Below are 72,089 nucleotides of genomic sequence, written 5' to 3'. Positions count from 1 at the left end.
TACGTGGATGCTTACCGTAGAAAAACAGTATATTCTTGCCCTAATGGTTTCCCTCACTGCCTTACTGGAGTCTGCTGAACTTTCAAGTATCATCTGTATCTGCTTTATTTTTTATTTCAACCATACACGCTTTTATATGTGCCTGAAAAAAATAAATTCAAAGATCTTGAAATAGGAAGGAGGGCATGCATGCAAGTTACAGCAGCCCCAGGGTAACAGTATCTCGCTCACTAATGATTCACATGGAGTTTGTGACTAGTTAGACTCGCATTTTCCTTTTCAGAGAAGTAAAAGGATGCTGTTGAAATAGTTTATATTTCATTGGCAAACTTTGCATCTTCTCAAATAATTTTTTTTTTTTTGGCGTGTGTTTAATTTGGACAAGGAAAAAAAAAGAAGCATGTGGTAACATGTGAAAATCCTGAATGTTAGTCATTTATTTGTTATTTTTGCAAGGACTGAACCAATACGTGGCAGATGAAGTTTGTATGGCTCATAATGGCTGACTTCTACCTGCTGATGCAATGAATAGCACCCAGGGGTCTGCTGGTGTATGGCCTGTGTTGTGCTTTGCAGTAACCATGTGCTTGTAGACAACTCATTCCCTGGAGAACTGCTGAGTCAATAGATGAGAAAGAGGGGAAAAATTAAGAAGAGAAGAGAGTGACCTTCTAGCTTTTGCACTTAGAATCATTTCAAAGTTTGACTTCCATATTCTTGCTGCTTTAGAAAAAGCAGAATGGAGGGGGGGGGGGGGAAATAACTCAGGAGAAAACTGTGCCCAAAATTGTTTCTATGAATGACCTTTGCAATGAAATAGTGTGTACACTTAGTGTGTAAAGGTGGGAGAGCATGACATGTAGTTTGCAATTTTTTCCTTTAATGTGGTGCTCACTAAACCTTGTAGACTGCCAAGGAGCTGGAAGTCCCTGTTGCTGTGCTCCCACTCTGAGTTTTTTGTTGGGGGTGAATTTATTTCTGTGATGAGAGGAAACACAACAACAAGAGCATGCCAAGGAGTGCTCGGGCTCAGAACTTGGGAACTGAAGAAATACTTTAGTGGGAGATGCTACCTGAGCAAGGCCATGGTGGGAGCCTACAGATCTGTGTGGTTGTGGCAGGCAGCTGCTATGGATTGCTGCATCTTGCAAAAAGGATCAGATGATAAAAAAATGATCAGATGATAAAATAATTCACTCGGCTGTCATGTATAAAGATCTTAGAAGAACTGTGTCACAGGCTGATTGGATGAGTCATACAAGAAGAATGTTCTTTCTGTGTGTCTGAGAATGGGCAGAAATAGTTTTATAGCATGGCTGTTGGGATGGGAGGGACGTGGACTCCATGCCAACTGGAAGAGTCTCCAGAGACAAGCAGGCACTGTTTTGCTGCTGGATTAGGAAGCTGTAGATAACTCAGGAGCTACTTTTTGCTGCACCAAAATGGGTCATTGATATGGCCTGCTTGTTTGCTGGCAAAAGAGATGACTTCAAATATTTCTGGCTGCTTAGGGAGGATTAGCGAGGCTTTTACAACGTGCTGTGGTAGAATACAGGCATGAATAAAAGGCAAAATAAAACTATAAACACTCATCTCTTAACTAGAACTGAGAAATATGTCTTATCAAATTATTTGAGAGCGGTAGTGAGCTCTCAAGTCTGTAGAAGTCTTTTGAAATATTATTTCCTGTACACTCATTACAACAACCTGGTAGAAAGAAGATCTGATTTTGCACATAACTTAGGCACGAGAAAAATCTGGGTATTTCAAGCAAAACTGAAAAGTTTTTCTTAGTCATTATGAAAAGTGGAACTCATGACCTTGCATTTATGTATTTACGTGAAACAGTTTTGTGGAAACATCACTTTCAATTTCTAGAGTTTTAACAGGAAAATGGGGAAATTTGGAAAAAGCTAAGGTCTGATGGCAAATAATTTATAAAGGTAGCTAAGCATCACTTGCCAAGAATTTCCACATCCCATGGATGATAAAGTGGCTTTCTAAATAGGTGACTTCTACTAATGCAAGACTGGACATGAAAATCATCTAAAGCAATATCCCATGTACATGCAGACTAATGAGAGTCTGTGATGCGAAATGAGTTTTTTTTGATAAAGAAAAGCATGCATACATTTTAAAAGGGTAGAGGACTCATTCTACAATCTTGTGTTTCCAGGCATCCTGTTTACCAGGGCTTGTTCTTGGGCAAATCTACATGTTCAACTGACCAATGACTGCATTGCCTTCGGTGGCTGTGACATATTATTATTGGGCGTCAGTGATTTAAATACAATATTGCATGCATCAAATGGTCGTAAACTCAGAAACATCCCTTTTTTTGCCTATACTTCTGATTGGACTTCGTAGGTGATGATGCTTATGGGTTTAGGCCTTCCGGTGCTTAGGTTTGTGCTTAAGGTGAAATGTATTAATTATAGAATCATAGAATCATAGAATCACCAAGGTTGGAAAAGACCTAAAAGATCATCTAGTTCAACCGTTCACCTATTCCCAATAACTCCCACTAAACCATGTCCCTCAACACAACATCCAGCCTTTCCTTGAACACCCCCAGGGTTGGTGACTCCACCACCTTCCTGGGCAGTCCATTCCAGTGCCTGACCACCCTTTCTGAAAAGTAATACTTCCTCATGTCCAGCCTGAATCTCCCCTGCCGTAGCTTGAAACCATTCCCTCTGGTCCTTTTTCAATTTGTTTTGCTGTCATATTTTTGTATGGAAAACTTAAATTTTTCTCCATCTCCATTTTTCATTTGGTAGATCTCAACGAGATGTGGGAGGCAGGAAATCCTTCCTCACTCAGGAGCTGCAGATGGTCCCTCCTGCAGGACCAAGCACCTCCTGCAGTGCTTCAGCCTGGCTTCTCCTCTTCTGGGGAGGCCATGTCCCTGTTGTTGACGTCTGTTTGCTAAACGAGTGTCCCCTTAGATACACAAACTATTGCATGCTTTTAAAGCAAAACCAGTTTGGCACTGATGATTCACTCCATGCAGTTTTGCACAGGCGGTGATTCTTTTCTGAGTAACACCCCCCTCAAAAAATTTCATTTCCTGACAGTTAAGACGTTTCTGAGCAGTACTCTTTTAACCTTTCAGTGGGTGCTCCTTTTCCCTCGCACACTGCATTGAAGACACAGGTTTGAATTCACATTCCTCTTAGCATGGAGGTCGGTAATGGAAAAAATACTCTCCACTGGGAAGGGTGGCACTTGATACAGTACTCAAGGACCCAGTAATGCTTGAGGACAATGAGTCTTGAGAAAATCTGTCAGCTTTCTCAGCTCTTTTCTTTTCCCTTATAATCAGAACTTTTGTTTTGTTCCCAGCCAAATGGCATCTGATGACGTAAATTGCTGTAAAGGGAAATTCATTCCACGGATCTGCTCTTGGATCCTATTGCAGGTTCTGGATTGCACCGGACTGTACATCTGTATCTGAAATGGTGGAGTTCCAGGGAGGCGCTAGCAGGGAATGCTGCCACTATTTCTGCACTGACATTTTTCACAAGGTTGTTGTCACTGCTTCCTTTGGGCAGCCTTGGTCTCTAATTCGGGAAGTCACACGGTTTACAAATTACTTCAATTTCTAAATGAACGGAGACTACAGAGAAAATGACAGTGTCCCAATTCCCCATTTTGCATTATTTTTGAAGTTTTTCTCTCTCTGAAATTGCTAATAACAGATGCTTGAATTCTGGTCAAGTGAAAAATTCCAATTGATTTCAAAAGAAGTTGGATTGTATCCTAGCATCAGTTTGGCACCTATGAAAACACAAACATATGCAAGGGCTTCACTTTCAACTGCACTCAAAAATAATAGTTAAAAAAAATCTAATGGCAAAATTCTGAAACTACTTATTTAGTGGGGGGGAAAAAAAAACTCTTCAGAATGTACAGAAGTTTCTGATAGGGAATTTAAGTTGTTGCTTAACAGCTTTGAATGTCAAGTATGTCTGAAAACTTGAATGTAGGCCATGCTGTCTATTTGTCAAAGGAATTGCCTTTGATCTTATCATCCCGCTTTCTGTGGCTTTTAAGTTCAGTAATACTCGGTTCTGAAGACATCTTACTTTGGCTAGGGATTCCCTTGTATATGTTTGATTTGGGTTCAGTCTTGGGGTGTTCTCTTCTAGTTGGGCTCAAGCATATGGTTTGATTTTATGTTAACTTACAGCATTTCTTACATATGCCCATTACTCATTCACCACGCAAGTTCAATAAAATTATGGCATCTTTTATTTTTTTTATTTAAAGCTGACAAAGAAGTCATACTTAAAACCAATCTAGGAAATTACTTCATTGTCAAAATTATTTCCTCTGATCATTTCCATGCTTTAATTTTATATTATTCTTTCTGGAGCTGTAGCGAAGGACTTTTACCACTGGAATGAACGAGAAAATGACATCATAGAAAAATGTCATGTTTTTTCAGCTCTTAAATGGCTGAACTACAATTAATCAAAATTGGTGTGATTTTTATGAAGTGATACGACCAATAATTTAGAGTTTTAATTGGTACCTGAAATGTCTCTTCTAAGGCACAAACATCTAGAAATAGTGATATTTTTTCTTTTTTTTTTCTTTTTTTTAATAGAACTACACAAAACGAATGTGATCACCCATTGCTAACATCAAGCGTAGCCTGCGCCATGGTGAATACAACAGGGTTAAAAGATGCCTATTTTTCTTTGCGCTGTCTGAGAGGTTGTTGTGAGTAACTCTGAAAAGATAGCTCGTTCCATTTGAAGCTGCACGGAGCAGAGCATGGTATGGCAACCTGCCAATTAGTGATCCATTTTCTCAGCAACCCAGTTTGAGGCGATGCCAACCAGTCACATACATCTTATCTTCAGCATCATAGTGCAGTCTCGTAATTCGTGCAAAATTATGTTTGACGTTAAATTATAAACCCTTAGTGTAATAATAAAAAAAAATAAATAACCCTAAAAGCAAATTAAAAATTATGTTTTCACTGGAGCAGGTTATAAGCCCACTAGAAATGTGATCTGTAGTCATCAGTCTATGGGCAAAATTCCATTTCCCAATGTTGTTTTTTTTTTTTTTTCCTCTTTACTGAGAAGAAAAAAAAAAAAAGCTGTAATTCACAAAATGAAGTTAGTTAGTCCAAGATACCTTTCTTATTTTTTTTCTTTAAGGTGGTAAATAGTAGGTTTTTCTCTTTCTATTTTTGCTGTCCCACATTCAAACTACTATAGTGTGGCCCCTTGCGGTGTCCCAGTGTTACCAGCTGCAGGTTTGGGGAGGGAAATTTTCTTCATCCTTCCAAGATACGATGCAGCACCATGTTTCCTGTTGTCTCCTACTGACTCACAAATAGCCATTGATTCATAAAGGCTGAGGAGAAGACTGCAAGAGTGATTGAAAGAAGAGCTCAATGGAGAGAGAAACCATTTTTTTCATGATAACTTTGGTATATTACAGGTTATCAACATCATTACATACACACTGTGTTATTTTTCCTTCTAGCCTTAACAATGTTTTCCAACACGTCTGTGGTGTTAGAGCATTATTTATTCTAAGAACATTTTAAAATAAAGAAAACTTCTAACAGCTGTGATGATCTCTGCATACCTGAAATCCTAGGCCAAGTTCAGCCCTTTTCTGTTCTGTTGGTGTCATCTGTAAGGAAGAATTCATGAGTCTGAAAGAATTAAAATTTTGGAGATATTTTAGTGGATGTCATATGAAGTATAATTTTATGAAGGTTGGCTTTACAAGTTTTGTTTTTTTTTTTTTTATAAAAAGGTAATTAGTGTGAAGATTTCTGAAAAGTTTGATTGTTTACATGAAGAATTTTTCTCATTAATTGGAATTCAAGCTTCATTGAAAACGGCTTCAGAAATAGTTCAGTGCCCAAATATATGAAAATAATGCAAAATCACTTAAAATCTGGCTTTCACTTGCTTTGCAGAGTAGACTTCACTTTTACATCACAATGTAGATAATTACTTGACACATCTATGTTCATACTTAACACCAGCTATTCAGAAAGCCAGAGAGATATTCATGTTCATTTGGTATAATGCACTGAGAAGGGCTTAATCATTCTTAATTTGGGTATTATCTACTTCTTTCTGTAGACTGGAACATCGAGAGTGGGACAGTGTCCATTCAACTGCCTTGAAACTTGCCTGAAACGTGGCTTTCTGCTTTCTCTTCCATGTCTGATTGTTCCCCAAGGAAAGACCATAATTTGGGATAAGTTCTGCTCTCCAACAGACTTATCATGTGTGGGGATGGTATTTCTGAGCTTGTGTGTCTGTAAGGCCATGCACTCTACTGTGCTGAATCCAAGAGAAGACTTCCAAGTGATTGCCAGGTAACTCCAAATGCTTTCATATCTTCTAGTGCCAAATTAATTCTAGTATTGGAAATTAATTTCCTAGCACGTTTGGGGAATAAAGAGGTGAATTAATTACTGCAGGCATCATGATACCATCCAAAGTCTGTGGTTAGTTATTGGTTTAGATTAGCATGAAACTGGTAGTAATTGGGTTCTGCTTCTTTATCATTCAAGAGCTCTTTTACATGACAACACGATATACACATCTCCAAGGGATACCTCTGGCACTTCCACTGCTCTCATTTCTTTGCACACCCTTGTTCATTATTGAAACTTGGAACCAAAGCAGGATATGGGGAGGTCTGTCCGTCTGCTTTATTTCACCTAAGCAAACTCTACGCTCCCTTGTTAGCACAGGAAGCGTTTATGAAAGTTGTTTAAAGAGCAATTGCTCTTCACCAGGGATGCTTGCCTTTGCTCTGAATTTAAATCAGGTTCATGACGCAGAAGGGAAACGTAAAACTTCTGGGCTGTGTTTCTGAGCTGAGTGTTGTTGATGGGCCTCAAAGTGCCCAAGAAGAGGGAGATCTCATCAGACTGGCTATGTATTTAGGCAACTATATGGCCCCGTATTGTTGTGTATCATTAAAATTATGTACAGAAGATGGAATTAGGAAGTTTCAAATAAATAATAGAAATAAGTTCTGAATGCTGTCAAGTAAATGTAATTGTATTGTTAGAACTGGAGCTCCTAGAGCCATATTGGTGCAGAAAGCAAGTCTGTGTCTATGGGAATTTAACGAATACAGATTGTAGGTCAACAAGTAGTGCCTATACTGCCTGTACTTGTTTTTGTTGTTGCCATTACGTTTCCTGTGTGTTTTGCTATAAAGTCTCATTCTCTTTATCTGTCTTGACAGACGGAATCAGTAAATGTTACATTATCAAGTTTTATCTAAAAATGTCTTCCACTGATAGCGCATTTATCTCGTGTCATAATAGCTCTTTGTACCAAAGCACTGAGAGCTGGGAAAATCCTGGCTGGAGAGTAAGCTTGCATTTTTGAAGTAGTAAAAAGTTCTTTGTTCTTACAGCATCCTATTTTTAGAGTGAACTTAATTAAAATGAGTAAGGAATTTAGAAATCTGGAATAGGAAAAATGGGTCATTATTAATTACCATGTATATAATAAGTCCAGGGCTGTAGTCTTTCCTCACAATGCATGTATGTCTTTTCCTTCCTCACAGACATTTCTCACTATCAGTTGACTCCACTTCTCTACAGCCCTGGCTTAACAAATTGCTAAGCTGTGTACCTAGCTGGAAGAAGTCAAGGAGGCTTTTTTGGGTTCTACTCAGACACTGTTGAGAGCATTTCCTTGTCGAATTAAGCATAATGTGCTGTCAAAATTCAGCTTCACTAATGCATCTCCACAACCTCTTTCCCTTCTTCCATACCTTCAGCACCTTCTCCCTTTCACCTGATATCTGTGTGATCGCAGTCAGGAATATGTGTTTCTTTAGGTGGTGAGGACAGAGGGGAATAATAGTATCCCGTGTTCATGCTGTTTGCAAATGATTATTCATGTTCTATGATCAATACGATTCAACTTGGCTTTATCCTTCCCGCTTCTTCCTTTCTACCTTGTCAGCCTATTTTTCTGTCAGCATTCATCTTGGGACTTTCCTGTGCTCTTCCTCCCCAGCTTCTGAACTCTTTTGTGACTTCTCTGACTCTACTCTGTTCCTATATATGTTTGTCCTGGTCTGGGCCAGTCTGTGCCATCTGAGCCACCTCGACTTCTGCCCGGGTGAAGCTCTCAATGCAAACAGCTCATTGCAGCTGCTGGGCTGGAGTCATTCTGTTCTTCCAACATGTACCACTGCTTCCATTCCTCTACAAGGCCAGATGACCGAAGTAAGGGGCTTATTGTTAATTTCTTTGTTTCTTTTAGAAGCAACATCAAACTAGAAAACAGTAATGCAATACCAACTTTTCATGAATGGGGGAGCTTAAGGTCATGAGTAGTTCTTCTCTCTCCTCTCCTTTCAAACTTGCAAGCTTTGGTTGGAGATCAGTCATATTTGACATTTCCATGAAGATTTCTTAAATAATTCATTTAAACTGTGATAAGTTGGTAAAAGATTACCACTATGGTTCCTCTGGTTGTACAGAAATTACTAAACTGTCAAGGTTGGACTGGTTCACGCTGTTGAATATCCTGTTTTTACGCTCATAATTCTAGGATTATTCCCTGTGACATCCTGTCAAACGACTTCAGTTTGGACTCCAGTAAATTATGCCCCTTGGGTTTCTCTGAGTGCCTACAAATAGACAGGAAATGTTCAGCAGTGATTAAAGCACATCAATATACTCTGTCAAGTAGTTGCTGTTTTTAAAACTACAGGTGGATAAATCTTAGCAATAGAAAAATTGGCTATGTAAACTAATTATGTTGGTTTTATTTTTGGCTAGATAGGAGGGCTATAAATAATGTATCTATAATGTATTTATACAGTGCAATGCTTTTATAAGAATGAAAGAGAAACCAAAGAATAAATAACTACTCATAGAGATTGTATTTGGTCTCATAAACCTCAAACTTTTTGGTTTATGTCAAGTACTATATGACTATTGAAGGAAATAACAAAAAAAAAGACAAGAAGATGAAGTTTCTACTGCAGTCTAGTCTTGTATTAATATTTTTCACTTCTAGTTTTTCCATTTGTGACTTATGCTGCTGCAATAGAATAAAGAGTAAGGAGGATATTATAATCAGGTCTTCAGACATAAGTTGGGTGGTAAAACCTTGCAGCATTTCAGGTTTGCAGAGCCTGCTGCTGCAAACACTTAAAGCAACATGCATGGCCTCTCTGTTGGAGCAGCAACACGAAGCCAGCACTGTGTTGAAGACTGTTTGCTGACTGAGCTCCAAACCCACAGATTTTCTGCACTTAGTGCTTGGGAGAGGGGGATAGAAGGGCTGGAAAAGGAAAATAAAGTGATTGTAGACGAGTTTTAAATAATTGAGCTACATTTCATTAATTTCTTAACTTCCAGGAATGTGACTTCAGGTGCTGGTTTATTTTAGAGATAGTGGTCAGTGACAGGCAAGATTTAGATCTATAGTAACTCAGACTCCTAAATATGGATTTAGTCTGTTAATTTAGAATCCTGTTTTTTCATCTTTCTCCACTAATTTGTAAGTGCATAAATCTCTACATGTTTTACTACAACAAACACACCATAAATACCCACTACAGGCATTTCCTGCTGTCCCTAGATGCCAATACTGAGCTTGCCAGCCTCTTTCTCTGATCTAGGTTTCATGGTGACTTCTCAGATACGTTTAACTAAGATGATAGACTAGACATTGACCAAAAAGCATTGTGATCATTTTTATTCATTAGGAGAAGACAGAAGGTTAAAATCTAGAAAGGACCCCCTTCTTCCTAAAATATCTCATTTCTCCCAAATTACTGTCAACCATGAGATCACTTGAAGGGCTACATGTAGATGCATAAGCCAAAAGCGTGCCTTGAACACTTCTCTTTGAATAGAACAAATCTATCATTCATTCAAACAAACAAAACCCCCTCGGAGCCTAATATCCTTAGTGTCATCATTAATTATAATATGCAATCATAATCATTTTGGAGGTAGACCTGGGGTTAATTTGGCCAAACAACTGCTGATCACTAACAGTGGCCTATTCAAGTGTATGAAAATGATTCCCTGTAGTTCTTACATGTATGACGGAAGTAATATATTGTGGGTTTTTTTTTTTTTCCTACAGGCTGAGTGCCAAGGTATTAATGTTCCCTGTGACTCTGATTCACAATGACTGGATACTTTTAGCTCTATCTTTTTATGAACAGGTGGATAGGAAATCGTTTTGGCATAGAACAAATGGGGAGAGGTGCTACAATGGATTGTCTCTGCGTTAAGGGCCCGCTGCCAATCTATTTTTTTTTTTCCCCTGTTTTCCTTTTATAGCTGGCTCTGAAACAATGTGCAGGTTTCTTTTGTCAGAAAGAGGAGTCTTTTGAGGCATCCAGTCGTGTCACTGTCCTACCTGCACTGACACTGTGCTGCTCCCTGGGAGCTTTGTTCGTTTGACAGCAGCCTGGTGAAGCTGCTCTTACTGAAAGCCCAGAAGTGGCAGCAGGCACAATAAGGCCTTAAATCAGCTCTGCTCTTGTGGTTTGGTGTCCATGCTGTAGCTAGGGCTTGTTGCAATATTTATGTGCATGCCATCATACTTGCAAAGTGGAGGTAAAAGTTGATAGATTCAAAAGTACAGTAAAAATAATAATAATAAATAAATCTATGTTTCACAGCTGCTCAGACTACATAGTTGTGAAGGAAACAGTTTAAATAGAGAAAACCTGAGAACTTTCCTACAGTGTTTGAGCAGATAAGGCTGCAGGCTGCATGCTAATTGCATGAACTGCATGCCTATGGACTTGATCCCCTGTGGGTGGCACCCCCAAATAAGCTGTTTTGATGGGAAGCAGTAAATAATTAAGAAAATGAGGATCCATTAGGTTCATTTTCAAATTCTGACAAATATATATGCGATGGCCAAAATGACTTGAATGAAACTAGAAACTTTTTCTAGTAGTGGGAGGGTGATGCAGGAAGAGTGATTAAAAAAAAAAAAAAAAAAAAAAAAAATGATGTGAACTTTGCTTTTCCCCATCTCTAGGTTTCCCAAAAACCAACTAACCAATCACATATTTCTAACTATAGTGAAATGAACTGGTTCAAAGCAACAGAAGGAAAAAAATAAGGTCTGAATTATCACATTATCTCTTTTGTTTAAGGATAATTATTTGGGAGAAGGGGAGAGGGAAAGAGTAAATGCTGTACCTGACTGGAACAAGGCAATACAACCAATGAAGAAAAGGCACTGTTGGAGGATGTTTCAGTTTTATGATATTATTGCCCACGCACTGGTTTTGAGGAAATATGCACGGGCATAAACTTCTACATCTTAGAGAAAGAAGAGAGTCGACTGACTCACTGGCAGTAGCAATGTAACGTACTTTGGAACAGCCAGAGCCAAGCATATGGTATTCATCATTAGCAGCAGCAACAGAAATGATTGCTGTGGGGTTGGGGCTGCGATACCCACTGCCTGGCTCCTCATCTCTGTGATGCCCTCAGTGCTGCCTCCAACACAGTGTTCCATGTGTGGTCTGGGGCTTCTGCCCCTCAAGCTGCTGCTACATTCGGTCCTCGCGGTCACCTCCATGCGATAAGCTCCCTCATTAAGAGTTTTACCTTTGTTTTCCCCTTCCTCATCCCACTGTTTATGAGCCCTATTAATCTGCAAGACTATAAAGTCTATCCAAAGAAACACTATATGACAAAAAGAGCTCTTTGCTGTTGTTATTTTTTTTTCCTTCTCCACTCTTCATTTAGCGATTGGCTGGGGAGCTTGGAGACCTGAATCAAAACCTGAAGCTGTCAACTTGCTGAAGTAGTAAGTAGCTTTTAAAACGTCATTACCATTCACTGTTATCATTATGCTTACATAGTACAACAGCAGCTCAGCATTGGTTTGATAGTCACAGCGATCATCTGTGCTCCTCAATAGCTTTTGAAATGTTCCTCTATAACATAAACGTCTGGCAGTACCTCAGGATCGAGACAAATGTTTAATATCTGCGTTACTAATGGTGAAACTGAGATATAGAATGTCTTAAGTGGCTGAACCCGAGAGCATTATGCTGTGAGAGAGCTCTCCAGGCTGGGTGAGAGCCCTGGAGGGTCCCCATCACACCAGGGGGAAGACTTTAAGATCTGCAGCTACTTCAGTTCTCTTATAGATGACCCTGGGCATCTTGGTGGGTATTGCAGTGCTATGTTAAGTTACTCTTGAGATGAGAGGAAGTTGATTTTTACTATCTGTATTCAGATATGGAGTTGGAGAGCAGGCTCTTTGCTGCTGTTCTGTGAATTGTGAAGTTTAGCTTTATGCTTCCACATATTTGCTGTTGTTTAGAAATAGGAAGAAAATGCATTTGAATGGCACAAAAACCAGCACCTGTAAAAAAAACCTGAGAAGTTAGAGAATTAAAAAGTGCACTGTATCTGGTGGGTCCATTCCTCCAAAGGGAGGAAACTGTTTTTTTTACCTCGCTAACATTCTCCCTTGCAACCTTCGTTCTCATTCAAAGTCAGCGATTCCTCCACATGAGGATTTCCTTTGTTTATTTCTGTATTTATTTGAACTACTGAGTGTGATGAATCTAGCAATGACTTAGTCTGCAACCATTCTCTTGTCGCTGTCTTCAAAATTCAAATTCAGTTTGTAGTCTCTTTTTACCAGATCAGTACTGTATAAAATATTGTCGTGTCGTGCTGTTACTGGACTGTGTTACTTCAGGAAAATAATTGAAGTTACCTTTCATCTCAGAGTACTTTAATGTACTTCTTTATCTGTTTTAAACTGTGAACAATTTCCTACTTGAAATGGGGAAACTGTATAGGGCATCTTTATTTCTGACCTTAGGTTGCATTTCTACACTTCTAGAAATATTAGCTTGTTACTGAAATGTGACCTTTGCTTTCAGTACCATGCATCTATGTTCTGCCACACCCCAGCCACCAGATTTTCCATATGAAATACAGTATTTCTATGCATCTTTCATTTTTTTTAAAGCCTGGTCTAGAACGATGACAAGACTGTGTGAATGATAATATGCGAATTTTGTATTCCCCATAGTGAGGCATCATTTTGGTTCTTTACAGAATATGTGTGGCAGTTTATTGCTTTCATGAAATATTGGAGGAATGCAAAGATGAGAAGTTTAGTGCTTGGTAAGAAAGCCAGAATCCAAACAATGCTTCAAAGGCTTTTAAAATAAATCTTTATGTCTGTGTTGACAAATCTGTGGATAATTCCACTGAAGTAGTACCATTTGAGATTGATATTTCCATTGAGAGAAGATCTTAATAACACAATTATATTCAGATTTGGCCAACGTGTCTTCCTATCTGAGGCCACCTCAATGCAGAGCAAGCTGAATCCTCTTGGGCTAAATTAAAGCACCAGCCTCTACCTGAGGACCTTCATCTCTACAGCTTCCCCAGCAGTTTCCCACACGTAAGTTCACAGAGGAGCTAATGGCACATGGAATGAGTTGTACTTTGTAGTACAAGTCCTTTGAGATGGGATTTCTCAACTTCTGCTTTTGGTCACCTTGATCCATTCTTGCCTAAGCCAAACCATTAGTCTTTGTTTGACCGAGGAGTGAAAGCTGTTAGTGCAACCAATTAATTGTACCGGGATGCTTTTTAGCTATTTTTTGACATTGTAGGCCAATCCTTCACTTCTCTTGGATCTGTTTTCTCAATCCATGGAAACATTTGTGAGAAAGGAACTAATGGAGATGAGTTTTAATGTGAAAGGAGAAGGTGCTCAGTTCAGCCTCTGTTAGCTGATATTAAGGGCTTATGTGGGATGGCTCTTGTCCCATGGAGTAAACTCTATGATCTGCTAATTAGGGTAGCAGTATCTGCTTGTAGGAATGCCTGCAACAAAACAGCAGCAAACAAATTAAGGTAATCAATGAAATTGGAAGTGGGGGATTAAGAGATGAGGGAGATATGGGAAAGGAAAAGGGAAGTTGTAGTATTAAGCCTGACTTTCCATCCCTTCCCATACTCTTTGGACAGTCCTGCTATGTCTGCACTGAATTTGTTCCTCCTGTGCTGGCAGTTGCTGCTGGCGTCCTGAGGAGAGGAGGAGGAGGGAGGTGAGGCTGAAGCCCATCTGCTCCAGCTCCTGTGCTCTGCCCTGTTCTCCTGCTGGGCAGAGAGGATGGGGCAGTTCTGGTGTTCAGATTGCTGGCTGTATGGGATAAAAAAGCACTTAGCAGAATTGGTGGGAGCAGGCAGATTTTACCAATTTATGTTGCCAAGCTACATACCACAAATGTGTCTGTAAGCGCTGAGAAATGAGTATGACTGCAGCTTTGTTTATAAGTGGCATAAAACCAACAAAGACAGCCAGTCACCCAGCTTTTATAAATTACATTTTTTAACTGAAAACATAATGAGGTTAAGATTGCTGCTTCTGATTTCCAGGTTTTTTTTTTTTTAAATTTCTCTAATTTTTACCTCACTTCCCCCATTCGCTCCTTCCCTCACTCAAATGCACAGAGAGGACAGAAACGGGGAAAAAAAGAGCAAGATTCATAAAGAGTAGAAAAAGACAACTTTGAAGTAATTGATACAGTATTTCTGCTCTTTGATAAACTTCACATTTTCCTGAGGTAGAAAGCGTGCAGCTCTTTAAGTCGAGGGCTGTAATTTGGGACTTCAGCCAGAGATGTGCTTGTGGGAAGCAAAAATGGCCTTCACAGCACTTGGGGGAATGCAGATTTTTAAATTAAGTGTTTAAATTCAAAAAGAAAAAAAAAAAAATTAATAACAATTCTGCTGCTGTTGTAAAAATGACCCTAAAGTCAAATGCGCAGTGCTTGTGTTACTGAAAGTTGTAGTAGACAGAGGAATTTGGATGAACTTTTACCAATGAATCTCTGCTGTTTATTTAAATTAAACAATATTTGCTTTTGTTGTATACCATGCAGATGTCTTTCCAAGATTTTTTTTTTAATATATAAAGCTTTTAAGGCTTTTCTTGCTGTCTGATCTCTTTAAATGTACTGTATATCACATTTATGAAATGCATTGGTACCAGAAAGAAGCAGACGACTTTGTTTTTAAACAAAGACCCCAGAATAAGGGGCAATGTTTTTCCCCTCACAGGTGATGGAGTATGTACAAAGAATGCAGCAGATAATGGCAGTCCTGTCCTCTGAACAGATGGTGATGGTCCTGTTGCTAGGATAAGGCCTGAAGAATTTAGTTTTTAATTCCACATTATTTGCCTCAGTGCCATGAATATCCCTAGGTTTCCTCAGGCAAAAATACAACAAATACACAGAAAGAGAAAGAGAAGTGACATGCGGATAGAAAAGGAGACAGAGCACGGGAAAGGACTGGAGCCAGGTCAATAGAAGCTTTTGGGAAAATGTCTGCTCAGCTGTCTGCAATCACCTGGGTTTGAAAGGCAGGCAGGAAGGAAGATTGGTTTGGCATGAGAACGAGGCCTTTGATGCTTTAGATACCACAGAGAAAAATACCCATTTCTTCCCATTAGAAGTCTGTTGACTTTCCTAATTAAGATAAACATGTTTCTGAAGAAGTTAGCTCTCACAGTACTACATTTGTAAAAACAACCGTGCTTTTAAAATATATACACAGACAAGGACGTGTGCCAAGAACTAGTGCTGGTGTGGTCTTACAAATCACTTTACAGGAATATTTTTAAATCATTGCCTTATTTAAAAGTGAGCGGATTTCATTCCCTCCAGTCAATTAAATATCTAATTTCAACTCAAGTAGATAATAACTGAAGTATTTTTATATAAATGAATGAACAGTTAGAAAACTGTTAAAACACACAGCCCTCGAGCATGAAAAATATATTCGTTTAACAATTTTATTCTTTTATCCCTAATTTACTACAGAGATTTTGTGCTTTACATCATTTTAGTTTGTGACACTGGGAGGAAAAGAAATCTAATTTCAAAAAGATGAATTCAGACTGAAATTCTCCAGGATCTCATTGCCACCTGAATTATTCCAGCAACTGCATTATGTGTGTGGTGGACAGCATTGATTGACAATTGTGATTTGGCAAAAGAACTGTTATGGGAAAACCTGTGAATACTTCTAGTGCCTATGACCCAGTCCCCACATTAATGCATGTGCAAAATATCCAACAAAACCAAACCAACGCAGCCTGTCCTCCTGAAATTTGGGGGATTAATCTGAATGTTCTGCTCTTTCTAGGTGTCTACACAAAGCTGGACTGCATCAACAGTTCCCCATTTTCAGCTGCTCTGTGGCCGGTGAGTCTCTTAACTTGCTGATTCCAGATCCCCCCCACCTCCATAGAAGTTCTGTTGACTGGGATGAAATCCATGCCATCTATGTTGAGATCCACCGTGTAAAAAATATAGCTAACAGGAAATCACATGATGAAAACATCTCCTGTTTGGTGCCTGAACGCAAGTGGAGAAAAATCTGGATGAAAGCATATAGGACTTAAAATATGTGCCAAAATATACCATACACATGTTATTTATGCACGCGTGTATGTGTGTATATATATGCATAATTCATGCCTCTATACCCAAAAAAAGAAAAAAAAGTCATTTTTATCAACAACTAAAAAAAGTTATGCCTAAGAAAGATAATTTCAAAATTAGCTCACTCAGAACAGATGCTTTAGGAGGTCTCCAAACAGTTGCTGTTTTCACTGTGTGTCCAAAAGCATCCATAAGTGTAATATAAAAAGGATCAGAGTTTATTGATACTTGGCTGTCTGGGCACCATGTTGTCTCAGAACCCTCTGGACAAGCCAACACAGTTTTCCCTTTAACTAATGTCTTTCCAGTAGATCCAAACACTCCATCTTTTACCTCAGTCTCACTTGTGGAGATTCATTATCAGTTCATGGATTTTTTTTTTCTTCTGTCACCTTCAGTGTCTCCTAACAACCAACCACCTGCCATGCTTCCTTTTTAAGTACCTATTGATAGTATATTGTTCTCAATTCTGTCTTTTGTTCTACCACATTCAGAGAATTTTGCTTAATATTTGATGTCAAGAAGTGAGATGCACCAGCTACAGATAGCAACAACCTTCTTTTGCTTCTGAGTGCAAAGGGGAGAAGGAGGGAGGTGGTGGAGTCACCTTCCCTGTAGGTTTGCAAGAAAAGAATAGGTGTTGCATTGAGTGTGATGTTGTTTAGTAGGCATGGGTAGATGGTTGGACTTGGTGATCTTAGTGGTCACTTCTAACCTTAATGATTCTCCGATTCTAAGGTGAACTTTCTAATGTGTTGGTCATCTTGGTCTGTATTAGGAGCTTGCTGCAGAACCCTATTCTGGAGCATCTTTCTTTCCATTATCTCCAGAGAAGATTAAGGGTAACTTTCTCGGATGTGCCTGTAATGGTTAGATGCCTCAGTGAGGCTTCCAAGTATTCTCCAACTCATTGCACAAAATGATGAGGTGAATTTTTCACAGTCCTTCATGTGAAAATAAATAATAATACCTCTGAAACTTGATCAGAGATGAAAGAAACCTTTTCCTTTGGAGAGCTGGAGAATTGTTTTCCCATACAGTGTGGTTTATGATACACACAGAAGCCTTTGTGGCTCATGATGTTTATCCTTCATGTTGCAGGAAGGAGTCAGATGCATGCCTTCAAGTGAGATAATGTGTCACTTCTGACATTTCTCTTTCTAAAGTTTGTGTTCTTTCTTTTAAATACTGCCTGTTCATTTACAAATCTGTTCTGAAGAAAGACTGTGCTACCCTTCTTGATTCCTGGTTAATAAAATATCATATGCTATTGCCTTTCAGATGATTGGAATGGTATTGAAACTGGAGGAAAACATTTCTCCTTAACCTCATCAGAATTTGATATAAATTTCCTTAAAAACAGGGCTTTCAGGTTTTCTTTGCTTTCTAATTTTAGACAGATTTTTTTCTTCATGCAGAAGCAAAGGTGTCAGTGGCATAGCTAGCTTGTGTAATGAAACACATAGATTTCTGTTCAACTTATTTTATTTCTCACATTCATCATTCATATTTAATGCCACAGGCATTAGACTTCTTAATTCCCTATATTGAATTGAAGAGGCACGCACAGCATGTGCTCCAGTTTAATGACTCGTAATTCTTCACCGATGGCACGCTTTTTCACCTGAAAAACTCGTGGTGCCAAACTTCTGCTCCCATCTGCATCGCAGTCAGCATCCTAAACAAAGTGGTGATGGCTGGAGAGCTGAGTGGTTGGGAAGTGTGAGGTGCTAACCTTAAATGCCTCTTGGTGTGAGAGTGGAATACTGGCTTAAGGGTTATTTTGTTGATGTGGCTTTTTTCTCTTTAACTGAATCTCAGAAGTCGCTGACTTCTGTCCCACTGGCTCTCGGTCATGCCTCTTTTCTTTGCCATTCTCTTTTTGTGAGCCAAGTTTCAAGTAACATGAAACTCTCCCCCACCCTAAGCTAATTAGCATTAATCTTCTGAATAGATTTGCCAATAATATTTTCAGCAAAAAGGCTTCACAGACTTTAGCAGGACTAGTGGATCAGATGAATGACAATTGAATCTGGCGTCGGTATCTCAAACTAAGATGCAGTGGGCTAGGCATTATCCTCAATGTGTTTACTTACAAATATCTCATAGAAGTGTCACAGTTGTTAGGGTTATTGATTTGGAAGAATCTTTGTATCTTGAGATAAAATAATATACAACTACAACATGTTAATGGTGCTAGGGCAGTGTCACACCTTCAGAAACATTTACCAGTCCTCACAGACCTGAAGTTTAGGTAGACTTACTTTTTTGTGATTTCCCGAAAGGGCAGATAGAGACATTGATAAGTTATGGCTTGTTACCCGTGAACATTCTGATAGCCAAATGCAGCATCCACAGGAAAACAAAAATCAACACTGAATTTCCTCTCTAAGTAGTTGTGAGAAACATTCCTGAGAGTTTCCCTCTGTTGCTTTCAGGAAATGAGAGGGAAAGAGCAAAGAAATGAAGTTGCCTAGTTATGTGAGGGGAGAGCACGCTTGAACAAGAGTAATGACTCTTTACAATAAAAGTCATCTCTGGAGTAGAATATTTCTCCTTCAAGACATTCTCAAGGCATGTGTTCTCTTAGGAGACAGGTGGGATAGAAATGGGTGAGGAGGAGAATGGTTCCAGTCTTGTTCCCAGCAAAGGCTGCAGACTAGATGCTGGCTGGTGTGATGTGTGAAGAGAGAACTTACAGCTATTTGAGCAGCTTTAGAATACCTGCCTTCTTAGCAGTGTGTTCACTGGGGTAATCATTCTACAGAACCATTTACTGTCTGGCACTGACCTCTGCATGGCTGGCTTCTTTGTGTCTGTGTGTTCAGCACAGTAAAAGCACAGCTGTCCTGCTGGGAAAAGGCTTTATTCATTGTCAGAAAGGCTTCATTCATTGTCAGGCATGTAGTGAGGAGGAGGAGGAATGGCAGAGGTTATCCAGGTACAGGTCCTTTTAAATATAACATCAATTTTTAAGGGAGCTCACGTAAGTGGAAGAAGTTATCCTGGAGTGAATATGATTGTCGTGAGAAAATGAGAATTATTCTGTTGATGAATAGCAATTTAACCTTAGTCTACATAATATACATGGCATTTTTCTTTGGAACGTATCCTAAAGTATTCAAAAGAAGGGGGAAAAAAAAAAGGCACTTAGTGGAAAAGATCTTCAAATATTTCAGCATAAAAGTGAAAAATTTATATCTAGGAGAGGGCTTAGAGGCCACCTCCTTCGTATTCCTGTCCCAAAGTAGGACCAGCACAACCTAAAATGTGCTTCAACTGCCAGCTTTTTCCTCCTTTCTTCTCCCTCTTGGAAATCTAGTTGTTATTTTTGTAACTTTTCAAAGGTTTGTAGAATCATAGAATGGTTCCTTCTTCCTTTTCTTTTTTTTTTTTTTTTGGAAAGATCTTAATGTATTTAGTGTTCTGATTTCTCTTTAGTAGCTAGAAATGTCTCAGAAAGTGGTTATTAATAAATCATTAAAGGTTTGCATCTCGTTTCATTTCCGTGCTGTTCTACTACTGTGTATTTTCAGCCACAGTACAAAGTCATTCTGAAAATCTGAATTTTTGTTTTGTTTTACAAGAGTCAAGCCTAAATGATGCTGACAAGCCTACAGCTTTTTCCTTTACCTGTAATGCTTTATTACTCAAGTTCTTTGCTTAGATAAAAGATTTCTTAGCCTGATCTTGTTTTATCTGGCATCTATGATGCGGAAATAATCATGCATGCAGGGTTTTACAAACGGCATATCTTGAAGAGAACGTGGAGAAACTTCAATGATAGGGCTTTGCTGGGAATAGGGAATAGCAAGGTTGAGTATAATGCTTGATAACTACTGATAGTCTCAGTAGCACCAAAGGAGGTATGGGAAATTATGAAAAAACTTATAAAAGGTAAACTGACTATAATTCAAACTAAATATCTCCCCTCGTGCAGAAGCTCTTTTTAAATTACTCAGACAAATGAGCTCATTTATGGAATATTTTGTACTGCATGAACTTATATGGGCACCTGTCATGTATATATATTTTTAATACTGAACTTGTATAGATGGCTTAAAGTCCCCCTTGCCCTTTAGTAAATTTAAATCTCCCACAAAGCTGCTGTACAGTAGTCATAAAGAAACATTTATGGTTCAACATAATTTCCCTTCATTTCTTTTTCTTTCTTTTTTTAAAAAAAGAAAAGGCAGTTTAAAAGTAATAAAGCACTTCCTTCTGTAAATCTTTGATCTTTTTTCTTCCTAAGGGAAGATTAATTTGTAAATATGCTAATGGATTTGTATAATATGAAACCTTCATAAGAAAAACTACATTAGTTCATATGAATGAACACATCTATCTTATTCAATTTATAAACTAATGGCTGAGAGCATCAACACTGTGCTCTGCTCAGTCTCTTGTCCAAAATCACTGCATGCATTTCTCAAACAATACAGAATTTTACAGAACAGAAATGTGTTAAATAGGACCAGTTTTATCACCTTTGACTCTTTTCTTGTTTGACTGCAGCAGTGAGACTTGCTGATGTTCCAACAAGACAAATACCCTGCTTGGAGGAAATCCATTGCTAACGTGATGGGAGTTGCAATGTGTGGACATTAATTACCTGGCTGCGTGCCCTCCTAACGAACCCTGATGTTTGCCACCAAAGGGGCTGAGTGTGCCAGTACAGTGCTCACTTGGGCAAGCACCCCAGCAGCTGCAGGACCAAGGCAGATGTCACAGCTCAGAAGCAAAGCTCAGAACATGGCCCCTGCCAGAACCTTGTTGGGTAGCAATGTTGTTTATTTCCCTTTGGAAAACTGGGGCTGCTGCCTCCTACCTTTCCCCCCCCTCTCCCCCCTCCCCCCATGATCATATTGACTGTGATGGGGGGCAAAGCTACCCAGCAGGAAGGGAGGGACCTGGATGAGTAGGTTCCTCACGGTGGGATTTACCCTCACTGGAGGTGCAGTAAGAAGTGGTGGGCTGCAGCTTCCTTCTCTCAGCTCTACGAAGCTCCGTTCTTCTTTTCTGCACCTGGAGCCCACATTTCATCTCCTTGCTTTTTCCTTGCTTTGATTTATTTTGGGTCTTAGCTGAGAACGTTGCCGCGATGGCAACATCCTCTCTAGAAGGAGAGGTGGAATTGGAGATGGAGGAGACACAGACAGCAGGGTGGGTAGACCCTGCTATATCCATCTAGAACTTTCTTCCATTTTCTCTCTGCCATTTGTTTCTTCATTCTCTTTCTTTTTGCCTCCTTGCTTTCCTAAACTGTGTAGTACCAATGGGAACTTGGCACAGTATTAAATCAAGCAGATCTGAAAACCAGTGGTCTAGCGGTGTTGTGAGGATGGCAGCCCAAGGCCTGCAGGAAAAATGGCTGCCATGGGGAAGAAATCTGTGTATATCACTTTTATTCCCTTATACTTCAAAACATTTATTTATTTGTTAAGCAAAAAGATCTTGGGGAGGATTTAAATTGATGTTGAACTTTCTCCTTTTTTTCCTCCAATTTTGGCTGCAGAGGGAAGCTGAGTGCTGCAGGAATCTGAGTGGTGACTCTGGACCCCTAAGCTTTATCCAGGGATTTCTCAACATCGCCTGCCCAGTTCACTAAGGTGAGGACAGATCTCTCAAACTTCAAGCCAGCATAACCAATGAAGGGCTCGTTTGATGTGTTGTGGTGCTGGGTAGGTGTGTCATTAGTGGCTTCAGCAGGCGTGTTTTCCCAAGGGCTGACAGCTTGGAGTCCAGCTCCATTGTATTGCTTTCATCCTGCTTGCTTGCATACAAAAGGTGTCCGTTTCCCCAGGCCCACAGCTGCTCTCCTATTTGATGCTGTCATGTTGTGGTGGAGGGTGGACTTGTAAAGCACACCTTGGGGCTGGGGGAGAAGGAGCACAAGGAGATGATTCACAGCTGGTTGTAACGGGGGTGGGTGGGAAAGAAGTGTCAAACTGCTCAGAATAGATATATGCTATAAAGAGGCCTAGGAAGATAAGAAATGAGAGATTCATATCAGTTTACTTCCCTCGCCCCCCCCTTTCCTTTTTTTTAATGTCTTCTCTCTGGGAAATTCTTTCCAGTGCTTCTCAGTAGTAGTGGGAATCAAGGGCAAGAAGAGCAAAAGTGATGGGAGAGAGTTAGTACTTGTAGTGAACAGAGATTCAGACATGAGCGTGCAGCGTAATGCACTCTGCTCTCAGACAAGTGAGGGAGGGAGCTCTGGGCTCTTCCCTCACAAAGTTTTCTTCTAACAGTCAAAAATAATAGAAAGTAGACATAGAAGAGATCTGTTAATTGATCTTGTCCACTTCTTGCCCAATGCGGGGTTATTCCCTGCAGCACATTTACTAGTGCTGAGTTCAGCTTTGTTTTTAAAACCTCCACAGTGACAATCTCCCGAGGGGAGCAGTGAAAGCCTGACTCCACAGCCTCTCCTTGTCGATCTGCTTTGCAGAGGGAAATGCTCACAACCAGGAAATGCTTTCTGACGTTCAGCCTACTTCCCCCCTGCCATCACTTCTTTTCTTTTTTTAAATTCTGTCTTATTGATTCTATTGCTATTTTATTGTATCATCCGAAATGATGTCCTTCCAGGAGCACCACGAGTTAGCTTGAAGCATCAAAAGCTGCATTCTCAGGAATGTAAATGCATAGTTTTATGTACCTGACCTGCTGGCACGGGAATGGTTGTTGAATAACCACCTTAACTGCAGGTAGAAGTTTAGAGCTGACCATGCACATTTTTTCTCTGCCACTAAAATTGAGACCTACTGCATGAAACAGATCCAAGAAATCAGTATCTTGAATCCTTAGCTTCTTAAGTTATTTTAATTGCATCTTTTTGTTTTTTTTCCTGTTTTTTTTTTTTTGTCTTCTATCAAAGCATCTGTCTGTTCAGTTTGGCCTTTTTTCATTGCCCTTTTCCTCCTCTTAATCCCAGCGCTAGATTGTGAATTTGGTCTGGGTCCTATTTAAACAGTTTTGGGGTTGCCAACATGGTGTGCTCTGATATTCAGATCTCATAATCCAATTTTGAAATTAAAGAGCTTGAGGCAAAAACACTCTCACAACTGAATTGCTTGTTTTTGAGCACCGAGCCAGTGTTTTCCTAATAAAAATACACCAAATCTCTTCCTTTTCCCAATTAATAACAACAAATGTCACAATAAAAAAATCCCATGCACAAAATCTTCCTTTTAAATTTATGCCCTGTGTGAGCAGGATGGGCAATGGGAAATTTAAGCTGGATGATGATTTCAGGCCAGGTATCTGAATACGGAAAACATGCAGAATAGCAACTAATGTGCAGAGCCTCATTTTCTGTCTTGACAGAAGGATGTTCTGCGTATGCCCAAGACAATAAAAGTAACAGTGAGGAAAAAATAAGTCCTGTTTATTATTTTTTTAGTTGTTTTTTCCCTCCCCTCTCCCCAAGTCATTATTTTAAGTTTCTCAGTATTAAATCTAAAGGTTCATCAACTCACATCTTTACAGCTCTGTCTTTCTGTATACAGGACCCTGTCTGCCTGTTTCCTCTATTGCACTATTTTGTTTGTACTACTGTAATCATTTTGCTGGCCCAGATCTGTGTGGGTGTGCTGGCAGCTTTACAACAAAGTTGCATGGGAACTGAGTTAAGGTTGAATATTTATTAGAAGAAGCCATCTGGCGTCAGGCTGTCTGTACAGGGGGGCTTATTTCTTTAGTAGTCTCTCCTTTTTCTTTCTAGCTCTTCCTCCCTCTCTCTCCGTTTCTCATTTACACGCCGCATACATGCAAAAAGTGGAACACACATCTTGACATATTGATTTGATTCTTGATATTTATAGCAATTAACCCCTCTCGTGTGATTATTCCCTGTCCCACTGCCCCACAGCGGAGGCTGCTCGGGTCTGATCCCTGGGTGGCAGTGGCTGCCCCACGGATGCTGTGGGCTCTCACAGTGGATCCTTCCCATTGGCTCTGGGAAGCTGTAGGTTTGTCCAAAATCCCTGTCCTGTTCCTTCTACACCTTCCCTCCTCCGGCTCTTGAGCTCATAAAAGCGCACTGCGCTCCCCAAGCTCCCAACTCACCATATTAAACAAACTAGCCAGCAGAAGGGTGTCCGTGCTATTTCACCATTTGTATGACATAGCCACGCTTCAAAGTGCAGCACTAAATTGCCAAAAGATGTTTACTTTACTTGCTTAAGAGCTCCTCGTAATTCAATTGTTCTCTCTCCCGCAGTAGAAACACACATGCATCCTGAGAGCTGTGCTCTTGTGCGCGCCGGATAGTTATTTACCCATGAGGTTTCCTCCATTGGTTTTTGCACAGCATGCTTGGGATTTTTTTTTCAGAGATTTCAGATAACTTTTTTTTCTGAGGTGATTGACTGCGAGCACCTTGAAAGTCACAGCTGTCTGCTTTCATTTTCTTTTTATTCCTTGCAACCAGATAATTGGTGATTTTATTTTTTCCAAAACCATCCTTCTAGGGTTTTTGAACTCACATTAATTTAGCCATCGAAAGTTGAGGGTCACCTTGGAAAACCTTGACCCATTTTTCCTAGCAGTCCAGCTAGGAATGATGAAGAGTAGCTGGTAGTCTTTCCCACTGTTCCTTAAGGTCGTGAGTTGTATCCTCACCTCACAGCCTTACGTAACATCCCTACTCTTTGGAGTGATGGTTTTGGATGGCAATGCCAGGTGGGAGAAAGGGAGCACTGAGCAGCAGAGATTCTTTCTGCTGATAGTAACGGTGCTGTCCTGTGATGCTTCCCTGGCCTCTCCACAAAAGACTGCCTGCAGGGATGAAAGGAAAGTCCTTTCTCCATGACTGACACAGAGGTTTAGCAGCCTACCGTACTCTAGCAATGCAGAACATGTGGGATGTTCAGAGTGACTTAAAGAGGGGATGGAGGCATGGTGCCTTGAAGGATACAAGCGGAAGGAGGTTGTTGTCACCATCCTCAGTCTTCCCCTTCTTTTCTGGCAACTGATGGCCCAAAATGCCACTTGTATGACTGGGGACATGTGTCATCCTCAGGTAGCATCTTGTGGGTCATAGCAAATGTTTATGTTGGGGAAGAAAAATATGGATTTTTCCATGCACTGCTAGGATTGCTGAATAACTGTGCAGCTTTTGGGGAAAGTGACAGGGAGTTGATCAAAAAGTGGTCCAATGTAGGATCAGTGCAAGAATGAGAAAGTTGCAGTGTGGAGCTGTTTGATAAAGAAGACCTTCCCTTGGAGTTCACTAGCCCATACTTATTCTTCCATCCTCAGTATGGGGAGGGAAAAGACAAGGCTGTCTGGTGAAATGAAGGAGGTGGATAATAAATCCCATAGGTTCTTTTACATGCTTTGTGCACTTTGAGGTGAGCCTGCTCTAGATCTGAAGGCTTTGATATACCTTTGTTGCTTGGTGGGTTGGAAGAGCTGTGTTTAAGTTGCTAGGCAAGAGATTGACCTTATTACCAACGTATTTTCTTTGCCAAGCACATAAGTCTGCTTGCCTCACTTATAAAAACACAGTAACTGCTTTCTTCTGAATGTATTGCACGTTAAGTATCATTATTGGTAGTAAAATTTCTCTGGAATACTTGCAAGAAATGTTGTGCAAAGGTGTGTAACTTGGTCTTTTTTGTCACAGCCTGCTGTCCTGCATGTACACACTGTCACCGAAACAAAATCTTTTGTGTGTGAAAGAACAGACTGAACTGTTTGTTACTGGTTTGAATGAAAAAATAAAAAGTTTGGAATTCAGTTTTGCTTTAAAGATTTTCTCACTTCTCAACTTCTTTCAACTCTCTGGACAGGGAGAGGGTGGTGACGAGGCAGTAGCTGTGAGGCAAGACGAGCATTGGGGATGTTGTGAGCTGGACATGGGAGAGCAGTGATGCCAGACTGAGCACACTAAGCAGTGAGTACTGTCACCAATTAAAACAACCATAAAAAGCCAGACATTCCTCGCCGAAGTAACTCAGAACAGATCTGAGCTCTGCGTTACCTTTCAGCACAGGCAATGTGCAGATGGGATCTGGAAATAGGACAGAGGAAAGCTTGTTCCCATCTCCTGTCAGACATCTCCATCTCACTGTTGCGTGCTTTTCCCACAGTGACGATAGCTGCTCCTTGCAGTGGTCCTGGGGCTTTCCCCACCTCTCACCCCAGCAGCCCATTTTTTGGTGTCTTCTCCTTCTCCATTAGCACAAATGGCCCCGGAGTGTAACCCAATTGAGTTATTAAGCTGCCTTGCAGCTCCTCTGTCCTGTTAAATACCAAACTTGGCCAGCTGTCCTCCAGACGTAGGCTGGGAACTTCTCCAGAGGAGAGGTATGGAGAGCAAGAAACAAATGGAGAGAGCTGAGGTCCTCTGCTTGGTTCTCTGAGGAAAGTCCTTCTCCAAAGCATCTTACCTCACGTGAAAGAACAAGGTGTAAGGGAAGGTATTTTTAAAAGCTTTGCATTCAAGCTTGCAAATAACTTGTTTTCCAATACCAGGACTGTGTAGATACTGAAGACATGTTCACTCCTATCTCTTCAACTAGTTCTTAAACAGCTTGCAGTGAACTTTGCCAGTAGCCAAAGTCAATACACTGAGTTTTTAAACATGCATTTGTAAAAACGTTGGTTTGTATTCGAATGAAAAATGGAAGTTGAGAGTAAGAATAACAAAGTGAAATATATGCTTCAGAATATGAATTCAAGCAACTGTGATTTATCTTGGAAGAGGAGCGGTGTGTGTGAGCTGTAGTGAGAACATGTGAGTGCTACGGTGGGGAAAGCTTGTCCTCTCTGCAACAAACAGCCAGGTGACACATTTTAAAAGCCAACTGTGCTAAAATCCTCATTGGTTTGTCATCCTGCAAGAGGAGGAGAAGGAGGAAATGACAGAAACTCCACACCGTTTGCATTTGCAAGTATGAAATACATTAATAGGAAGTCAGTATCTAGTACTCATACTGTGCTCCAGTGAATATTTTAGGGAGCAATTAAGCATCCTTTCTCTCTCCCCCCCCCACTTCCAAATTAAAGATTCTGGCAATCAGTGAGGGCATTGCTCTTCACTCAGAGGCTTTTCTCCTTGACCAAAAAACTTCTTATTGTTAAGTTTTTCAGTCGTCTTATTTTATTTTTTTTTTAGGATCTGTATTATTTCCTTTTAAAATTCCATCGCTGACTATAAGAGCTGCCCTACCTCCTGTGTGTCCTCTGCAGCTTTGAGCATGGGATGCTTGTTTTTGGGACAGAGGGGGTTTATTAGACATTGTCCAGTATTGCCAGCACAGGCATGCTACAGATAAGATACTTGCATTAGGAGGGATTTATGCTGCTGCTTGGAGAAACCCAACCTCTTGCAATGGTCTGCATCAGACCCAGAGGCTCTGTTTATGAAACAGAAAATGGTTTCAACCCCAAATCTTCCCCCTTGTTGTCATTTAGTCCAACAAAATATTGTCACTTGTTGTTTCTTGACTCGCTTTTTAGACCCAGCTCCTTCAGGCTACTGTCATTCCAACAAAAAGAGGGGAGGATGGGCTCCGCTTGTTACTCTGTGGCTTTCTGGGGAGGAATTAAGAAATACTCTAACACTTTAATAATGATAATCTCCAAATAGTTCGTAACGGCATTAAGAGTAATTAATGACATTTGAACAGTAAGAGCACTTAATCCCTGGGGAAACGTGGTAGCCACTATTTTGTTTACATCTAAAGTTGTTTCAAATGTAAAGAGGAAAAAAAAAATCTGTTTTTAACATCTTTTCGTATTTGCACTGCTTCAGATTTTATCTTAACTTATTAAGAGTAAATAAAAATATAAGTTTTTTTTTTTTGCTAATAATAAAAACTGCATTCCATATCAGATCCAGCATTAGGTTAAAAATAAAGGGGAACTCTTCTGTATTTCCCAGGGGATTAAGATTTTCTGAAAACTATAAATCACCAGTGATACTGTGGTTTACAAAGAAGGATAACTTCTTCTGAAAGACCCACATATTTACATTTTAAAAATATTTTTCATAGCCTTCAGAGCCATTAAAAGAACTTAAATAATTTTGATGATAAATGCTCCTGAGTGGAGCTTTTATGTTTTGGTAGCGCTTTTTATTTTTCCTTCACATAGCTGACCTTGCTAAACCTTTGAAAAATGCTGTTACATCCTTTCACGTTTTAACAATTTTACAATGAGGGGAAAAATAACTCCTGTGATAGTTTTCGAGATAATACCGAACGGGTCTAATTCAGATGTTTAGGTTTGGAAAAATCAACAGAAGGAAAAGGGTTTTGTTGACCTTGGGTTTTGAGAATAAATAGGATAACACCTGATTCAAGACAGGAAGCTTTCCTTGCTGTAAATACACAGAGCAAAGCAGAGTGTGTCAATCCTGTTTAGCATTTGAATGCAGCATGTGCTCTTTTGGTTATGCTCTTGAGCCTGTTTCTACTTTTGGCTTTTACATTCCACAGAACTTCTGTAAAATCAGCAGGGACAGTGCTAATAAATTTATAATGTTGTTTTGTATTTCTGAACATAGTACCTCAGTAATTAAGTGAAATATTTATGATGAATATAAAACAATGCAAATTCATTTGTTTGCCTGAAAGCCAGCTTGTTATTTATTTAGATTTATCTTTGAATGATTCTTTAAATTGAATCTCAGTATGAATGGGAGTGATATTTAAAACAGAGAAAATTTGTTATAGTGTATTGATGCATTACACTGCATTATTGAGTGTCAATGCTATGCAGAGGACAATTTAAAGAAATAAGCAAATAACAAACAGGAAGCAAACAAAAAAGACTTTGACCCAAAAGAAAAAAAAATCCCTTTTTTTTTATGCTTTGTAGAAGTTTGTAAAGGTGAAATCACTTCCCATTAGCTGAAATATTTAATAAATCTTATGCTATCACTAGCTGTAGATATGCAAACTGGATCTTCAATTATAGAATAGGTAGAAGGAGGCTCAGTAGAACCATGTCTCAATTTTTTCTTCAGCTGACTGCATTTTTCTTTATAAGCTGTTCCAGTAATTTCTGTCATTTACTGTTTTCATTGGGGAAATTCAATCTGAAACTCTCTAACCAATTCAAATCCAACAAATGTAGTGACCTATGAAAGAAAATGTCTATGAAAAGTGTCCCTATGAAAAGCGTTGATGATTAGAACCTAAATTGTTTACTTCAGTTGGACTTCTTTCTTTTCTAAGTAAAAAAATTTTCCAAAAATAACTTCCTTTCCAAATGTATTACTGGGGATCTCTTCATCTTTTTTTCTTTTTTTCTTTTTTTTTTCTTTTTTTGGCAATAATCAAGCTTATGCAATGAGTATTTATTTATTTTAACAATTATATTCTATTTTCAAGCTCTTACATGTGACAGCATTTTACATCCAGCAGTTTAAGTACCTAATTGTAGTATTTTATCCAAATCTAGGTGGGCTGCTAATGTGCTGAAAAGCTGTTGAGACTCGGTGGTGTGAGGACTCCCTTAAAATTTTGAAAACTATCATAGAGTTTGTGTTGAAAGGGACTTTTAAGACCGTCTAGTTCCAATCCCCTGATATAGGCAGGGACACCTTCTTCTAGATCAGGTTGCTCTCAGCCCCATCCAGCCTTGAATGCTTCCAGGGAGGGGGCATCTACAACCTCACTGGGCAACCTGAATCTCCCCTCTTCCAGTTTAAAGCCATTTCCCTGTATCAAAATAGAGCTTGAAATTTAGCTGTGTACGTATGAACAAATCTTCTGCTTCTTGTTAGATCTTGGTTGCGAAAACACAATCCTGAATAATTGTGATCAAGTCTCGAATGAATTTCCAAGGCTTCCATGAGGTGCAACCTTTAGTGCTCAGTCTACAACCAGTAGATATTTGGTGAAAAGGTGGATAATGGGTGGAGGAGTGGCCATTGCTTGGAAGCATCCTCCATTGAAACACGTTCTTCCTCAGCCTTGTCATTGTTTACATTTATTTTTGTAAGCATACAAGAAGATGTTAAAATAGCTTTCCTTCATTATTTTACACAGCTAGGAGCTGTGCTCAGACCAAAAGCAGGGACCCATCCTGGACCTAGCAACATCAAATGGAGTTACTGCCCTGTGCTGTCACCTATGCTTGCCACCAGATGTGACGCAAGAGAAGCCACAAATGACTTCTGTGATGCTTTCAGGCCAATGAGAAGGTAGGCTTCTGCATGGATCTGTAGGCCGGCCTTTTACTTTGCCTTTGTTTTTCAATAGGTTTTCAATTGACACTGTAGCACTCAGCCTCCTTTCATATGTCAGGAGGGAGACCATAGCAAGGTGTTATGACATGCCAGGGCAAAAACATGCTGTGTTCAGTGTTCACAATTTTAAGTAAGTTTTGGGCATTTTTTTTTTTTGTCTTTTAGACAAAAGAAGCAGCTAAGAATTAGCAGGAGGACACCAAATAGCTTGCACGTTTGCTTTTGCTTTGTTGATAAATGCATTTTATTTTTATACCTCCTATTTTATTTATACACCTCCCTAATATTGCTAATTTTCATACAGTGATGTGGACCATCAATATATATCCATTATATAACATATATAACATATATATATAACATCAAATATATCCATTAACTCTAAGAAGAGTAATTTTCCAATAAATAAACCGTGCTTGCTGATTACCTTCTGAGCTCTTAGAAAACTATTTGAGACATGCAATAAAACAAGAGGAGAGTTCAGTAAGTTTAGCTGGCCAGAGATACGCTACTGTGTGTGACTGTCAGAATGCTGGTTGGGGTCTCTTGCTGCTGCCTAAGGTTTTTTGAAGATATTTCTTTGTGGAGGGTCCAATCGGTCTCTGTAGTTTGATGCTACAGGTGCCCTCCAATGTTACTGAAATACTTAGTACAGAGAAAAGGAAATGGGTGCTGTGACATTTATTATTGCAGAAGTTTAGCTTGTAAATATGCCTTAAAAAGTTATAACCCAGGCACAGTGAGCAGACCCTGTCCCGTACCCTTCCCTAGACCAAAAGGTCCTGCTGGACTTCCTTTCAGGCATTCCTGGGATGAAGTTATCACCTTAAAGACCAATGCTTTTCCCTCAGGCCTCAGTGGCATGAAATTTTCAACTCCCCTCATTTTTAAATTATAAAAATTTGGGGATTGTTCCAAGGCTCCAGAGCCCAGAACTCTTAGTAGTGTGGGGATGGCAGGGATCTCACGAGATCATCTCAGTCCAGATTCAGAAAGGATGCTAAAAGGCTGTTTTTGAAGGGATATGTTGTTTAACGTCGTATTTCCTGATATTCCCAAATTATGCGTAGATCAGAGCAAACACAGCATTCAAAAACCTCAAAATAGACCTCAAAATACCCAAAATAGGTTTCAGTGGTAAAAATAGCATTGAGATCAGGGTGCAGAGTGGCCCTCGTTCTGCCCGTTGCTGATTGCCGGGGCCTCGCTGCTTCTTGGACTCCCTGGCCCCAGAGTGAGCTTTCCTAGCTGTCTTGTCAATGGAAATAGTAAGATTTTTATTATTGGTTGAAGCAGACATATTAAGGTTTTGGCCTTGGCTTGCTGTCATCATTCTAGAAAAGTCCTTGGAATAGCCCATCAGAAGGTTGAAGTGCATGTATTTTGAGATTAAGAAAAAAAGATATTAAGGTTGTTTCCACTCAAAATCTGAAACGTTATAATCTCGTAAGTGCTTTATTTACTTCTGGTGAGCCGTGCAGTATGCTTTTAGTGTGGGGGGTCAATATTTCCTCCTCCTCTGATTCACCACAATTTTCGCCCCTCCGAAAAAGAAAAAATGAATACCAAACCACATTAGCACTGTTAGTAGTACAATTGTCTCAGTCCTAAACTGTGTTTCTCTGCTGTGGTTAACAGTGCTGGGGAAATAGCTGGCTAAGTGATTCTTGGATTTTAAACCACAAGAGACTGATCATGAGTCCAATATTCACTTTTCAAACTTGGGAGGAACAAGATTTTGACCTCAAAAAATGTGCACTGCCTGTGCTCAGTAACATCCTTGTATAGAATTCTTTTCTTTAAGGGAGGCTCCATGGGAGTACCATAATGTGACAGTAATACTGACTCCTTTTATCTCCATATTTTCCTTCTTTTTTTAATTGTCCCCTTGACTCTCCAACATATATAGGTCGTGGCCTAAAAATGGTAACCTTCCAGAAGAGACTCTGGGCTTGCCTGTGGTAAAATGCAATGTAAGTGATGAAAAACAAACCACAACACTGTTCACCTAAATAATAGCGTTGCCTGAATTGATCAAACTACTCACTATTAGGAGCTTGTATCATGCAAGGTAACTTCAGGTTAGGAAAAGACCACTCACACTGTCTGTAAAGCTTTTATGTGGTTGGTGGATTCTAGTGGGATGCTATAAAGTTTAGGACAGTAGTCCTGAGCTGTTTGCATGAGTTGTAAAATGCAGAGCGTTCTGTCTGTTATAATTTTGTAAGGATTGCTAGAATATAAGACCCAAAACCAAGACAAATGGTAGTCACACTGCAGATAGGGCTAGTGGTGGGGCACTAGCAATAACGACGAGTGCTGAAGAACTTGTGTAATATGAAATTAACTTGAAAACCAAATTTTGGCTAGAAGTGCAAGTATAGATATGTTCATTTTATTGGCTTTTTGAAAGTGTTTGCACTAACAGCGTTATCTCTGTACATTTAAGTGGAGATCAGATACCAAGCCAGTAGGAAAAATTTGTCTTAATTATGAGATGGAAATAATTTTTAGTGGAAATTGAAGTTGTTTAGATGTTAATCCTGAGAAGAGTTTTGTGATTAATTGCTGTTAATGTCTCTAAGTAGCCCCATGATGATGATTCTCATTGATGAAAATGTTGCTGTTTAGCTAGGGCAAAGCTAAACATACAAATGTGTCTTTATGCAATTAAGGCTTGGTTTACAGGTGCACAGTTTCATTTTCAATAGAGATCTCAAAAAGAGAAGCTTGAAATCAAAGCTAAAAATATATTTTACTTTCACTGCTCTGTTGCTTTACTTATTAAGAAAAAGGCTGGATATCAATCAACCTGTTGCTCCACGTGCTAAGACACATACTCTGCTTGCTTCTGAGCACAAGTAAGATTTAAATTCTTTATCATTCTTTGGCATTGACTTCCACCCTCTGTCAGCCCGTCATTTGCACCAGCGAATGTGTTTCCATTATCCCTTAGAGGAAAGCAAAGCCAAAGCCAATTTAAGAGTAGCCACCTGTTTTTGAAGCTTAGATCATCCATTGAGAGAACAAGAGCCACAGTGATGGGACTCTCAGTTCAAATAGCAAATAATATATATCAGACACTGAGAGAGACAGTGTCTCAGTGTTTTGAAAGAGAGTAATCCTTGCTTATCAGTTGGCTACCATGATGAAGCAGTCAAATATTCTGAATTTTAGGTCATGCTGTTTTTTTTTCTTTTGTAACTGAATACTTTCTCAAATAAAAATGAATGAGGCAATAAGATGTTTGTCCCATTAGCAATGTGTAAGTGAAGGTCTGCAGACAATTAGATATCTAAGATGCATTAAACTGATAAACATTTTTAATTATTAAAAATACAAATCAGCAGCACTAGAGAGGTTTTTTCAACTAAGGAGTGATTTTCTGATGAAGGTGAGAAATTATTCTGTATCAGTGTTGATGCTGAAAAGTGCATGAAAGTAAGTAGATTTCCAGTTTATAAAAATAAGGTTGATTTCCCTCAAAGAATATCTGCACTTGATGGACACGTACACCAGTTCTTGTTGTCATTCTTCCAAATTTTGAATTTGTGTTGTAAATGTTCTTAAAATTAATACCAAGAAAAGGCGCTAGCAGAAGGTAGGAGCACTGGGATCAGAAACACAGGGCTGAGCAATGTTGAGGGGTGTGTGCAGGCATGCAATATGCCAGGTTCTGTGTCTGCTTTTGCTCAATTCTGAACCAGGAGGAGCAATACTAACTAGCTCACAATGTAAAAATGTATTTCATTACTGTCTTCATACACGGTGAAGAGAAAGTGAGAAATCATCCTTGCCTTCCTTTCTTATCAGCATCTTCCAGTAGCATTGTACTAACCACTAGCACTGACTATTTTTAAGTGCTTGCTTCTCTCTCCTTTCACCCCCCCAGCAGTATGTCACCCAAATCCACTGGAGTTATTCAAAATGCATGTTTTCAAATATTAACATACATTCGGAATGAAAGAAAAATCTTCCTTAGAGTCTGGCCTACTTTTACATGGCTGATGAAAGCTTTTGCCACCAAAGGTCAACATCTTCTAGCAATCTTCCTTTGCAGAGTAGTGTTCTGCTGTTGTTCTCCCAGTGGACAGAGATCTTAGTACTTTATGGGCAAGAAAACTGTCTTCCTTGCAAACCTTTAGCTGTGCCAGTGGGCTTGCTGCCAAAATCTGAAGGCTTCCCTCATCTTCCATGGGATGCTACTGCTATGAGGTAGTACTAGATGGTATGGAAAATGTGTGTATGTTTGTGTGCTGCAGCGAAAGGAGCAGAAAAGAGGAGTAATTTCAGCCTCTTCCTCTCATGTTTGCTTTATTATTATTATTATTATTATTATTATTATTATTATTATTATTATGCAGGAGCTTCCCTATCTAGATAAAGACCTAACTGGCATCTTCCTTAATTGAAAGCAAGATGTTAGTGAAATGAAATGTTCTTGTGCCATCAGTGCTTAAGGCAAGAGAAAATTGCAAATGTTGGGGAGAGTTGCATCCTGTACTGATGGTCAGGTGAAGTCATGGGGGCAAAAGTTACAATCTCATTTTTGGCTTAGGTATTTGGATGGACCTGACTGAACAGAAGAGATTATACTACAGTGAAGAATAACAGCTTCTCCTGACATCTCTAGTTGATCACCAAGTTTTCTTACGTAGGGAGATGACTTCATTTGAAGTGTGACTTCATCTGTTATGCTTGCTTTGTTTTTCTATGTAGTTCTTGCAGTGAGAGTGATGTGATACACTGAAGGCATGTTTGATTTGACTTCGCTCTTTCTCAGCTTACCTTTAAATATTCAGTCTGGTTTAGGAGCTCTGTGGTTTTCTTTCAAGCCCCAAATTCAGGGTGAATGTCTCGGTTCTTGCATTTCAGGTACCGTAAGGTATTCTGTGCTCAAGAACAAAGTTTCCATGTAGCTTTGAAAGATGAAGAGAGATGAGACAAAACAGTCCAAAAGTTCGTCTTGCTCTTCATGACCTACTCTATGGTATAAACAGAGATGGTATAGAAAATGTCACTTAAAAGTTATTTGCCATAATTGCCCCTGTTTTCCATGGTTGTAGGAACTATGGGAAAATCACACAATACAGATGTTTTTCAGTTTTTTACATTCTGAGACTGATAAAAATAGGCTACTTTTTTCAGCTGCTTTAGAGGGGTATTGTAAAGACAAATATCTTCAGCTCTGCCAACTGCTAAGATCCTTCTGTGTGCAAACAGCCACGGTGCACCTTCCCAGCAAATTTCTATAAAGGCCTGAGTCAAAAGGCCTTATCTGAGTGCTTTTCTGCTCTCTTGTTCTACCCATGCTGTTCTGCCTTTGCTGACTTCGAGATACCTTAGTGTTATATTTTATATTGTTTTCAAGTGTGCTTGCTGCTACTTCTGTGCTAGAAGTTTCCACTGAGGGATGAGAATAATGCCTCCAAGGGAAGGTGAGGGACTTAAAGACTAGTTCACAGTGAGATGATGTCCTGAGCAGAGTGCTGACCAGGAATACCCTCTGCAGAAATGCTGGGCTGACCTAAGAGTAAACGTTGGGGAGATGAAGAGCAATTAGGAAGAATTACTTTTCAGAAAGGGTGGTCAGGCACTGGAATGGACTGCCCAGGGAGGTGGTGGAGTCACCGACCCTGGGGGTGTTCAAGGAAAGACTGGATATTGTGTTGAGGGACATGGTTTAGTGGGAGCTATTGGTAATAGGTGAACGGTTGGACTGGATGAGCTTTTAGGTCTTTTCCAACCTTGGTGATTCTATGATTAATTACTACTGGGCTACGGAGAAGGAATGTAAAGCATACAAGAAGTACAGAGTGGGAGGCACCGTTGCTGATTCAGGCCCATGGCTGCTGTGCATATGACAAATGAACAGCAGCTGGAAGGCAGAGGGACCAGGTTTTATCTGGAAAAGGGCTGAGCAGTAAGGAAGAGAAATGCTTGCTGGTGGTTATGAGAGAAAAACGCTAAAAAAAAAAAATAAAAATAAAAAAAAAATTCTGCAGTTGATTTATATTTCTATTATGGGCTTATCCTGTTAGCTTGTTCTTAGAGAAGAGCTGTTCCCTGAGGTACCATTTATCCATTTTAGAAACTCTCCTCCCCCAAGAAGTTTGCAACAGTGGAAAGAACAAAAGTTGGGGATGTTTGAAGAAGAAATGTGGCAAAAGCAACTGAATGGCTGGATCCAAATGGGAATGCAAAGGCTGACTCTTTTGGGGTGCTATCACTTAGCACGAATACAGACTTTGCAATGATCTGTAATGGCCATTTTAGAACATTTTATCTCTAACTTCTGTTAAAGTGATGTTATGAGGCAGGAAGATTAAAAAAAAAAAAGGCGGGGGGGCAGGCAATTCTCTAAAGATGAAATTGTTTGTTTTATTTTAGGATGAGCGTCATGGGGAAAGGTATGTGATGGTGTAATAGCTGTCCGTGTAATGGAAGGCTGGATGGGTACAAGCAATGAAATTGGAAATCAATCCCAAATCCTGCCAAATCCAGGAGACCTTCACACCCATGAAGGCACTGCTGCTGAGTCGGGCCAATGGCTGTGTGCACACCCAAGAAATACACACGTGCTGATAGAAAACAGATTTAAAAGGTAACTGTGAAATTGCTTTAGAGCTCTGGATGTGTTTAGAAGTTTGTGACTGGTTGTCAGTGATGTCATAACCATATTTATTATACCTCATAAATGGATGGGTCTGACTGTTTTCCTTATTTTAATGTATAAATTGCAGTTTATAATGGCAATAAAACACTCCAGGCTGTGCATTTCAGGGTGATTATTGCATTTCTCAGGTGGTTAAAGTTACTCTAACTGCCTTTCAGCTCAGATTTCAATAGTATTTGCCCAGTGTTCAGACAATTTTACTTGTATTTTTATGTACAAACCTCAAATTAAAGTGTTTTATTGCTTTTTAATTAAAATGTTGAAGTGTAAAGGAGGAATGGTCACAGGCAGGATCGAAAGACATGGTAGTAGGTGTTTTGATATATGAGGGAATGTATGAGAAGGTGGATAGAGAGAGGAGGGGTTGCAGGGCTTGTCACAGCATTGGGGTGTTAGCGGGTTCCAATCAACACATGGCTGGGTAGGTATGTTTGCGACCCTGACACGTTGGTGTATACCTTATAAAATCTACCACAGAAAAATTGCGGACTAAATGGCCACAAACCCATAATTAACTGCTCAGCATGGATGGGCCCTCCTGGTTGAGCCTGAGAATTGCCAATGTTTCCAGCATAGTAACTTGTGCTGCCTCAGCTCACGGTGTTCTAGATTCCTCTTAAAAGCATACATATAAACAAACTGACCAGCTCAACCCACGTTCAGGATGAAATCCTGAAATCGTTTTGGATGATATTGTGTCTAAATATCTTGCCAAAATAAAGCTGCAAAGTCATTTTGCTTGAAGGGAATTGCTCTTGCAACACAAATTCCTACTGCAGGTGCCCCCAAGATCACCAGTCCTCCAAAATGCTGACAAAAAAGACAGAGTTGATGGGGTTCCCTCTTCTAAGGAAGGTGATAAAATCATCAAAAGTTTTGTCTCCAGTTTGTGGCCATATCTCAATCTGCACAAGCTCTCTTGTGTCTAGAGGTCGCTGCAAGGCATTGATGGCTGTCTCGTTATTCATGGCCATACACCCCTTGCCATCACTGACATGGGGATGAACAGCTGCACAACAAGTCAGGCTTTCTAGCTGGAATTATCTTCTGCAGTACATCTTTACAGGAACTAGTGCTGTAGGCCTCTAGCACTCACCTTTTGGGTACCATTTTAAATAATAAAAAATACACCTACGCTTCCCCATCATTTAAGAGTATGACTATTGCGTACTTCACTGAGGGAATTTAAAGTATGGATTGAGCCCTTTCAAGTAAGGAAGCAAAGAAGAACTCACTGGTTTGGGCGTCTGATTTTCATACAAGAGCCATACATAAAAATTGATTTCAAAACAATTTTTTCCCCATCTTTATTTCTATTTCTCCTGTGCAAAATATCCCTCTTGCATACCTCCCTTTCCTTCCCATAGAAGAATGGAAGAAATTCTTAATGGGAAGCAAAGCACATTAGGAATATTAAGGAAAAATTACAGTATATATGCTATGAAATGAAATGCATCTTTTGTGAATAAATCCCCTCAGAAATCTTATATTTCCAGGCATCCACTCACGTACCTTCATGTAACAACTTATACATTCGTAAAACATTCACTGAAAGCAGCTCTGCAGTTTTATAGAAAACAACATGCCAGGGATGCAAGAATCTTGCCAGTTCTGTGAAAAATGACACCAATTAAAGCTTAAATTGCTTGTTTTCTCATAAGGTACATATTTTCATAACTTTGAAATCAAATAATTGCTGCTTTTATATTAAATACAATAAAACAAAAAGGATGCTAGTTTAGAGGAACTGCTACAAGCATTTTAATATAATTTTCCCACCATTTAAAGTCACAAAATATGGAAAACAAGTCAAGTATGCAAAGTTCCAAGGAGATAGAGAAACTCCTTCGGATTATTACATCATTTGTCTTTTGTGTCAGGAAATGTGTATGTGATTTCATTGTTTGATTAAATGCCAAAAAAAAAAAAAAAAAAAAAAGCATATTGCTCTTATCTAACTGATTACAGATTTTATTCATCTGAAAAAGTATTTGTTCATACTTTGACATTAGAAGGCAATATTTTTTTTAATGGTCCAAACAAGTATTTTCAAAAAAATATAATCCTAACTTCCCAGGCTTGCTTTTTATTTTGTATTAACAATGCTCTGTACTAACATTTCCCATACTGGAACACAGTCCCTAGTGGTTTTCAAGCTATAAACTGAGTAAACAGTCCCTTTCTTATTGAGTGTCTGTGTGAATGCATGTTGTTTCTGGAATACATCATATTCATTTGCAGAAACCCTGTGTATGGATCTTCAACACTTGATTTTTTTTGTCTTCTTTTCCGAGGTACCTAAAATAATAGCTTTTTAAGACAGTCTTACGGTCACATAACTTGTTGGGAAAAGCATACCATGGCTCCCAGTCTGAATTAAACATTGTCATTGTGGGTAAGTGTCATTTAAAATACCTATACTGCTAATTATTTGATACGCTAATACTGTGCTGCTGTACTAGCTCTGAATTATTTTAGCATGTTTTTGGCAATGTTGCAGTAAGTAGATTATAAGTAAATCAACTAAAAATATTTCCATATTTAGTTCCCTACTTTTTTTTTCTTAAGTGCATATAAAGGTGGCACTTATCAGCGACGTTTTTTGGACTCTCACCATATCAGGGTTGACAAACTTAGCTTTGCATACTAAAGAATCCTTAAAAAAAAAAAAAGAAAGAAAACATAAATAATCTAAGGACAAATATGAAGCTTCATGTGGAGACTTTAAGGTCAGTTACCATTGGCCTGGCCTCCATTAACCCCCACAGGAAATCTTCAGGATCCTTATTTTATCTTGAGTGGGTGTTCCCAAACTATCAGTCTTTTTTTTTTTTTTTTTTTTTTTTTTTCTTTCCACAAAAATAGAGAGACAGTTTCCTTTAAAAGACATGAATTTCATCTGGTAGAACATTCCAAAACAGCTTACAGGTCACGGAGAAATTTGCAAAGAGAATGGTGGTATTTTAAATTGCTCTATTAACAAAACTGCGCTCTGCCTAAATTTGGGAGAAGGAAAAAAAAGAAGATATGAAAACTTAGTAAGCATTTAATAGTAAGATATTAAAATACAGCTAAGCGTTCTCAGTCACTGGGGAAAATAAGCTAGTATGGTATAATGAGATCCCTGAAGTCTTGTGATCCATCCAAAGTAACAAGAATGTAATACCAATGGGTTAACTAATTATATGTATGTATTTAAAAAGTCTCTCAGTAGTCTGAATCATGTCCAATGTGAAGCCTGAAGAGTACACGATCCATTATTAACCCATTAGTTTTGCACTTTTGGTGTGCTTCAGCAATGAAGAACGCTAACTGCAGTGAACTGAAATCTGTGTCTTTTTAATAAAGTGGGTAATCTTTTTTTCTTTTTTTTTTTTGCCAGGGGAGGGTGAGAGTATATCTTATTTATGGTGTCATTTTAAACTCAAGTTACAATGCCTTAGATTTAAGAGAGAGGCCAGTAATGCAGGCAAGGGTGTCTCTTGCAAGGAGACAGATTAATGCCATGTGTACTGATGATTCTCCACCACAATTTAGGATTCTGGTGGCGCCATGATGCTCCTGTTTTTTATGGTGGTTTGCCAAGAGAAAATTACTTAAACCAATTGTGAATGCGTTCCTGTTATGCTTTTACACAACCACATTTATGTACAGAAATAGCATAATGAGTATTTTTTTAAATGATCTCTTATTCCAGATTCACCTACTTTGCATAAAATGTCAAACACAGGAATTAGGGGAGTTGGGGTTTTGTTTGTGCTTTTTTCCTTCTTTTTCTCTTCACCCCCCCCCCCCCTTTTTTTTTTTTATGAGAGATGCTTTCAAATGGGAATATAATTCTCCCCTCCCCCCCCCTTCTTTCTCCATGACAACTGACCACAATTGGAGTAGATTCTTCTTAACATACTGTAATGTGAGAATTTTCTTCAGATGGAGGGTGTTTTACTCCCTAAATTGAAAGCCGTTTTACTTTACCATATAAAATGTGAGCTGGAAGATTAGGATGCTGGGTACCTTTGCCAGGTAAAACTGACATGGGGAGACTGAAGGCCCTCAAAGCTGTAATAATCTTCAAAGACTTCAGAGGTTAAGAATGGTACATAGGCTTCAGTGCTCTAAGCTGAACAAATAATGCCTTTATATTGAAGGGAGTTTGTACCAAACAAACAGTATTTGATCGTGTTCTGTATCAGCTGACAACAGCTTTTTTTTCTGAGTATTTTTGTATGAGCAGGTATTTGGACAACAGTTTCTGTATTTTGTCTCAAAATTTTTCAGAAGAGGCATCTATTCTTTTGACCACTATTGCTCCCAATGCATGAAGAGAAGTTTGTGGATTTGTCTTACAATTTATTTTTAGGAATGATTCCTTTTTTGTTACCTGATACTCTTTATCCATTCCCACAAGTATGTTTGTTGCTGAAGTTCTCAAGTGGGAATGCGTTCATGTTGGTGATGGAGCCCACAGAGTTGGTCTGTCCTTCAGGGACTTCCCAAAATGACACAAAGTGACTTGCTTTACATTTAAAGGGAGGAGGGCTGTCACTAAGGATGGTGGGCTTAGAGGTCTCGTCTGCTTTTTGTTTGCTGTACTCCAAGAGATCTTTAATTCCTTTATCGTTAGGGGTTTCCTACTGTGACTGTGAGAACTGTGGTAATCCAGCCTGAAGTTTTTGAATGACAATGCCATCATGTTTAAATATGAATCTGGCTGGAGTAGATGAAGACATATTTCTATAACTGAAAGAGAACAATATGCCTACTTACATAAGGTCTTTCTTCAAGGCCAAGAAGAGCATCACTCTTAGTCCCAGGTGTGGATAGGTCTTTGTGGTGTGAAGGGGTCTGGTAAATCATCTCCAGTGAGAGTTAGAGAAGGTAGTTGTTGAGAACTATGTCAAGGAGTTTACTGAAGAGCTTGCTGGATTCTGTCTTGCAGCCATTGCAACAAACGGTGCTGTTTTTAGGCAGAGCACACGGAACTCATACAAAGCAACAGGTTTAACCGTATTGCTATTTTTATGGTATTCGTGATAAGGAGGTGTTTATTAAGCAGGCCTCCACACACAAAAAAGATGGTGTCCAATATATCTTTACATGTTCTTTAACATAACATTTTGGTTTGGAAATCAGAGATTGAGTTAAAAAATGTTACCTATGGCATTCCTCTTGATGTGCAATTAAGGTCAATGTTTACATATAACTTCAATGTCATAATAATGTAGGTTTTTACTACTATGTGTGGTTTCTGCAGTTAATATATCCAGTTGTATCAATAATGGCTCTTACACTGCCACAAATATACGAGGTGATGTTGGCAATATGGGTTTTTTTTGTCTGGAAATTGGAGAGATCTTCTGGCAAAAGTGAGGAAGAAGGACTAGAGCATGAAATAGTTTGGCATGCAGGGCAAAAGAAGGAGACTCCTAGCAACTGAGAGAGAATTATTGGCACTGAAAATGAAGAGGGTCTTGCAATATGAAGGGAGAAAGAGGACTTAAGAGAAGGAAAGGCCAAGTAAGCAGGACAGAAAGGTCGAGAGGAAGATTGGCAGGAGAGCAAAAGACTTTCTCTCCAGAGAGAAGCAGAAAGGGATGACTTCTTAAAATAGAAAGTCCAAAGAGTATCATCAAAGGATTCAGCTGTGGGAAACCTGTCCAGCTAAAGAGGCAGCAAGCCTGGGATGTTTATTATTTTTAATTTTTTGGAATGCTTCAAGATGTAAACCAGTCAATTCCACAAAAAAAAGAAAAAAAGAAAAAAAAAGAAAAGTTTTGCATCAGTCTAAGAAATTTGCCTTTCACATTTTCCTCTGAGAAGCTGTAATTCGGTTCAAAACCTCCCAAACTAGAACCCTGTTATCTGGGGAGTCTTTCTCTGCTTCATAATACATTTGAAAAATACATGAAGTTGGGCATATTAACTCCTCTGTTATTAATATATGGGGAGTTTGAGCCTTGTAATCTGAGTTATATTTTGAATTATGAAATATTCTATGTATTTTAGTCCAATCTATGTCTTGTCACTGGGTGACATTTCTAGGTTTATTCACATTGAACTGCTCAAACACCTTTATTATCAGCAATTATATACATGTTAGCTTCCAAAAGTCAGGGCTTGCTGCTAAATTCTTTCACCAAAAAAATAATATCTGTTGCTTCTTACATGTGCATGACCACAGCACAGTTTACATTTGCTGCTGGTGTTGGAGAAGCATTGACTTGTGGCATAATTATGCTTGGTAGCTTGATTAATTGTTGCTTTGTTACCTTTTGCTTTTATAAAATTTATTTCTATCAGCTGTGAAATCTGTTACCTCAAGATCCAAATATGGAAGTTACATGCAAATCAGCTGTACCAAAGTATGCACTTAATGAACACATTTACTTTACTCTTGTGCTTGTATGAATAATTTATAATACAAATTTCTGAAGTCCAGAATCCCTTTTCCAAAGGAGAGATAGCTCTGATACAATGATTCCTAAGTTAATACATTGCTGCTTCCGCTCCTTATTGTGCGGTCCGATATATGATATGATGTTAAGTGATCAATAATGTCCATGAATATTACAGGAAAAATGAGCTGTACCCTTCAGGTGAATGCTCTCTAGGCTATCATGCTCAAAGGGACTTTCAATTGATGGCTTCCAGTTGTTCAGAAAGGACTCTCACATGACACAGTGAAGGCTGGGTATTTACAGGACACCACGAAGCATCATACAGCGATCCTTACCTTGTGTCCTAGCTTGAAAACGGTCAGAATCAAACCCTGAAGCACAAACTGTTTGGCACGTCATTATTGTTGTAGCCCTATTCAAATTCAGTCTGATAGTTTTGATGTATTTTACATCTGTAACATGCAGCGTGTTATCATCTTAGTAATATCTACACTGAAATCTTGAGCCCTGTAATGAGAACTGTGCAACTTAAGAGGAAAAAGATGTCTTTGTAAGGAAATGTCTCTTTACTGCTGATTTCTAGCTATCCCAAATGAAGCTGTATGTATTGGGCTGACTTCTATGCTGTACTTCAGAAGAATAGAGAGGAAGAATATTTTGATGATTTAAGTGAATTTAATGGAAATAAATGTTAATACTGGAGGCTGTCACATATCTGAATTTCTAACAGCTGGCTGAGAGTTGTGTTGTAGAGCAATAATCCTACCTAGAGGATTGTCAGCGGGCTCAAACCTTGTATTTACTTAGTTTTTATTTGGGATATCTGGTTAAGCACAAAGTTGCAGGACATACCCCTCAGGAAGCCAATCAGTTTTGTAGCCACGTGGTCTTTTGTTGGGTAGCTGATTTCATACGTTTGAGCGTAATTTGCACAAGTGACAAATGCAAGCATTCATTATGCATCCTGTGAGGAGCTGGGCTTTCAGGGAAGGCTCTGGGAAAGCGATACACACCGAGCTGTACTGTCACATTCAGCTGATGCAGCTGTTTATTGTACAGCCTCTCCTTTGTGCTTGGACAATTGCCACGTATGATTTAAGCGTGTTTGGAGTCCTAGTGGGTGCGAGCATCTTGCTGGGCGGTCTCTGCAGGGACCAGTGAGTGAAGTGGGGATCAGCCTTACCCACTAGTCGGCTAACTCACGCAACAAGTAGGGAACTGCAAAGGCACTAAAAGCTGATGCTCTTAAAATGATCACCCCAACACATAATGGAGATAGGGCATCACGCCCCATTATGTCATTATTTTATCACAACAAGACAAACATAACTGGGCATGACGCATTGGCATGCTGACATGTGAACCAGTGTGTATGAAACAAAGGCAGTTTGAATCACAGAGGTTCCACATACCCCAAACGAACTTCAGTTTACATTATTTTGTGATTACCAGGCTTTTTAGCATGCTTACAGCTTTCTGAAGTTAGTCTATTCTTTTGTTGTTTTTGTTAAAGAAGGGAAGAGTAAAAACATAAGTAAAATGCACACATCACCTTTGAAATGTTGCCATAGGAAAGCCATATATTTTGTTGTTACACACTAATAAGTTCTTTGCTGTGAGAGTGGTGAGGTGCTGGAACAGTCTGCCCAGAGAGGCTGTGGATACCCCCCTAGGGGTGTTCGAGGCCAGGTTGGATGGGGCTCTGGGCAGCCTGGTCTGGTATTAAATGGGGAGGTTGTTGGCCCTGCATGTGTCAGAGGGGTTGGAGATTTGTGATCCTTGAGGTCCCTTGCAACCCTGGCCATTCTGTGATTCTCTAATATATATATATATATATATATATATATATATATATATATATATATATATATACATATATTAATATATATATATATAAAATAATATATATATAATAATATATATATATACATATATTAAATATACGCCCTTGCTTGTAATGAATACAGTGCACCTCATATGAAAATATTTTGTTGTTCCACAGGAAAGGGTCATTAACATTGCTAAAATGTAGAATTTGATCATTGGTGGAGGATAATACGTTTTGTTTTAAATAAGGTAGTGATTTATATAGAAATTTGTTAAGAAGGAACATATGGCTTGTTTCTGATCTCTGACGTGTCTAAAAGACATTGCAAATTAAGGGATTGATCCTGTAGATCTTTGAGTTGATTTGAAGAAATGTTGATAAAGTACTCGCTCTGTTACCTGCCTCTACTTGCATTTAAGAAGATGTACAGTGTTTGGTGAGGGAAATGGAGATGGTGAGGTGCTCTTGATCTCTGGGCAAGCTGGGGACAGCTGATGATGGGCAGAGATGAGAAGAGAGAATACAGATGTGAAGCTCAGGTGTCCATCAGCTGTTTGTTCTTCAGCTCCTTGTAGCGAGTGCTGGATCTTGGTGGATTCTTTAACATAAAAAGTGTCTGAAGTTGAACTACACTGTAATATCGGACTTAATGTGAACGTCTTTATCTGCGCTGTAAACCTAGGATGGATCAGGCTGCATGGCTGGACCTTCCTGAGTTGAGGTCTTGGCACTAAAGGACACTTAGAGTGGTGGCAGAAGACCCAAGGGCCACCAAGTGGAAATGAGTGCCAGGTGTCTGTTCAGATAGCTGCTGGAAACGAAGAGTTCCTGGTGGAAAATAGCTTGTCTCCATAAAAGTCTCTTTACGTGCAGATCTGTGGACAGTGTGGTGAAAATGTATTGTTGCATGATACTCAAGAATATGTCATAGGAGAGGGGAAAAAAAAGCTATTGCCTGAATGATCCCGTTACACATGCAGTTCTTATTAATCTGGGTGAATTTGGTTGTTTTATTTTATTTTATTTTTTTTAGGTAGTGCATGTTTCTCATTACTTTAATCGGGAAAAGCCTGATAAAAGAGAATGTACACTTCACGTGTCGAAGAACATGCTAAAGCTCTTTTTATTCACATGTGAAACCTGCTTCTATGTCACTTTATACGATTTTCTTTTCAAATTTTTATTAGCTGAATTTTAGGGCTCTTTAAAGCAGAAGTGATAGCAACCAGGTGCATTGTGGGGTGAGCGGCACAGCTCTGCCAACACACCTCCCTCAATAACTCCCACATTTTCCATCACTGCTGTTTGTGCAGGATCAGCGATTGTGCTGGAGGGGTCTCTAACACCACTGGTCTGGATTTGGGACCGTGAGTTGTATGTGAGTCTTAGAAAGTCAAAGGGTAATTGCGGAGGGGAAAAAAAAAAAAACAACAGCGCTGTGTGCAGATTTTGCACATCAGTTTGCATGATTTTCCTCTGATATTTTTCAATTCTACTGAGATTAGCAATCAAACAGAAGTTTAAAAAAAAAAAAAAAAAAAAAGATGCAAACAGCAGAAAGCTGCTTCACCTGCTTTCTGGCTCAGCCAGCTCGAGCCTTCCCACGGCTGTGCAATAGCATCTGGAGGGAATGCCAGTTTGCCTGTTAAACAATCAACAATAAATTTGTGTATTTATGGGGACAGCGAGCGGCACAAACCGCATCCCATGCAGCTGCTGCTGCCTGTACATACATAGCCTGTAACTGCATGAAGGTTTAAGCCTATTCCGTGGCTTTTATTTTTTCCACTACGCAGTGAAGCAAAGACACTTGCAACCTGAGTTTTTGAGAGGAAGAACGAACACGAAAGCTTTCTTTCGTCCTTAATCCTTTGATCCCAACTCCACAGCCGTGGGAACGAGGAGAGGCGATCCCCTCTGAGCTGTGAGTGGGAAGCTGCGGGGAATCAGCAGAGGAGCTGGAGCATTAGGCCATGTTTGTGCTGGGGATTAAGTCACTTGTGGTCAGACCCCGTGCAGCTGGGGGTACAGCCTGCAACGTGGCCCCTGTGGCAGTCGGGACATGCGGAGGTGCCCATGAGCCTGTTGGCAGTCCTGGTGGGTCCTGCACTCTGGGTTGGAGTGGTGAGGAGAGGTAAAGTTCAGAAAAGCAAGATCCTGAGACTGATGAAATCCATAACTTTGTGGGTGTAGCGATAGGCAAGGCTGAGTGGCCGGCGCACCACGCAGGGCAGCTGCTGCTTCGTGTTCCCAAGGTCCTAAAGGAGACAACAATCAGCAGATAGGGAAGGAAAGGGGGAAAATGCCTACATTGCTGCAGTGATCTGTCTGTGTAAACATTTCAAACATCTGTCTGCATTTGGAAATATCCTGGGCTGCTGCGCTCTGAAAGTATTTAGGCTTTTTCCAAAGGTGATTTTATTGTCAACTACTATTACGGCAGATTTATTTTTTTTCTAGGAGGCACATGGTTAACATCTTTCTGTGATTCTAAATATAAACTTGCTTCCCAGTAGTATTATCCAGGTCTCATTCCTCCTCGATTTCTCTATCCTTCCCTGCTCCCCTCTTTCTCCTTCTGTCACTGTCTGTGTGCATTTGACGAGGCTCTGAGTTGCAACTGGACGTGATGGGATGGATTCCTTTTGTGATCTGCCCTGAGTTATACCAAAACTTTCTGTGAAGTTTTACTTTCGTTGAGTGCTATATAGCAACTTTTTATGCGTCTAAGAAATGGAAACATTTTGTCTCATATAAAAAAAAAAAAAAGAAAAAGAAAAAAAAGAAATATTTTTATACTGTGCTCCATTCACAGACCACATCAGAGGTATTCTAAGAATAGAATAGATCAAATATATTTTATGGAAATATAATGAGAAAAGGATGTGTTCCCAAAACTCACTCTGAACAAAGGAATGCAACATAGTCAGGAATACTTTAATGCGCCTAACAATTTTCTCATGTGAAAGGCTGAAGGAACAGTCTTGGTTTGAAGAAATCTTCCAATTCTCCCCAGGCACCCTGAACTTGAAATCAGAACTAGGAAAGCTATATATTACAAAAAAGAAAATGTATGGAAAAAGTGGCTGAGGGCATTAACCATAAAAGACGTTTTGAAAAGAAAAATAACATCAATATGAAACATTTTGTCATGTTTCATTTCATTGATCATATATTTATTTTATGTGCTCTGGAGCGCTGAAGCTTAGATGTAACTACATTTCAGGAGCCTCATATTAGACCTGTCATTCTCTTTGTGGGGAAAACTAAATAGTGAGGCAAAAATAAAATAGGTTGCAATTATTAGATTTGGGTTGGATTCCATCAGATTGTGCTTAGGAACTTCAAAAACTGAAGTCAGAAAATGAGACATAACATTAACAGCTATTAAAGACGCTGCCTGTGTGACAGATAGAGAAGTAGGAGGTACACCTACAACGTTAAATAATGCATCTTTTTCACAGTAATGCAATATGTTCACCTTAAATAGGCTCGTAATTAAAACTGCCAGTGTTGATTAGATCAACCACGTAGGAAAGATGCATTTGTATTAGTTCTAATTAAATCTGTTTTAAACAAGTTGAAGTTAGAGATTTTATTTATTTATTTATTCTAACTCCCTGATCCAATGGCATTTGGGCTGGGCTGTGTTATTCAGTTCCCAGCTAGTACAGATTTGTTTGAAAGGCAGATCTATAGTTCTAGGCTACTTCTGCTGCAGGTCTGGACATCTTTTCTATTCAAAACCTGCAATAAGTTGAAATACGTTGTTTAGGGGATCTCAATGGATAGGATCTGACTGCTCATTGTCTGGAAGTGTTTTTAGCACTGGTAAAGAAAATGACAATATCATAATCAGAGCTCTTTAGTAATTTGTCTTAATGTATTTTCTAGTAAATACAAGGCTGGCTTCCAAACTGGTAGCAAAATGGGAAGGGCTGAGGCCGGTGAGCACTGGCAGCCCCTCGAGCTGTTCTCTGCTTTCCCTGTGCTGGGTGCTGCTTCTCACCACACATCTTTGAAAGGTGCTGGTAGGAAGCCCAGCGAGATGCACTGTGTTTTCAGAACTCCCTGTTTGAGTCTGACACCCTTCTGAAACTGAAAGTTATACTTCTCTGGAATTTGACAGAGGGAGGCTTTGGACCTAAGTGGATGCTTTCCAATATATCATGCGGTGCAAGCCACCAATGCTAATCATCCCCACTGTGTCAGTAATGTATGCAATGGCATTTTGTGCACTTCAGGTCTCTGAGCAGGCTTTCAAGGATGTAACTCCAGGGGGATAGCATCAACCTCTCAGCTCCCCAATCGCAGAGCAGAGTGCAGGTGCCAAGTGACAAGAAAATGGTCAGGGCTTCTTGCTCCTCCTACCTCTTGTGGTCCCTACAGCTTTAGGGGGGCAAATGCCAGGTCTGCCTGGAAGGCAGGATGGGGAGATGATGTGGGGAGATGCTGGCAGTTTGTGGCCTTTGGGTGCCAAGCTTCTTTGTGAAGTAACCTGAGCACATGGGGAAATCAGGAACTGTGAGTGCTGTGTTTTGGCTTGTAACTGAACGGGAAAAAATAAGTTGTGCTATGTTTTCATATTGATTTTCCTTCTCTGTGGTGCAACATTTTCAATTTAAATGGCAGAAGGCTGAGGCTCAGAATGGGAAATAATGTTCTGAGCTACACAACTGGGAAAAGAGCCCGATTTTCTGATTTTGTGTCCACATTATCCAATTAAATGTTGTCACTGTCCTGCGATTTCATGTCCAGCGCAGTATTGCTTCCACAGAAGAGCTAATTATTGAGTAAGATAAGTACAAAAAAAGTGCCCATATTTAATTAACAACATTATATAGTATATCCAGGAAGAAGATTTTTTTTTCCTCCTAAAATTGTTTTAATTAACATGAAAGAAAAGCTTCTGCTGACTTTTTATTGTTGCAAGATATAGAGAAAATTATTTCATGCTAACATTGGACTATATTTAGCTTCCATCTCACTATCTACAGAAGAAAAATTGAAAATTAGTGTGTTAGATTGTATTGCTCCTTTTTATCTTACAAGGGCTTCCTTCAAGTGCCATTAAATAATGATATAATCTTGAGAATATTAGTTAACAGATTATAAATATTTAATTTTTGTTGTTTGGTTTTGCGTTTTGTCCTCTCCATGTTTCTTAACGGAGGAATAAATCTCCCACCTTCCAGAAACCTGATATTTTGGACCAGTTCCCTCCCTGAACAGGTTGTACGCTGCCCTTTTCAAAATCAAGCTATCAGAAGATGCCCTTCAGCAGAAGTGTTAAGAGGACTTGGTGAGCTTAACATGTTTCGCCTGCTTAATTTAATTTGGAAAAATTCAACCAGAAAATGAAGTTATTAACAGGTTGGTACACTCAGAGATAAGATGATGTCACAGGGAAGCAGTCAAGTGGGTTGCTTGTCAAAATATAAAATATGTATCTGTCAGAATCAAATGATAGATAAGCTATGGCTGGGTGTAGGAAGCAGTGAAAATAGTGTGCTAAAAATTGAAACAGAATCCCACCAGTCTGGAGACAAGCTTTTAGTAACTACTGTGGTGATCAGAAATAACAATTCTGGGGACATGAACTGCACTGCTTAAGCACTGCATGTGTGATTTCTTGGCACCCACAGCGAGAATCATGTACATCAGCACTAGGCCTCAAACAAGAGAGACCTTGGAAATGTGGCTCCTCCATCTCATGGCTTTGAAACTGGGACATCCTGCTAGCTTGGCTATTCCAAAATATGGATTAGCGAATCTGGGTAACCTTAATGTCGCCAAGTCTGCAAATAGAGTCTGACTAGTTGATGTGAGGAACCTTTCTTTGGGCTGAACCTCTCTAACACAAACTCTCCTGTGCATTTGCTAGGAACATGTATCTGTCATACAGGTCACGGGGCTCTTCCTGCCTTCTGGCTTGCTGTATAAAATAGCTGGCACTAAAAGTTAAAAGTTAATAAAGTCAGGAATTCTAAATGGCAGCTTGAATTCTTGCATGTGCAAAATAGAATAGACACTTAGCACAGAATGCAATCAAATTCCCCAAAACTGCAATGGCCAAGTGAGAGAAATGCCATTATACTACATTTTGGAATTGTATTATCATTGAATTTTGGAAAATTATCCCACGTATGTGGAGCTGTATTCACTGCAAGTTGCAAAACTGAGCCTTAAGACTAGAAACTCCTGGAAACAAGTCACGAGATCTGTATGCTTGGGGTCTTCCAAAATGTGGGGTTTAATAGTGACTGGGAGCTCTCAGGACTAACAGAATACAAGTAATGGAAGTGCTAAATAAAAATGCTGCTTTTACAGTTAAAGATCCAAAGGGACTATTCTGACCTTTTGTTCTATAGGCTGTAGGGTCCAGTAACATAGACATGAGATTTCTAATTTGCGATTCAATTTATATCACTTAAAGCTTCAACTCAAATACTCCTCCTCAGGAAAAAATTGATTTTAATATGTCATTAATTTCTTCAGTATTGAAACTATTTCTCATTAAAATTTCTTTAGCTCTTAACTTCCAACCTTAGGATTTTGTTTATTCTTGATGAGAAGTTCTCATATTAGGTTCCTTCTCTTTTATAAATGAAGCAGATGGAGTTTAAATCTGCAAGGCTTGTTCTTAATATTTTTTTTTCAAAGTCAGTTCCAGTTTTGTTTTTTGTTGTTGGGTTTTTGTTTTTTCCATACTTTTTACTCTGTGAATTCAAGAACTGGAGCTCTTTTTTATTTTTTTTCTTCCCATAATGACTTCCCCAGTGCTGTGCACAAAGGTGACAGCAATTCTCGGCTGCTTCATGCTGTTCTCCATTTTATGTCCTCATACATGACACGCACCCTTCGGAACTTCATGCTGCTGTGCTTACTCTATTTTATGCTAATTTTTCCTTCAGCAATAGTTTCGAGAGTTATGTAGAATTATACACATTGCTGTCACGTGTAACTTTATGAGATCACAGATACCTACCACCTTCTAAAGATGAACATATCATCTTTTTTGGGGGGAGAGGCTAAAATGTGATCACAAATTTCCCAGCATGAGGAACTTGGGATTGGGCTTGCGTAATGATGATGCTCTTGTAGTTTAAACAAAAAAGAAAAAGGGTACGTAGGAGATGACTAGTCTTCATGTGGCATGCTTTTTTCCTAAGTTGAGAACTTAAAAAAAAAAAAAAAAAAAAAAAAAAAAACAGACACGTTTGGTCTGAACAACTATTTACTGCACGTGTTATATATAAGTGGGTTTGCTACACGAGTCATGTGTCTTAATTAGGTAATTTACATTGTGTTATCCAATGAAGATGTTTGTATTTTATTTGGGTGCACATTAGAAGTTTCAAGGCAAACATTTTAATCCTTTGTTTCCAGAGATCAGTGCATGGATGTAGAATAACAAGTACAAATATATCCCATGTGTTAGTACAACTACCTTCTATGTTGTGTTCCCTGGAGAGTCAGTAATATTGTATGCACACAACACAGGTAAAGATATGTTGTATATTTTTAATAGAACTTTTTCCTTTTAAATTCTCTTACCAGAAGTAGATGTATTAGCTTTACCCATTTTTAATGCATAAACATAGGTTTTATGATGAATATATCCCAAACGAGGCAAGTTCAGGCTTTCACTCTGTTATCTCGGGCAATTTGGCTCTCTTTGAGCTGTGATGTTTCAGAGGTGCAATGGCAACTTGACCTTGAGATCTCCTGGCCTTTCTCCCATTTTCCTACAAAACTTTGATATTTCCTAAATGACTGTTTTTTTTCCTTGTACTGATCTGATACTGTTCACTGAGAAACTGAATCTAGTTATTGCTGCTTGTGCTAATTGAGATTTCTCAGTTTTTCTTCCTCCTTGTCATTAAGCTGGATTTAAGCTTCACATACCCTTGCAATTACTTTGAAATTTGAAGTCTCCTTGCAACTACTTTCAGAAATCTGAAAGCTAAATGATTCCCAAGTTTAAAATATGATGTTCCCTAGTTGAAAGGAAAAAGCAATATTGTTATATTTGTATTCTGATGAAATTTATTATGTACAATATAATTTGTGTCTCCATAACAATCTACTCTTCTTCAATTAGGGATTAAGCCAGATACTACACAGATCTGGAGAAAATAAAGTAATTTTTCTTTTTTTATTTTTTCTTTCATTGAGAATACAGACAGAATTTGAAACGTGTGTCACTGGCAGTAAAATACAAGCTTACAGAGTTTCTCTTCTGTTTATTGTAAATCAACTACAGAACAGCAACCCATGGCATTAGTCCAGGAAACCGAGATTATGAAGTTAGGAAGCAGAAAGATGAACAGAAAATTATGTTTATAAATCTTAACTAACATCTTCCTCTCTGTGCGGTGAGAACCTGATTCAGCTCTCTTTGAAGTCAATGGTAAGACTCCCACCAACTTTCAGCAGGAGTTGGCTCACTCCCTTATTTCTTGTGACCACGTCTGTTTGGGGTAAAACGTGAAGGGATGCACACAGACATCTGTAACTAATGAGATCAGTCCAAGGTCCCTGGGCATGTGGGAAGCAAAGGTGAAGAAGTCGCGTAGCACACCTCCTCAGACCTTCTTGCACACCCCTTGTTGTGGGAATGCAGCGGCACTGGAAGTGGGTGCCATGTTGATGGCCATTTTATTGATGTGCTATGAGCCCTAACTGCTGTCCAGAGTTCCATTCCTCTGAACGGAGTTTGAAGTGTATGTAGCTTGGGAGAAATCTGTTGTAATTTGCTCTCCCTGTTTCTGTATTTATAAGCCTCCAATATTGTAACTTTTTACTGTGGGTGGACAAGCAGCATCCACTCATATCAAAGAAGATATAAGTACAGATAAATATAGCTTTATACATTCGTTTTTATGTAACTTATGCAAATGTATGTGTGGTAGTCACAGTCCTCAGGTTGGCAGCAGATAGCTGGCTTGGCCGTCGGTGAAGCTTCCTTTGGTCACTCAAGTTACTGAATCATCTCGCTACCTTTCAGCAGAGCTTTGCATGCGTAATACATCTGTTTACTTGCTTAGGGCTGCAGCCTGATGTCCTGTGACAGCAGGAATGTTGATCTCCACCTTTGACATGAGAAGTCACTTTCCCCCTGTTACTTTACTGGTTGATCTGGGAAAGACTAATTTTACGTAGCACTTGCTGTTGAGTACTAACTGACCATCTTGTGTCTTTACACTTCAATTAAACTAGAGTATATTCCTGTTTTACAGCAACAAAATACATTTTTATATACAATATATTATATATATTATATAATTGTTATATGTTCAGTTGTTAAAATTAATATTCTTAACATTCAACCCCATATTAAACACACATAAATAAATTGAATCCTACTGCTTACTTATAGGTTTTAGTTTATTACTTGTAATAATTCTAATTAATGTTAGTATATAGCTTGTACTTTTGTTAATTCTTTCACCAGGAGATCTCAAAGCAGTCAACTAAACCACATCAAATCTTTGTCAAGTATGTCAGTATATCAAGTGTATGTTCTGGATGAATGTAGTAATGAGAAGTCCAAGCTTTGCACTGATTCTCTTGCAGTATTTTAATACCAGCAAAAAATAGGCTCCTGAAATCTTGACTCCTACTTCTACCCACTAAATTATGGATCGCTTTACTCCCAGTTCTGTATTTCAAGTAGTCTTTGAAAAAAATTTCATTCAGGAGTCTTCAAATATGTATAGCAATAATTATATCAATATTATTAATATGCGCTACTAAAAGACACATATCTACATTTCCAAAGCTTTGATGTGCTTACAAAACTGAACTTTTAAATGCAAGCATATTTTTAAATCACACATGTGTTACAGAAATCTATTAAGACTCAGTCTAGCAAAGACCTGCGTATGCTTAGAGCAATGATTCATGCGCTCCTGCAGCTTGTCTCCTGGGAGCATCGAAGCTATCTGTTGGAATATACCAATTCATGATCTCAGAGATTGACTCCAAAACCAATTTTTTTGTGTGTGTGCGTGTTTCCTCTGCTTTGTTAATTGTTTTTTGTTTGTTTTGATCTTCGTTTTTCTTGTGAAAATTATTGTTAGGGAGCTATGATTGTGAGCTATACAATCCTAGAATGGTTTAGGTTGGAAAAGACCTTAAAGATCATCTACTTCCAACCATGATTCCGTGGGTATGGTTGCCATGTGTATTACCATGTGGTTTGCCATGTGGATTACCACCTGGAGAAGCTGTGAACTGCATTAATTGCTAGTAGACTGATACCAGCGAGGCTTTCAATTCTAAATGTAGCTATATATATATAGCATTTTACTTTTCTTAAAAGTTATATAGATCTCCCTCCCTACTGCTGTGCAGTGATGTGATGGCTAGTCATTCACTACATGGATTTCTTAGTTCCTGAAGTATTTCCATATCTCAAACTTGCTGCATACTTAAAACCGGAATACCATTACTTATTCTTTTTCGTTCGTATATTTTAAGACTCTTACTTAGCTAGTTTAAACATAGTAAAATTGTGACCTTTATCTGACATTATTAGCTTGTATTTTGGACATTGTGCTTGTATTTTGAGGTTGCTTATAAGGAAAATCAAGATTTACTGATCTGACTGTAATTGTGAGTATGTCCCATGTTTTAATGATTTTATTTTTGTTGGGAATTGCAGTATAGAAGAAGGTGCATGCTCAAGAGTTGTTATTTGACTGGGTTGCTGAAGACAGCAAGTCACTGACAGAGCAGCAGGAATTATCAGAAGATGAGGATCTGCCACCCTGTTTCTTTTGTGCTAACCACCAACAGCTGGAGACCAGGCCGAAGAGAGAGAAGAGAAGCACGTCTCAAGGAAGCATGTGCTTAAGCATGAAGATGAACAAAGCTTCCAGGGGAAAGGTACAGTTTTTTGTTGCCTTTAGTTGAATTTCTACTATTAATACAATAGATTAAAAAAAAAAAAAATCCCAATGCAAGACAAGTAGTTTTTATGTTATAGGCAGTTTTTTACCGAAGACTTGAACAGTGCAGCTAAGGAGTAACCTAGACAAGAGAGGATGTAAGGGGGGGGGGGATAGGAAATGTGGGGAAGATAAATGATTGTTCATTGGTTTTCAGACTTTATACAATGGCTTCAGACTCGAGATTCATTGGTTTCATGCTCTTTTCATCAAAAGTGCAAGGTGGGATACCACTGTAGAGTAACAAGTCCTGTTGTGATTAATGGCTCAAAATGGTGACAGGACAACGCCTATGCCTAGATAGCTAATATGGGTTCATATGTGGTTGGAAACTATTTGGTCTCCTACAGAAGATGAGTTTCCTGCTGCCATCTTTATTTCACCCATTCTTGCATCTGCTGAAACATCTGGTGGTGGCTGATGTTGGAGACATGACAGTAGACGTGCTAGAGAACCAATCTGGCTCACGATGAGAGTTCTTGTGCTTCCCTGTGCTGCAGAGCGTTGGGGGATCTGGAAGTCTTTCATGCTCTGACCTTTAGCAAGTTGAAATGCTCAGAGCAGGGTTGTCATTGGGTAAATGGCATTTCCTGCTTAAAACTTCAGGAGCATATTTTTATTTTGTGTATTTCTAACTACTGATTAAAAGTTGGATCTTTCGTAAATGTGTACCTTAGGCCATCAAATTTAATATAAAAACCTACCTTTTTTTCCACATTGGCATGCTTTTGTAGAATGTAGCCACATGAGAAAAATTTTTGCTACAATTATTTACTTGGACATACTAGTTAATTTTCTTCCAAATGAGGTACTTTGTTTTAGAAGTGGCACCTTCAGCAGAAGATAGCAACTTCACAGAGGGGAAAAAAAAAAAAAAAAAAAAAAAAAAAAAAAACCACCAAAAAACAACCACACACACAAGTTGGAAGGGCTTAGAATAAATTATTGCATGTCATTCTGTGGGAAAATCTTCCAGTACGAATGCTCGAATGCTGTGTTGCTCGCAACGCTAGTGCCAGATCCACTCAGCTCTGCTTTGCACTTCTGTCACCCTTATCACTCATGAGACGATACTCTTCTACTGTAAGTGCTACCCCCAGCGGCATGTATTCATTTATAGGACTTGCATACTTATGCTGAAGTCAGACACCCAAGAGGCACAGGAGGAATTGACAGTATAGGCAGATGCTTTCAGCAAAGAAACCGGCATGTTAAAAGAGCTTTAGCGTGGTTATTGTTTTGCCAGGCAAACCCATGTACTTGTCATCAAGGTGTTAGGGAGTATTTCAGCCTCATTGTACAAGCTGAATACAAGATCTGTAATCAAGAGTTACATCATTTGGTGAGACAAGACCTGGAGGAATACAGCAAAGGGAAATGTGTATAATTAGAACAGTTCAGTTGCAATGGAAAGGGGCTTTGATAGTGTTAGAAATGTAGCTGAAACACATCATACCCACTGAACTGTCATCAGGTGTTAGATCGTAGATGTCAATGGGCTGGAGAGACCTCCATCCAGTGAAGGAGTGTGGGGTTGTCTCTTTGACCCTTCCCAAAGCTCAGAAAACCATCTACAAGTAACCCTCTGCCAAGCCACGAGGCCTCCTCACTGTTTGTGGACAGGCACCAAACTGGAGATTAAAAAAAGAGTCACTAAATAAAAACTTAATTTGAAAAAGGCAGTTTGTTTTGACAGTTGGTCAAAGAATGCTGAGAAATAAGAGCACAGGCAGTATCCCCCCTTCAAACTTCCCATAAAGGAAGAGCTTGATGTGGAGGCTGAGTCAGAAGTCAGGGAGAGGAAAGAGGCTCATAACCATGATGACAGGGAACCCACTGCAGTTCATCGTGCATTAGGGACAATGTGCTTCCCATGGTGCTTTCTGCACTACCACTGTTGCCAAAATCCTTCCTAGAAATTTCACTTAAAAAAAAAAAAAATAAAAAAATCTCTTGACACCCAATCTGAGTATGTAACATCCAGCCTGCTTTATTTATATTTTTCACAAAATATTTATCACTACTGCCATAGCAATAACTAACCTAAAAAAAGAGATGAGGTTTCAATGCAATTTGACCTTCTCTAGACCCTGTCCAGAGCCATCTCTATTCTTACATGTGTATTATTGGCAAATGCTTTAAATTTTTGAGTTTGTAGAGGAAAATGTTCGACATCTCAGGGATTTTCAAGCCATGGAAGACTGCTTTCCACCCAGCACTAAATAGGTTGCCAGACAATACACCAGTTTTTAGGTGTTGAGTACGTTGTATCTATCCCTAGAACTTACTCTGCCGTGAGTTAATAACATTGCTCCTCATTGCCTTGTCACTGTTGTCTCTATTGTAAGTCAAAGCTGTCATCTGTGGCAGCATTTAAGTGGGCAGTTTCTGAAGGAGAAAAGGAGCTGGGTGCTTCCATGGGGCTGATGCTCCCCCAGGGTGATACTGGCAACCAGCAACTCTGGCATCCATGTTTTGGTAGAGGCTATGAATGGATCCCTAACTCCAGCAGAGCTCCCTAGGTGAGCAATTTGGAAAACAACTGATTTTATAATCATGTATAAATCATGCTTAGACATCTTTTAGCTGAGGCTGCTGGCTGAGCGCTGCTGGGTGCCGTGGAACGTGAGCAGCGCTATGAATATCAGGAATGCTAATAATGGGGTCCCATTTCTAACTCGGGAACAAGAGGTTCGTTGCGTGCACATAACTTCCATGGGCAAGCATTCCTCTTGTCTTGCTGCATGTGGGGTGTGGTTCTGCGTGAATAACCCCAGCTTTTTGAAAGAGGCCTGGAAGACAGTCAAATAATTGTTTCTTTGCCAATAACCGTAGCATGGGGAGATGCCGGGCTCAGGCTTTAATCCTGAAAATGACTCCAATGCAGTGAAGGAATCAAATATAGAGTGCAATTTGAGATGGAGGTCTTCATTGTTTTTTCTTTTTTTTTTTTTTCTTTTTTTTAATTCTAAATAAATGGTTTAACTTATCTATCAGAATTATCTATGGAAACATTGGACAATTCATTGCAATGCTTGCTGTTAAGCAATTACTTGTCTCCAAGGTGTTTAATATGGAGCATTAAAGCCCACAGCATAGGTCGGGGGAAAGTATCAGAAGACTGCCTATACAAGCATCTGCATGTTTGATTTTTTTTGCTCCAGATTCCTGTCTTCAGATACCTAAGAGGGCCACAGTTGTCATAAGCATGTCTTAAGTGGTTACTTCAGAATTGTCCTGGGATGGTATTGAGCCAATCCAACAGCTTTCTTGCATGAAATATGCACAGCGGAAGAGGGAGAGAGGGAAGAGGAATGTGTGGCATTCCTCTGAGCCTTTCTGCTACAATTGTCCTGGTGGTACTGTTTCAGTAGGTGTAATCAAGAACAGCCTGTGGCTATGCTAAAGCACATGAAGCTCCTTTTCTGCCCCTGATACGGCACACGACTGCAGCCTGGCTGGTGAGGCTTGCAGCTACCAGCACCTCATGGTGCGCTCTTCTTCTGTAACCAACGCAAATTTGACGTGTTTGGGAATCTGCCCTTATATTTTAAAACTCCATGCAAATGTGGTAATAATAACTACACTGACATTTGCTTTTGCTTCTGTATAGTATGTCTTTAATATGATTACTACCCTTAACATTTAAGGGAAATTTGACAGTTATGTAATCCCTTCAACGTTTAAGTACAACAGGAATCTATTATTAAGTGCAGTGGCTGGAAATGGAGCACTTTTTTCATTCACACTATAAACAGTTATGTTGGATTAGTAATCCCGCTTGTCAGAGTTGTTCACTGTTTGATATTAATCAGTAGGTTTATGAAAGGTGCAATAGAAGGCAGAAACGAATGGTAAAGATGATGTAAACCTTGGTTCCATAAAACCAGCCTCTATCTAATACTTAGGTTTACAACGTCTGTTTCAGTGACCATTAGACTAAGGGGAAAGGAAGTACTGTGTTATGTAATGGCACCCCTGAATATCTTTTGTTAAACATATATTTAGTTTTTCACACTGTATGCCATAGCAGACTGATGAAAGCCAAGACTTTTGAGAACATTCTTAGATTGTTTTGCAAAGAGTATGTTTTTCAGACTGTTGCATAGATCGGCTGTGATACAACCTGGCAAAATGCTGATCAAATATTACATGACAAAATGAATAACATTTCCTTTTGTTGCTTATCCACAATTACAATCATGCACATATCACTTCACCTGAATATTTCTACCTAATTTGTGGATTTGTTATCTTCAAGCTACGTAATTAATTTCTGTATCTTGCAAACTGTGTAGCAGTGTAGGACTGTTTCAATTTTTTTTTTTTTTAACACTTCAGAATCCCTTCCTACATGTTCATGCAGCATGCACAGAAGAGCCAAGTCCTTTGGTTGCAAATGTCATCTTGTGAGATCTTTAGATGATCAAAGTGAAAATGACACCAATGTAGCACAGGATGCCTTGAAACAGTGAATATTAAATTATCATGATTGGTTAATGAACATGCATGATTAATGAACCAAAACATAGGCATATAATAAAGGCTTTTCTTGTAACTGTCAGTCATTCTTCTTGTCCAAATGCTTCCAGATACATCCCCTACACACCTAACTTAATCGCTGACACATATCTGTATGCGTATAATAATATACGGTAGTGAAATCAAATTGTAGTGTATGACCTCTCCATCAAAAGTGAAATTAAACTTTAATAACATGCTTCTCTGCCTAGGCCTGTTTTGAGGTGAGGTTTTTCCCCTTTTTAAAAATCCTGCTCTTTACGGTTCTGTTTTATGTCTAATGCAATCTTCATTGAACAGCACTAATCTTTGTCAAGCTGTGTGTATCTTTCACCGACCACTTTTAATGCAACATGGCATTAGTTTCTTTTTTTAATTCTCATGTCTAAATTTAGAGTTTACTTGGGGAAGGATCAAAGGTGTCAAAAATCTTCATCACTGCCTCGTTATCAATCACTGCGATATTTTTGGAGAAGTCATTTGATTTGCATCGTCGGACCTCCTACCTAGCATCACAGAAGGCTGTGCATCAATAAAATTAACTTTTGTCACTCAAACCAAATTGGGCTGAGGCAATCCTGCCAATGTATAACGCAAGGAGAGTGGCTGATCCCAGAAGCATTCAAACTCTCTTTGGAATGGCAGAATAATTTAATTAATCAGCTTCTGGGTAATTTCCCAGAGCTGTCCATATGTCTCAGACAAAACTCAATGAGAAGAAAATAGATCACACCTACTACATCCAATAAAAGGAGAAGGCTGTGATCAAACCAGATATATAAAGTGGTAGTTATGGGTAGATTGGACTGCTTGCGCTATCCTAGAACATCTCCCTTCATGGGGGCAAGCTAGAGAGCGGGTGCTGTTCAACCTGGAGAAGACTCTGGAGTGACCTCATAGCGGCCTTTCAGTATCTAAAGGGGGACTATGAAAAGGGGACTCTCTAGAAGAGTCTTTTTTAAGAGGAGGGGGCAAGGTGAAACGGTTTCAAACTAAAAGGGAAGATCTGGATTGTGTATAGGAAAGGTTTTTGGAGTAAGGGTGGTGAGGCACTGGCACAGGTTGCCCAGAGAGGTGGTGGATGCCCCATTCATGGAGACATTCAAGGTCAGACTGGACAGGGTTTGGAGCACCCTGATTGAGCTGTAAGTGTCCCTGTTTGTTGCAGAGGACTCAGACTAGATAACTGTTAACGGTCCCTTCCAACTCAGATGATTCTGTGACACAGAACAGTGCTCAGCTGCTCCTCACCTGTTAAGCCTGGAGGAGGGAGTGTGATTTAGCATGCTGTGGCTTTGTACTCGGTTCCCTGTTGATCTGGAGGAAGTTGCTCCAGCTCTTCCCAGAGTACTGCATACCTCTCATCTTCTGCCAGCTCTGTTCCCCAGAGCAGGTCCTTGCGGTGGGATCACCACCCTCATTGCAACATCTGGAGATCTGCTCCACTGCATGGAGTGCCTGGGGCTCACATCCCAGGGCATTGAGGTGCTGAACAGACAAAAAGAACCTTCTCATAGCCTGCCTACAATCTGTGTTATTTTTTTTGCTTGAGGTTGTGTTAGCGAGATTCAGGCGATTTGAACATATCAAGAAACTAAAGACAAAGCAGAGTTTTCGGAGGCCCTTTAGCAAAAAAAACATTTCTGCTAAGTTTTAGCAACCCTGGAGCGCTTTTCTTAGTTTCAGAATGGAAGTGATGGATTTGTTCTTCAGTATCTCCTTATTTTTTATAACTCTCAGCTCATTCAGTTGCCACTCTTTTTCCTCCTCTTCTACACTTGTTTCAAGTGCTCAATTCCATACTGTTTTTATATATGATAAAATCTGCTCAGGACAGCTACTTGGTTGTGTACTTGACAGTCTTTCTTCTGCCCATGGAACCACCAATAGCCCAAGGACATAGCCCACATCCATGTTTAGTGAAAGATTTTATTATTTTCTGAATACTTCATGAAGGATGGTAGGGTTTTTGTGAGCTTTGAGAAGGGAATTTTGTTCATTTCTTGGAACTCAAGCAGTTCCGTAGCTGCATTTTGCCACAAGAGTTATCCGGTTGTTTTTTTTTTTCTTCTTTCCTCGCTGGTGAATATAATACTACAAAGTCCTCAAAGCACTGAAGAAACTACTGAGCTTTTTATCCTCTCAAGAAAAGGTAGCAATTTATGGAGAGACTGCAGAAAGGCAGGATTAGGGGATTTTAGAAAATATAAACGTATTCCTTTTTGAATTGCATAGGCCTTTCTGAAGATATCAGTCCCAAGGAAAATGTGTGACTGTGGAATAAATGGATGCAAAGTTAAAATTGGAGTTTGGACGAAATCGCTACTTGAGCACTCTAATGTGCGTGGGGATGGATGCTGTCAAATCTCTGGCTTTCTTAGATGACTGTTTCGGTATTGTCTGTGATACAAATATTTAGACTTTGATCTACTTGTAAAGCCATCGAGGTTTTGAAAATTTTCATAGTATTTCCCCATTTCCTGAGCCAAGGAATGGATTTTTTCCAAAGCCTAAGTCAGCTTGTTTCATCTCAGAGAAAATAACGTTATTTCAGTCTACCTGGTGAGACCGCTGGAATATGTGCATTTCTATGTGAGTACACATCAAAGGCTCAGTTTTCTGCAAACATTTCTTAAAGAAAAAGAAATCTAAAAACAACAAAAGATCTTCATGTAATACATGTATTGTCTTTTGTTATAATATTACACAAATTTCAATTAACAAGAAAGACTGGCCGCACATTTTAATTCAAATGAAATGTTATTGAATTTTATCAATTTAATGGTATAGGACATGAAAGGAAATGGTCTTAAAAATATCAGCGGAACACTAACTGGCAATAATGTTAATTGGCTTCTCTGTGCTCCCATACTACTGTGGATGCTTGGATAAGTCAGTTGGAAAGAAAAAGATAAACATGTATGACTGTGCTGGGTGAGAAATTGTTTCAAGAGAACCGAACTATTTCATGGCAAGAACTGAGCCAAAATATTAAGAATTACAACATTTTATAAACCAGCCATCATCCTTTCAGTGTTTGAGACAATCAAACTTTAGCTTGACACCAAAAAAAGAAATTGTTATGTTTTCAACTTTTTGGAGTCTTGAGATGGCTTGTTAAATTAAGTGCAAGAAGAAAAATGGATACATCCAACAATTTTTTAAACCTTGAAAACAAACTTTCAAAGAATCCTGGCAGAATCAGCCATTCTCCTATTAAAAAGAAAAGTGTAATGGCAATTAAAAGATCCTTTTGGTTTTTATCTTCTCAATCCCAATACTTTACCATAAAAAATATATCCCATATATTAATTATTATTCATTCCAAATATAAATGCTATTTCAGTTGAGGCTGTCTTTATATACTTCTCATTAGGAATTCAGCAGGTAGTGGTATTTTTGTTTTTAGGGAATAACATGATTCAGGTCATCTTCTTTCTGTTCATTATCAGCCTTTGATGTGCCATCGTCCTGGCATAGTTCATTATTGTATAATACTGGGCTGTGCTTTACTCCTACTTCAACCTCAAGCCAAACTCCTAAGTTGAATTAGTTGTCTCATCTTAAAACATATTTTACTGTTGAAAGTAAATAAAGTGTGAAAACCCTAACCCAGGAGGCAGTAATTATCAATGTGAGAGAAACCTATCGAAGCATGTTCAACAGAAAGGGCAAAGCCAACCAGTTCTTTGGAAGAGTCACTCCTTTAAAACACAAGATCAGTAGTTATTCATATTTGTGTACTATACTTCTTCAATTTTTTTCTTTGTGACTGATTCTCCATTGATTCTCAGAAAGACAACTGTAGGATTGCCTAATTTCTGTTTCTTCAAGGTTAAGAATATTGATAGGTACCAGTTTAGGGCATATTTATCCAAAGGTTGGAAAGTACACCAAACTATTGTCTATTGTAGATTTTATTTTAGAATCAAACTAAACATGAAGAAACAATAATCCCGGTGTAATGTAGGAATCTAATTAAGACTAATGAGGCACCATTAAATTTAATGTATGATGCATTTTATATGCCTTACCATTAGAGCTGCAGCAAGCTGTTCATCAGAGCATCGAACTTTGGTGAATCAGCCCCTCCAGGCATTGTTAAGCAATCTGGGATCAAGCCTTCTTCTACCCATTAGATTGTGTCAGACTTGCAAAGATCTGAATGGAAATGGCAACTGAGGAGATGGGGAGAACAAGAACTTCTGACTGTCTTTGAGGTTTCTCAGAGTGTTGATAAACCAGGAAGGTAAATGCATGGCTGCATGCAACACATTTGAAGAGGTATAAGGCTAAGAGAAAAGCAAGAGTGTAATGTGTGCCTGACTGTTTTATAGGTACATCTAGGAATGGGGATGCAAAATGGCTGAGATTTATGTGATGCAACATATCAAGGAGAGGTCACAGTGATCTTACTAGTGATGGATGTCTTTGAGGTGAACTGTATCAGAGTTTGCACTAATGGTCAGGGAATTACGCATGGCACCATGAAGTTAAAGATAGGTATGAGTGAAGAGAGAGTTAAAGAGTTCTCTGAATGCAACCCCAAAAACTTCAACTCAATTATTTTCAGACAGGGAAAGGTGTGAATGGAGCTAATGGAACAAGTGTGGCAGCAAACACAAGGGATGGAGGAATATGAAGGGAGATGAAGTGCTCTGCGTGAGCTGAAGGAGGCTGATGTCAGTTATAGCAGGGACTGTGTGAAATGCTGCACACCATCCTCATCAAGAAGCCACAGCTTTTGTAAGAGCTTAAGCCTCACAGCCAGAAGCAAGCATCCAGATCCTTCTGGCTACAAAGGAGAAACTGGAGAGATTTAGGAGAATGTGATTGTTATAAAGTGGAACAGAGAAGAAATAAAGATCACCCTCTCAATCATGGGCCAAAGCAGTACCAAAGGGGAGAACATGAAAAAGGTGCTGAGGAGTGATAGTCATGGAGAGCTTGTGGAGCCCAATTCAGAAGATCACAGCTTACACTGGCATGGTGAAGAATGCACATGAGCTGCGTAGGCTGAGTCGTGGCTGTGTGAGCTTGTAGGCTCTTGGTCAGCTGGTGGCTGCCAACTGCTGTCAGATGGAGCCAAGCGTGAGGAGGAGATGAGGTAAGGAGCAGTTGGTGGGTGTGGGGAGCAGGGGATAGAGAGAGCCAGTGTCAAAGTGCACTTCAGCCTTGCTGCTCCAGATGCTGAGTTTTAGCCTACTACATCCTGAAAATTCATTCCAGTTTATATTATTGTATGTGTTAGTGATAGCTTGAGTGGTTGAGACTTTGAAGTATTTCATCTACACATGAAATTGGAATTTTTTTTTTCCTGTGGAACATAGCCATGGAAACCAGTAGTCTGTGCTGGAAAATAGATGACTGGAAATGTTCCTCGGTGACTAACTTGCTACAAGATGTTATTATAAGTGCATACAAAGTTATGCTTTTAACAACAAACAAATGCTGTGTCCTAGTTTTGCATTAGAGATTGCTTCCTTGGCAGCAAAGCTGGTCCGAGGTAGGAACTAATGTTGGGATGGCTGGAAGTGGTGCTGCTAGGAGAGCAAAGGTATTCACTGAGCACATTTGAGCTGGGGGTGGGACATCAGAGAGAACTGTGAGAGCTCAGCAGGGTGCAAAAAGGCAAGGAAGACGGGAAGGAGCAGGGTGGGAGGCAACATGTTCACATGTGCTCAGGTTCTGACCCAGCTCCCTTCTGTCAGGTGGGGGATGGACAGGATTTCAATGCAAGCCTGATGCTGAGAGTTTTTACAGTCCCCTGGTGTGTGTGTAACACACTCAGACCACCCGCTTACCCCAACCCACGCTGCGGGAGAGGCAGAGAGAAAGCACATGTGAGGGGCTTGTTTTTCTATCCTGTAAGTCTGCTCTTTCTTTTCCTGAGGGCGTATGCATGTGCCTACCTGTGTAAGTTGAATGCTGTTGGTGCTTGCTTTCTGTTCGGTCCTGAGCAGCAGGTAGATGGAGGATGCATGTAAACCATGAGCTGTACAGGTTTCTGGAAACAGCCAACTCGTGTGACTCTTCCATTCCTTCTCCCTTCGTGCTCTCATCTGTTCATAGAAAAATCAAAATGCAGGAGTGAGTTTTGATTTACTGTTAGTTCATGAATTTATTTCTGTGTTGCTGCCCCTTCGCTGACAGCCTCATCCAATGCTTCAGCTGGATAAATGTTTTGTTAATGACCAGTCCTCCTGTTTGAGGTAACAACATGCCCACATTTTGTAGCATGTGTACTGGATTTGTTTTGGGTTTTTTTGTTTTCATCTTACCGTTAGGATTTTGTTTTTTCTTTGAACTCTCTATTCAGTGTTTACCATCTGGGTATATGGATTCCACCACATACTATGGTGCTCCCAGTGTGGGTTCCTTTAGCCAATGCTGTGAGCATTGGTCCCATGGTTATCACTTGTCTGCTGGGCTTTGTGACACCCACACTTGCTGCAGACAAAGTAAGCAGAGTTTGGAAGTCTCCTAAAATCCTGCTACACAGTGTTTAGCCAAATTCAAGGGAAAGTGCAACAGAATAAGGTACGCCTACCTGCCTGTCCTGGTTGTGTGAGTGCTGTTTGGATGTAGGTCAAATTCCTTGAAGGTGGTAAACACCCTTTCTCTCTTGGATTCCTGCAGAAATTGGCTTTTCTTTCAAAAATAGAGCACTGCCCTCCTTTTCAGCCACTGTCCTTCTGCTCTCCCTCTAAAACAACTGGTGCTGCCACAGCTTGGGATGCCTGTCTGATATGAAAGCACACACTGGAGTGGCTGATAGAAAACCACCCAGATGAGCCTCAGATAGCATTCATAAATTGTACATGGATCTGCTGGATGTCAGAAAGTGTTACTCACTGCGAGCAGGTTGACCAAACTTCTTTCCCCACTGACAAACAATCATGGTGGTTTTTACATAAATAATCTCTGAATGAAGCAAATAGGTGGTTTGTGCCCCAAAGCATTGGGGGGTTCTCTCTGCAAGGCTGTGCTCAGCTTCAGCATGCAGCAAGCAGGCAGAGCCAAGGGCTGGTTTTAATCGGCTCCCTTAACCCTCTGTCTCCATAGGGACCCTCTCTTTGAAAAATTAAATCATGGGCGACGATCTGGGAGAGCCTGATACTTCCCAACTACTCAATAGGTAAATTGCCCTGTTAGGATTGCGATCTGTGCTCCTGTCCTCATTCTTCATATCTCACTTTAAAAAAAAAATAGAAAAATATCTTCCAGGGACTTTGAGTTAAGCAAAGGCACTTTAGAGTCTTTTTCTAATGTCATTCTGAAGTTAAAAAATAATTTGACTTCAAGGGAGATACGGCCCAATTTTTTAAAAACTTAATAGGATTAGTCATGGGAACTATATTTAGCAAAAGTTCAACTTTATCCATGTATTTTAATGTGGGAAAAGTGTGTCCTTTTCCCTCTGCTAATGTTTGATGTATTCCAGCCCTCCTGCGAGTGTGTTTGAGTATCTTAGGGGCTCTGGAGTGGAGGAGAACTTCCTCTCGGATTCTCTCTGTTTTCTTTCGTGAAAATGACATTCCTAAGCTGTTTCACTTTCTGACAGGAAATGGAGCCTTGCCAAAAATGATTAAAGTCCAAGAAAGCATAACAGTTCCAAAGCTGCAGCAGTTCTTTAGGAGTCCCGAGTTTGACATTGTGTCAAACAAATGTGAAATATTGTTTAATAAATTTGAATAATACAGGGAAAGGGAAAAATGGTTCTTGGCTTATAATGCTGGTGCTCTTTATTAAGTCTGTAAAGGACTGCCTAGCTCTAATAAATTGAAATATATACATAAATATACTTGTGCATGGATAACAGTTTAATATTGTAGTATATATTGAACCGCACACGCGCACCCCCCCACGTGCAGACATTGATTTATACACATGTAAGTCCATATATATTGATACGTATGTGTAGACCTGATCACAAGTTTGTCTATATTTATACACGGAATTACCTTTTGCAGGCAACCCATGCGCTGCATCATTTAAGCAATATCTTAAGTATTATTTATAAGGTGTGGCATGAAATTATGGCTTTATAAAAATAATCTTGTGCTAGATAAAACTTGCTAATGCTTTCTTGATGGGTTTTGATTCTTTGTTTGCCCAATGGCTGCAATGTGCAGCCTCTGCTGGTGCCGGCTCACAGCTAATTGAGTAACTCCGGCATTATGAGAGGGGCCATGCATGGCTCACTAAAAGCAGTGAGAATTAGATGGCACCCCATAGCCTGCTTCTGCCACCTTTGCAAGTGTAGAAACTCCTCCTGCCAGAAGGCCTACCAGTTTCTGCAGTCCGACAGTTCTCAGTATTGGTTTATTAGCACAGTAGCTCTGCTGGAACGAGCCAGATATTTCTGTGCTGTCAGCTCTAGGTGTTAAAAAGTTCTGTCAGGCTCCCGTAGTCCTAAGGTTACTTTTCGGTTAGGAACCCACAAAATAGCTCCAACCCCCTCTGCATTAATAAGTTGGCCTAGTTTCCTTTGGCTTTTGATCCTGCTGGGTTCACTGAAATCACATTTTCAAGTTGTTCTCTGACCACAAGGCCGGGAATTTCCTTTTCTTTTTCTTTCTTTCCTCCCCTTTTTCTTTATTTTAAGGCAAAAGCTGAATTACATCATCACCAGATTCTGGGACTTTCAAAATGACTCCAATGACTCAAGAATCAGTAAAATCAGGGCAGTTGGCAACTTCACTAGAAAACGTGAAGAGTTGCTTTGTTGGTTCCTGCAAGGAAACCTCCACATTTTTCCCTTCTGTCAGATACATTGCTTCTCCAGCAAAATATATCAAATATTCAGGAACTTATAAGAGAATAAAAATGTTCCCATGTCACTGTCTCGAAGACGAAACATTCTTTAAGTGAGATGCATTTCAAAGCGAAGCTATAGGAAAGGTTGCAATTTTTCACTGCTTGTACGGGACTGTGGTGCTATTTGTTTGAAAGGAGTCATTTTTTTTATCAGTTTTCTAAACAGCATTGGAGATTTTTGCTTTAGCCAAGTGGAGCTGGGTTGGTACGTACGTCATTCAACCGGGACAATGATTCGTGGCTACTTCTCAGCCAAGCTAAATTGATCAGACCAGTCAGTCAATGTCATTGAGCACTATTTGTCACTTCATAAGCAGCCACAATCTGCTGCTCTGTAAATGCAGAAGGACCGTCGAATAAATCACATCAAGCAGTGGGAGTAGATTGTATCCCTTCATCCATAATTGGTGCGCTCTTCTCTTGTCACTTTTGCTCGTTCCCCGCAATGCCAGCGCCGATTGACACTGACAAAGGAAGAGCAGCTGCTGTCAGAGGCGCTGGGTCTGTCTGCTGCTCCGCTTAGTAGTTATCTATCATCATTTTGTATTAACATCCCCCCAAAAACAGGCTTAGAACTTCTCTGTCTGGTCTGTTGATGACATATGGAGGGTCTCTGCTAGGCGATGGGAGGAAGAGGATTGCTGCGATAGGAGAGCTGGTTGCAGCCACTTACTGAAGCCGTCAGGGAAAGAAGTCTCTGCTGCTGTGTGGGCTGCTGCTAATTTTGCAGGGGAAAAAAACACGAGGGGAGCATGACGGTTTGTTGTAAACAGCCTTTCTAGAGATGCACGAATCTTTGTTCTCTGCTGGTGCTGGGCTGCTTTATGAGCTATGCTTTCGTGAAGTGATTGCACGCTTATACAGTTACCAAAATAATTAGGGAAGAGGAACATATTGAAGAGTATTAGTGACTGTTTAGCATGCACACACGCACCAAATAAACAGTAAACAGGTACAGCGTTTGGCAAAAAAAGCACTCAGGTTTACTAAGCAGACAGATGAACTTTCCTTGTTGTGAGGGTGTGCCAGGCTACAAACTTTTTTCTTGGAGAAATGCTCCTTACCTCCTCCCAGGAATATGTGAGCTTGATCAGCACGCTCGGCCCCAGCGTGGCAGCAGAATACCCATATCAGAACAAGAAGCTCACAGAGCAAAATACCCTATTTGCTTGTAAAAAGAGCGTGGCTGAATGTGCCATTGCTGAGAGTACAACCCTGGGATATTGGAGCTCCAGCAAAACGGTCTGGATCCTTTATTTTTTGGAGGTGAAAAAGTCTTGAGTCTCTGTTTGCATACGTGTTAAGAAAGCCACTCATGCAGGGAAGTAGTGAAACACTTGTTTTTCAAGGTGCTCAGCATAAATGTCAAGTTCCTGGCAGGAGTCGGTGCTGGACCCAAGGGCAAGCAGCAATATCATATGCTTCCTGCAGTTTTTAGTCTGGGTTGCAAAATCTGAGCGAGGATGTCTCTTGACCCATTTACACAGATGATGAGCAATTTTCCTTTCTGTGCAGAAGAAATTGTCCTGAAAGCATGCCAGAGACCTTAGTAATAGGTAAGCAGTACCAACGATTTTATCTATAAAAGGCTTAAATCTGTTAATATTCATATAAATTCCGCCATAAGAACAACCAACGTTCAAAAGGAAATTCAAAGCGACTGATCATAAAAGTATTTCTCACTATATATAAGACTTTGACTTGTTTTTGAGTCAAAGTAATAGAAATGTTATGCTTAAAAACAAACCGTAAGACAAATGAACGTACAACATATTGCTGAACAGCATCCAGAGGAGGCAGCTTACATAGGAGTGCATTCACTGTCAACATCTGATACTGAAAAGGTCAATAGTTAATTAAATAATCCATCACCTTAGGATAGAGAGCAGTCCTCACTTCTGACAATCAATGACAGAAATATTAAAAGGTCAGAAAATGAGTTACTATATATTGTGTTTTCTTATTGTGCATTATAAAGATGTGGCTGGTGTTGGGAGGCGTGAAGATAGGTAGGAAGAAATATTAGCTGTTATCCAAATATTTTCTGAAATGCTCTTTTACCAGGCTTCTTTATGTGTTGGCTACTGGAACGATGGGCCTCAGAGATGTAATAAACTTCCATGTCCACTTAGAAAAACAATTTAGGAATAAACCACTTAATTTATCAGACACTTTGTTTAATAACCAGGGCACT

The sequence above is a fragment of the Tetrao urogallus genome (genome assembly GCF_951394365.1).
Source record: "Tetrao urogallus genome assembly, chromosome: 8".
Classification (NCBI taxonomy): Eukaryota; Metazoa; Chordata; class Aves; order Galliformes; family Phasianidae; genus Tetrao; species Tetrao urogallus.
Note: the sequence above shows the minus strand (reverse complement) of the source record.